General features: G+C 40.0%; 1 protein-coding gene and 1 long non-coding RNA gene across 2 annotated transcripts; one reads left to right on the top strand and one right to left on the bottom strand.

Annotated features, from left to right (window-relative positions):
• Positions 1-2,571: 2,571 nt before the first annotated feature.
• Positions 2,572-11,152, bottom strand: LOC132421982 (uncharacterized). Its single transcript, XR_009518797.1, has 3 exons — positions 11,003-11,152; positions 4,138-4,278; positions 2,572-3,085 (listed from the first exon to the last, which is right to left on the bottom strand). It is a non-coding gene; the product is annotated as an uncharacterized lncRNA (long non-coding RNA).
• A 115-nt stretch (positions 11,153-11,267) lies between these two features.
• UBLCP1 (ubiquitin like domain containing CTD phosphatase 1) lies at positions 11,268-33,381 on the top strand. Its single transcript, XM_060008440.1, has 11 exons — positions 11,268-11,331; positions 14,369-14,564; positions 15,744-15,835; positions 16,242-16,327; positions 16,409-16,524; positions 17,756-17,854; positions 20,198-20,235; positions 20,797-20,895; positions 23,722-23,838; positions 29,161-29,288; positions 31,062-33,381. Exons 2-11 carry the CDS (start codon positions 14,411-14,413, stop codon positions 31,087-31,089), a joined length of 957 nt encoding a protein of 318 aa, XP_059864423.1. The 5' UTR covers positions 11,268-11,331; positions 14,369-14,410; the 3' UTR covers positions 31,090-33,381.
• Positions 33,382-60,419: the final 27,038 nt, after the last annotated feature.

Below are 60,419 nucleotides of genomic sequence, written 5' to 3'. Positions count from 1 at the left end.
ATTAAACCAAGGTTAAAAGTAGAACGTCAAGTAACAAATTGTGCTTTTAAACAGACAGCTGCCCGTGATTTTCTCAAACAATGAGTAAAATGCAGAATATCCAGTTTGCTCTTTAGTTTGTTATGAGAATTAAGTGAAGTAATACAACTAAGGTGCTTACATGAATAAACAATAGCTGTTATCATTGTCATTGTTAATTAGCAATATTATTATGGGAAAGTAATGAAGAAAGAAGTTATACTTAGATTCACTATACCAAAAAGGGAATAGTAACTGTGACTCATGTCAAAATCAGAGTTATTCAAATGTAATCAAATTCTGAGGGGGTAATTCTAAGAAGAAAATAATGGAGAGATTTGTGTTAATTTTTTAAAAATATTTGAGAACCATGAACTAATTTGGAACTATTTAATATTTCTTCATATGTTAGTAGCAATGATAGCATAAAATACACTTGCAGGTGGTAGAATTTAAAATTTGTGTAAATCCAGTTTGGCAGGTCCTCAAAAAGTTAAACAATAGAATTACCATATGACCCAGAAATTCCACCTCTAGGCACCTACCCAAATGAATTGAAAATGTATGTCCACACAACTTGTACACAAATGTCTATAGCAGCATTATCTATAATGGTCAAAAAGTGGAAACAACACAAATATCCATCAACTGATGAATGAATAAACAAAATGTGGCATAGTCACACAATAGAACCATAAAAAGGAACAAAATACTAATACAGATGAGAATATGGATGAACTTTTAAAACACTATGATGGGCTTCCCTGGTGGCTAACATGTCGCAGAGCAACTAAGCCCGTGCGCCACAACTACTGAGCCTGCGCTCTAGAGCCCGTGAGCCACAACTACTGAAGCCCGCACGCCTAGATCCCGTGCTCTGCAACAAGGGAAGCCACCGCAATGAGAAGCCCGTGCACGGCAACGAACGGTAGTCCCCGATTGCCGCAACTAGAAAAAGTCAATGCGCAGCAACGAAGACCCAACACAGCCAAAAATAAATAAATAAATAAAATTAAAAAAAACCCCACAACACTATGTTAAGTGAAAGAAGCCAGACGCAAATCCACACACTGTATGATTCCATTTATATTAAATGTCCATTGTAGGCAAACCGGTTGAGACAGAAAGCAAATTAGTGGTTGCCAAGGGCTAGAGGAAGAGGGAAATGGAACACCGAACAAATATTGGATCACTTTGCAGGGTAATGGAAATTTTCGAGGTTAGATAGTGATGACGGTTGTGAATATACTAAAATTCACTGAATTGTACAGTTTAAAATGGTGAATTTTATGGTGTTAAGAAAACGTAAAATAAATATTCGTTCAAACAAAATAAAATAAAATTAGTGTAAATCCAAAGAGCTGAGATATGGATGGAGAGGATGAAAATGAATGATTTGCTTACAGATAAAATGTGACTATTACTAAAGAATAGAGTGGATGAATAAATATTGAATTAACTAGAATGTTAAGAAGAGAAAAAGAATAATATTGAGACCTGTCAGGAAGAGAATTAACACCCTTAACTATCAGTATAGAAGATACTTCAGGAGTGGCTGTTTGACCTACAGGGAGGCCTTCTTCCCTGAGAACCCTTCCCAGTAGCCAAGGCAGGCTTAGGCAGAACCTGATGCCCTTGAAGGAGTTGAATGGTGCAGAGACAGACATGTCACCTAAGTTACGCCACCACAAGATCTGATCCCAGGATTTGGGGATTTGAAGTTGAGTGATACAGAGACTGGGAGTCAGAGTCATATTAATAGCAGTACTCTAATGATAAGGTCTGTGGATTTATTGTGAAAGATCTTAAACTTGTCTTGGTACCTGGTTCAGCAACATTTAATTAATACCCTCTGTCAGGTACTGTGTCCTTGTAATACTTCCCTTCTTCCCCACCCCAGTCCCCACTTTTTTAACACAAGCTAGCCTGATTAAGTTTCTGTTAGTTAACACCATAAATAATATTTCAAAACAAATCACTTGAGGTAATACTTATACAGCATCAAGAAAAAAATGTATCACTTTGATGTTATCAATGAAATTTTAAATACTAAATGTAAATTCTCTATGAAATTTATTTCACTACGAATAATGAAGCTCTGGAAATTCCAGGAAGGATAAACACAGACCTGAGAGAAGTAATAAAAGCTATCAATGAAAAAGAACATGATTTTTCCATTTGGCTTTATGAAAATGCACTATGTGATCTTTATATTTCTAATTTTGAAAGTGAAAGGTTGATGGAAACCATGACACAAATAGGTCCATAAGCTGTTGTTTGAGAACTATTGAATTAAAACCTAGAGTTTTTTTTTTTGGGGGGGGGGGTACGCGGGCCTCTCACTGTTGTGGCCTCTCCCGTTTCGGAACACAGGCTCCGGACGCGCAGGCTCAGCGGCCATGGCTCACGGGCCCAGCCGCTCCGCGGCATGTGGGATCCTCCTGGACCGGGGCACGAACCCGTGTCCCCTGCATCGACAGGCGGACTCTCAACCACTGCGCCACCAGGGAAGCCCTTAATGATTTTTTTTGATGTGGACCAGTTTTTTTTTAAGTCTTTATTGAATTTGTTACAATATTGCTTCTGTTTTCTGTTTTTTCAGCCTCGAGGGATGTGGGATCTTAGCTCCCCGACCAGGGATCAAACCTGCACCCCCTACATTGGAAGGCAAAGTCTTAACCACTGGACTGCCAGGGAAGTCCCCTAGATATATATTTTTAAAATAAATATACTTATTTATTTATATTTGGCTGCATTGGGTTTTCGCTGCTGCACGCGGGCTTTCTCTAGTTGGAGTGAGCGGGGGCTACTCTTCGCTGTGGTGCACAGGCTTCTCATTGCGGTGGCTTCTCTTGTTGCAGAGCATGGGCTCTAGGCACGCGGGCTTCAGAAGTTGTGGCACATGGGTTCAGTAGTTGTGGCTTGCGGGCTCTACATGCAGGCTCAGTAGTTGTGGTGCACAGGCTTAGTTGCTCCGTGGCATGAGGGATCTTCCTGGACCAGGGCTTGAACCCGTATCCCCTGCATTGGCAGGCAGATTCTTAACCACTGTGCCACCAGGGAAGCCCTAGAGATTTAAAATATAGAATTTAAAAGCATCTTTTGGTTATTCGATTAGCTCATTTTTATAAACAGGTATTGAGGTCAGGGGAAATTGATTACCTCAAAGTCAGGATAATTTTAGGCAAGGCTGCCTCTAGAACCCCATCTAATGCTTTTTGGACATTAACACATTGCTAAAGAAATGTTTCCTGACAATTAGAAGTATAATGAATAAAACAACGGTAAACTATTCATTACAGATAGCTTATTGGTGATCAAAACTTGCTTTGTCACATTGTAAATGTTTAGATTCTAACAGTCTAGACATTTCATTAATATTTATTGAAGTTGGGAGACATTAATTTATCCACTTATGAGTCACTGTGGATATAAAAAACAAATAAATGAAATTGCCCTCATAATGTGCAATACTGCAACATAATAACAATTTGATTTCTTGTTTACGATTTCAAATTGAATGTTGATTAGGTTGCAGTATATCATACTAAATTTTTCATCTCAGAAATAGTTCATTAGTCTAGAATGTGTGGGTAGGGACATTTGTAATTATTTCTCACATGATTAAGAAGATATTGTCTCCTATGCACATGACTTTGGATATAAACCAGAAGCACAGGTTTTACAGTTAACACTCTCCATGTGTAACTGCCTGCAGGGATAGTGTACTGTATATCTAGAATTTTTTTTAAGAGGATAGATCCTATGTTATGTTCTAAATCCAATTTAAAAAATTAAGCCTATTTTTAATATATATATGTGTATATGTTTTGTTTATATATGTATGTGTGTGGAAATATATATATATATATATATATATATATATACTCTGTTTTCAAAATGAAAATTTTAAAAATCCCTTTTTTCTTAATTTTAAAAGTAATACAGAGACTTCCTGTTCCGGGATGAGGCAGAATAGTTGCATTTCTCCCCATTCCTTCTGCCAAGTACAGCTAAAAACCCTGGATGCTATAAAACAAATATAAGAAGACTGAAAGGTGGAGAGAAGGCAGATTGTCTAGTTACCTGGAAAGACAAGGGAGTGAGTTCTCTAGTTACCTGGAAAGACAAGGCAGTGAGTTCTCTGAGTTTTCTTTTTACTTCATAGTTGGGGTGCTAGAGATACTGACAACCTGGAAATGTCAGTGGGCTCAGACAAAAGCCTGTTCTCTCTAGACAAAGAACCAGGAAAGCCACAGCCTAGCAAGGGAGAAAACATTTAGTTAATAACCACTTGTGCAGAAAGGAGTCAACGTGGGAGGCCTGAGCCTGTTGTCGCCAGAAAATCCTGTTTGCGAGGTTGGCCCTTGGCTGGCATCTGGGAACTTCACTGATATTTTCCTGCACTAATATTAAACCTTCCCTAAATGAGAAGAGTGTCTCACTGTGCCTAGATTGTTCATGGAAACCACGTGGTTTATGCTGCTCACCTGCTTTCCTTTTGGGAGTGTGAAATTGATAATAGCAAGTGAGTACCTACATGACCAGACCTCCAAAAACCTTGGGTAAAGAATCTCTAAAGAGCTTCCCAGGAGAAAACCCTTCATATGTGTTGTCACAATTCACTGATTGAAAAACTGAGCACACCATGGGCCATTCCACTTAGAGAGAACTCTTAGAATCTTGTGCTTTGTTTCCTCTAGGCTTCATTCCTTGAAACTTTTCCCTTTGCTGATTTTGCTTTGTAACCTTCTGCTGTAAATCTCAACTGTGAATACAACAATAAATTGACTCCTGTGAGTCCTCCTGGTGAAGCATTGAACACAGGAGTGTTCTTGGAGACCACTGACACATTGCCATACTCCAACCAAATATCACAAGAAAAAGTGGTGGTTCCACCACCTCTGTCAGCAGTAGCCCAGTGGGAAGTCTAGCCTTTCACCCTTGCCAGGCTATAATGAGGTACTCCAACTCCCTTCCAGGATGGTGTCAGAGAAGACTGAGTGGGAAGCCAGAACTTTTACTATCTTCCAGTGGAGGTCATGTGGGGTGTAGTGATGAAGCACCCCTCTACCTCCCAACTTGGGTGGTATCACTGGAGGCTGGTGGAGAACCTGAACCCTCACCCCTGTACAAGAGTAATGGGGTGCCCTTTCCTGCCCACATGGGGTGTCAAAGGAGGCCTAATGAGGAGCTTGGATTTCTACCACAACCACGAAAAGTATGTGAAGAAATAATGTCTAAAAATTCCCAAACTGGCAAAAGACATAAACATATAGAATAAAAATGTTGAGTGAATCTCAAATAGAATAAACCTAAATAAATCTCCACCAAGACACAGCATAGTCAAACTTCTGAAAGCTAAAGACAAAGAAAAAAATTCTTGAAAGCAGCAAGAAAGAAACAATAGCTTATAAACAGCAGGAAAAACAATTTTTTTTTTTTTTTTTTTTTCGGCGGTACGCGAGCCTCTCGCTGTTGTGGCCTCTCCCGTTGCGGAGCACAGGATCCGGACGCGCAGGCTCAGCGGCCATGGCTCACGAGCCTAGCCGCTCCGCGGCATGTGGTATCTTCCCAGACTGGGGCACGAACCCGTGTCCCCCGCATCAGCATGTGGACTCTCAACCACTGCGCCACCAGGGAAGCCCAGGAAAAAGCAATTTTATTGACAGATTTCCCTTCTAAAACTATGGAGGCCAGAAAGAAGTCGCACAGTTTTCAAGTGCCAAAAGAAAAGAACTGTCAATCCAGATTCTATAAGCAGTGAGAATATGCTTTAGTAATAAAGGAGAAGTCAAGACATTCTCAAATGAAGCAAGCCTGAAAGAATTTGTTGCTAGCAAACCTATCCTAAGAGAATGACTAAAAGAAATTCTCTAAACAAAAAGGAATCTTGGGACATAAGGAAGAAAGAACAATGGAAAGAATAAAAATATAGGTAAATACAACACTTTCCCTCTTGAAATTTCTAGGTTGTATCTGATGATTGAAGCAAAAATTATAACGTTGTTCAATACGGTTCTCAATGTACGTAGAGGAAATATTTAAGACAATTATAAACTAGAGACAGGAAAGGAACTTAATTAGCAGTGAAGATGTTTATACGTCACTGGAACTAGTAAAATATTACCACCAGTAGACTGCTAAGTTATGTATATATAATAGAGCAATCACTAAAAATTTATACAAAGAGATACACTTTAAAACAATACAGACAAATCAAAATGGAATTCTTAACTCATCTTTGAGTAACCAACAGAAAGACAGGAAAAAGAAAATAGAAAAACCAAAACCAGAAAACAATAAAGTGGCCGACTGAAGCCTTAAAATATCAATAATTGCATTACATACAAATGGTCTATTTTATTTGTAAAAGCCAAAAAGTGGAAACAGGGCTTCCCTGGTGGCGCGGTGGTTGCGAGTCCACCTGCCAATGCAGGGGACATGGGTTCGTGCCCCGGTCCGGGAGGATCCCACATGCCACGGAGTGGCTGGGCCCGTGAGCCATGGCCGCTGAGCCTGCACGTCTGGAGCCTGTGCTCCGCAACGGGAGAGGCCGCGGCAGTGAGAGGCCCGCGTACCGCAAAAAAAAAAAAAAAAAAAAAAGTGGAAACAACCACAATGTCCAATAGGTGGTTAGACGAACTGTGATAAATCCATACCAGGGAATCCTTCTCAGCCATAAGAGGAAATGGACTACTGATACACACAATAGCTTGAATAAATCTCACAGGCCTTATTCTGAGTGAAAAAGGCCAATCTCCAAAGGCATATACCATATATTTCCGTTTACATAACATCTGGAAATGACGAAATCATAGAGATGGAAACCAGATTAGTGACAAAGGGTTAGGAATGGTGAGAGAAATGGGGGTGGGCTTGAGTATAAAGAGGGAGCACAAGGTGTATCTTTGTGGTGATGGAAGAAGTCTGTACCTTGATTGCAGTGGTAGCTATATGAATCTACATGTGATAAAATGGCATACAATTATATGCACACACATTGTACCAATGTCAATATCCTGGTTTTGATATTGTACTATAATGACATGAGATCATTAGAAAAAAGTGAGTGTACACATAATCTCTTTTTGCAACCTCCTGTGTATACATAATTATTTAAAAATATGTATAAACTGTATACACGTGTATATATCTAAAGCACAGAAAAGATTTTCAAGGATAGGCCTAAAAATTAATACTGGTAAGGATATGTTTATACTATTTTTGTTGTTGTTGTTTTTGGCCATGCCACAGAGCATGTGGGATTTTAGTTCCCCGATCAGGGATTGAACCTGTGCCCTCTGCAATGGAAGCAAGGAGTCTTAACCACTGGATCACCAGGGAAGTCTTGTACTATTTTTTTTAAGTTATTATTATTTTTTGGCTGCGTTGGGTCTTTGTTGCTGTGCACGGGCTTTCTCTAGTTGCGGCGAGCGAGGGCTACCCTTTGTTGTGCTGCATGGGCTTCTCATTGTGGTGGCTTCTCTTGTTGCGGAGCACAGGCTCTAGGTGCGCGGGCTTCAGTAGTTGTGGCACGTGTGCTCAGTAGTTGTGGCTCACAGGCTCTAGAGTGCAGGCTCAGGAGTTGTGGCACATAGGCTTAGTTGCTCTGCGGCATGTGGGATCTTCCCGGACCAGGGCTCGAACCCGTGTCCCCTGCATTGGCAGGCGGATTCTTAACCACTGCACCACCAGGGAAGCCGCCTTGTACTATTTTTAAAAAAAGAGAAAAAGAATGCAAAATTATTGTAAAAAATTCAAATACAGAAAAATATAAACAAGGTGAAACTCACCTGCTCTATGATGCCATCGAGAGATAATTGCTTTCATTCATTTAACAAATACTTACTGAGTGCATCCTATGGTGCCATGAACTGTTAACATTTGCTGTGTATTTCAGAAATTTCCCGCACATCCAGAGTCAATTACAAATTGTAATCATTATAAATCACCGATGTTATTATATGTATAATATGTATTATTATATAATCTCTCTATTCTCTACATTCTATTCATCCATTATTCATCCATTTGCAAATATGTATTGAGTACCTGCTTTAGCCAACATCATGCTATGCTCTGAGGATACAGTGGTGAATAGAGCAGACATGGTCTGTTTCCTCACAAAGCTTACAGTATAGTAAAAGATTGTCACTAAACAAATTGTCTGAAATAGACAATTACCGATTATGTCAAGTTTAGACAAATGCAAACAATGCTTTGAAATGCCCAACTGTGAAAGAAAGGATAGTAGTTATGACGGCAAGATACTGTAGCATGTTTATCATTGATGGAAATGAGCCTGTAGAAAGAAAGAGGTTAAAGATACAAGAGCAAGAGAGAGGGATACTGCATTTATACAAAGTTTCCTGAGAGGGAAGGAGCCAGAGCACAAATGTAAGGGTTGACTTCGGGTAGAAGGAAATTGCCGCATTGAAACAAGCAAAAGAAGTGAGGACAAGTGCAGATATAACTTAGTTTGTAGATTTGGAGGTCTGAAGTTCAGGCAATTCCTCTTTGAGACTTTCTATTTTCTTAACAAAATATGAGACAATGTCATCTGCCAAAAGCAAGGATGTAAACTGGAAGATCTGAGGTTGGAAGAGAGTTGACGTTTTAAGTAGTCGTTTGGGAAAGCAAGATGAATAGAGAAAGGCAGTAGTTCACTGGCCAGGGTGAGTTAAGGGCCCGCAGAGTCTGTTCTATGGGGTAGATTCTAAACATTTTTAGTTAATTGCAGTCAGGGAAAAAAACAAGGGTATAAACATTAAAAGAGAGAAACAAAGTGCTGTAGTGCACTAAATAAAAAAAAAAAAAGAAATTAGAAAGAGGATTGTTTTTCAACTGGAAGGACAGGAAGAAAACGCCCTGAGAAAGGGAATGAAGTAAAGAAGTCAGGGGAAGATGAAGATACATGCAGAGGGGTAGTAGCTTTCTGTCTGGGGTGCAGGAATGTCCTTTTGTCTTCCAATCCAAACATGGGCACAGTGGTATCAGCAGTTTACCATCTGATTTTTTTTTGCGGTACGCGGGCCTCTTACTGTTGTGGTCTCTCCCGTTGCGGAGCACAGGCTCCGGACGCGCAGGCTCAGCGGCCATGGCTCACGGGCCCGGCCGCTCTGCGGCATGTGGGATCTTCCCGGACCGGGGCACGAACCCGTGTCCCCCCCATCGGCAGGCGGACTCTCAACCACTGCGCCACCAGGGAAGCCCGTACCATCTGATTTTTTGAAATTGTTCCACATTTCTTTTAATCACTTAGACGTGACAACCTATCAAAACCCTATGCAGGAATTCCCAGGCACCTTTAGTTGCTGCAGAGAAGTATGAGTGAAGCACAAGTATATCATCCTCCACACATTAGAAAAAGGCTCTAGTGAGCAACAGGAGGCATACGTTTAATTTTTCTCTTATTGGAAGTTGTGAGTGGCTGTGAGCCCCTTTTTAGGTCCACTTTATATACATTCCTAGTTACCACGAGTCCAGTTCTTTTATTCAATGTTATCTTTCAATCCACTCCAAGTGTTTTCTTAACATTATTTTTGATTTAATGAATGTTTAGTTAAATATAAATGGACTTGGAGGAACTGAAATATAGGCATAAGATAACTTAAAATCATCTGGTAAATGGACCAAGTCTAGAAATGGACTTGGAGGAACTGAGATTTGGGCATAACTTAAAATCATCTGGTAAGTCTCTGCTACCATTATTCTCTGAGAAATACTACTGTTCAACACTTGGCTAGATAATTTGTAATTATTAAATTATTTACACTCTAGTAATACCAGACTTATCATCAGGCTCTTTGTACAATGGCTATTCCATGATTAAAAGGAATCTCCTTATGTATCCTGTTGTTTAGAATTAGTGAAGCTTAAAAATGTTTTAGTTCACCGTTCTGTTAACAAAAACAAGTTTCTCTAACCACAACAGCAAGAATATAAAGTCGCCAAGAAGCTATTTGGCACGTGAACAAAGCAAAAAAGATTGGTTTGAAAGAAAATTCATTCTGGAGTCCAGTCACTTGTCTTTTGGCCATCTCTTTGGCTAGACTGCTAATGTGTGACTTTTGTACAAATTCTTTTAACTTTGGGTTTTCCGTTTCCCATTTTTTGAAGGATAGCGGGAATACTTGTTACTGAAAATACGTTTCATTTTTAAAAATGAGCAGATACTCATACATTACTAGCGCAATAAAAATTACCAAAAGAGGGAAGGAAAACGTAAAATAGTTTGTGTGTCTTAACTAAAAAACTGTTAAGACACAAAACTTGGCTCTTTGTTTCCATTCCATGACAGCCAAAAGGGAAACATGGATCAGTAACACTGCTGTCAAGTAGAAGCAAAAATACAAGTAATTCAAGGACCTAGTGCATACTTGGGGCCAATATTATTTTCTCCCTTTCCCTTCCTTTTCAAAACCTAAGTTTTGTTTGCCGCCACATACAACAATCTAGTGGGCAATTATTAACTTCTTTTTCTTGCCTATCATAAAGTGATGCACGTTGGGAGTTCGCTGTACCAGACAGCGGCTGCTCCGAATTTCCATTAAACCCTGGAATTCTTTTCTCAGGGTTTGTAATTGGCTTTCTTAGCATTCTGCAGGAAGATGGAATGGACCTGGGAACGGGCGGGTGGAGACTAATTCGATACAAGACTACAGTAATCTCGATGCAGCTCTCATGAGATTTGCTTCCTTGGTTCTCTGAGACTTGGGCTTGCCCCTTCCCTGACGATCCTGTTTCCTCTTCCATTGGGTAAAACGGGTAGAATTCTAAACTCCTGAATTGGTGGCCCCTGGTGCCAGGTAGAGCTCTCAAGTCTCAAGTCTCAAGACCTCAAATATCACCTTTCAGGCCTCATTCGGAACATGAAAAAGCCACACAAGTTTTAGGCCCGAGTCCCAGGAAGATCTCAGCACACCTAGCTCCGACTTTGGAGAAACAATACCAGAGACGTCATACCCCCGGCAGGGCCTACCCAACTCAAAAACCCGCCAGCGGACGCATGCGCAGAACGGGCGAGGGACGGAAGCCATCCAAGACTCGCAGGCATCCGTACAGCGGTCACATTATCGGAAAGGCCTGGTTCCCTCGTCGCGGTGAGGAAGTCCCTGGCAACGTCTATGTAACATCGTTGCCCGGAGAGAAACAAGGGAAGCGACCTTCCGCTCTCTGGCGCGCTTCCGTTTCAAACCCTAACTTCCGGTTCGTTAGCCGGTTCCGGTCCCCGCCTCTCACTTCCGGTCGCCTTGGATTCCGCTGCGGTCGGTTCCTGCGTCCGCTCCTGCCGGTTCCGCCGCGCTCCAGGTGAGGGGACGCGGGGCGCTCCGGCGCGCCGTGGGGCTGGGGGACCACAGCTTTGCTGTCTCGAGACCCGGCCTCCACTGTGGCCGGGCGGGCGGGCTGGTGGCTGCTCGTGGGGGCCCCGCCCGCGGCGGCCCAGGCCTCCGGCCCCGGCCGGCTCTTCACAGGGGCCGACGCCCTCCCATCCAGCCTCGTCGCCTAGGTGGAGGGCTTCCGGCGCCTCAGTGGATTTTGCGTCCCCAAACCTTTATTCCTCCCTCTTCTGGGGTTTGTCCGTCTCTCCCTCCTCCCTGTTGAACGGATTCCGGCCCTCTCGGGTTTTGGGGTCTCTGCCTGCCTTCTGTGCTGTCTCATACCAATCACTTCCCACAGCTCTTTCCTCTGCACTCCCTCGCAGTTGCTGCTGCCCTGCTCTCCCGAGGAGGAGTTGACAGTACTTCAACAGTTACCCTTTACTGGGCGTGTTTAAATTTAACTCCCTCCCCTCAATTCCCAAGGTGTTAACTTTTGCTGCTGTTACTTTCAAATTAACCGCCTTTGCTACTTTTTAGTTGTGTGGTCTCGGGCAATTTGTTTTTCCTCTTTTTCAATTTTCTGGTCTGTATAATGAAGACAGTAGTTGTCAGTAGGATTGTGAAGATTAAATGAGATTATTCAATTAAGTTGTTGAGCATGTTATCATTTTCCTATCTTCACCACCATTCGTATTGCTTTTTATAGTATACAAAGTGATGTCACGGCTGTTATCGCAGGGATTAACACTATTCTTGTCAAGTAAACATTCCTGCCCTGACTAGGCAAGTCACCACTGTATGTTAGGGGGAAGAATTTACCCAAACAGCCGTTCTTGACTGTAGTTTCACCATAAAGGTGTGCTCCTTGCTTACTTGTTCGGGTTTGATTGCCACATTTACCCCTAAAATCATTTTTCAGTTTATAAATCTGATAGGGTCCGCAGTGATACAAAACATTAAAATTGTGTAAGAAAGAAGGCTAAATGTGAAAACATAAAATGACTCATGCATTTGCATTGCATTGCTCCATTGTTGTTAATGATCTGAATATTGAAGGAATGAGGTTCAGTAACTGAAAAACAGTTTTAAGGATTTTATGCGGTAAAATTTTTTATGGTGTTTGTTTTGTTGTGCTTGGTCCTTTAGAGCAATTGTCAACTTGGAGATCCCACTTGTGCCATGGGTGATGATATTTGTATACTGCTTTACTAAGCATATAGAGCCCATGCCATCTGGCACATTTTTTTTTTAAGGCTGAGAAAATTGAAGAGCCTAGAGCGCTGGCTCTCAAACTTTAGCATGCCTCAGAGATGGGGGGAGGGGGAGACAGAGATTGTTAAAACCCAAATTGCTAGGTCTCTTCTCTCCAGACCCAGTTACATTCCCAACAAGTTACCAAGTGGGGTCAATGCTGTTGGATGGTCTGGGGACCACACTTTGAGAACACTGGTCTAGAGGTGCAGTGACTTGTCCATGCTTACCTAGAGTTCAGGTGATCTCACTTCACATGTTCTGCTCTGCCCAGCACAGTATGCTGTATTAGTGCTATTTGCATTCCTAGCTCTTGTAAATTTTCAGTTTTATTTCCACTTCTCTCAGAAAAATAATATTTAAATGATATTTCAGTTTGACTCAAAAGGGCCATTTGGCTTTTTATTGAGGATTATAAGGTTTGTTAGAGCAAGTTCTCTCCAAATAGAATACATTGCCCTAAAGTAACACACCTTCTTTAAAGTTTTAGTAGAGCAGGTTGTAAACATAGAATAAATGTAAGTGAATTTACGGTGCTCTTTTCTAATGGGCATGTTGAAGACATCTTAAATTTTCAAATTACGTTTGCATGTTAAGATTTATAATTTGCCTTCCTTCTTGCAGTTGGTTGTAATACTTGAAGAGTGAAGTCAAATGTTGTATTAAATATATGACAGCATTTGGAAATACCACTACTTTGAGATTAGAAAATCTAGTTCTCTGACCTGTTGGGGGAACCAACTTATGAAAACTGGTAGAAAGCTTTATGGGGGGAGGAGACCTACATGCTATTGTTGATGAGTGGCAGCTGCTATATAACCTTTGTGTACTTATATCTGTGCCTGTAGGTTTTGTATTTACTGATATTTGGTGCCTTAACTCCTGTAGGTGCAATTCAAGAGAAACAGTTGTGTAAGGGAAGAAAATGAGATTTAGTCAGAAGACTTGTTCTGTTATCAGCTATGTGCCAATGAGCAGATTACATAACCTCTCTGAACCCCTATTTCCTTAATTGTAAAAGAGGGACAGTTCTTATCAAACAACCTTGTTAAAGGAGATTGAGTAAAAACTGTCCAGTGTATTAAATATGAAACAAATAATGGCCATTTACTATTTAGCGCAGTGCCTGGAACACTTCAGTTCTAGTTTTTAGAACAACTTATGTAACCAGTACTTACTTGTTTAGAGCTTACTATGTGCCAGGTAGTATGTGACTTACAAAAATTAATTTATTCCTCTTAAGAACCCTGAGAATTAGGCAGTATTAGCATCCCTGTTTTACAGATGAGGAAACCTAGGCACTAAGAGTCAGTTAGCTTTCCAAGGTTAAATAGCTAATAAGAGGGAGAGCTGACCTCTGAACCCAGGTAATCTGTCTCTAGAGTTTATGCTCTTAACAACTCATTGTCCTACCTTGCAAATGGTAAATGAACATGGACGGTCCATCATGGAGGAACTTGCCAGTAGCATAAACCTGATCAGAGAGGGAGGAATAGTTAGCTCATTTATTGCAGCTTTCCACTTGAACCAGGAGAATCTGATAGAATATTAGGAAGTTGTAACTTTAAGCCAAAAATTGAGAGGGTGGGAGAATTTTAACTTTGACTCCCGATAACTTTTGGCATTCTGATAACATTTCTGTAAGTAGAAAATCCTGTTTCTCTATCATCAAGTTGTAAAATAGGACTCAAATGACAGTTTATAAAACTTAAAGTTGCAAGTTTACATACATCTTTGATATATCTGTTTTAACTTGTGTATGCCTTTCTTTCTAGGTATCTTTCTGAACAAAAGCTGCCTCATCGTATGTTTCAAGGATGGCTCTTCCTATCATTGTAAAATGGGGTGGACAGGAATATTCAGTGACCACACTTTCAGAAGATGATACTGTGCTAGATCTCAAACAGTTTCTCAAGACCCTTACGGGAGTGCTACCAGAACGCCAGAAGTTACTTGGACTCAAAGTTAAAGGTAATTTTCTCCCTTCTTCAAATTTATTGCATTGATATATTTATGAATCTTTATATTAGCTATTATCTGTTCACTTTAATAAGTCTTTCCCCTTGGAGATTTCTTTGATAGGGATATCCCTAAATTTTTTTTGATGGTACAAGTAAGAATATTTAAGGATACCTGAAAATACCACCACTATTAAGATTACTTTTGATTTCCTCTGACAGTTGATGTTTGCTTGTTAAACCTGTGACACGGAAGTCCCAGGTAAACAGTGTAATTTCTTTCTTTCTTTCTTTCTTTTTTTTAAGACTTATGTATTATTTATTTATTTAATTAAATTTTTTTTGGCTGCGTCGGGGTCTGGTCTTAGTTGCGGCACTCGGGATCTTCGTTGAGGCATGTGGGATCTTTCTTTGTGGTGTGTGGGCTTCTTTCTAGCTTTGGTGTGCGGGTTTTCTTTAGTTGTGGCGCGCAGACTCCAGAGTGCATGGGCTCTGTAGTTTGTAGCATGCGGGCTCTAGTTGAGGCGCACGAGCTCAGTCGTTGTGGCGCGCGGGCTTAGTTGCCCTGCGGCATGTGGGATCTTAGTTCCCTGACCAGGGATCGAACCCGCATCCCCTGCATTGTAAGGCAGATTCTTTACCACTGGACTACCAGGGAAGCCCCCAGTGTAATTTCTAGTATCTGTCTTCTAGCACAGCCTTTTCATTACAGTTTGGGCCTTTTATTCTCCCCAAATTATCTTTTCTGTTTCAAAAGTAATAATGATTTGTAAATTATAGGCAGTGTTCACATTCAGTTAAAAGGCATTTTCACGGTGTTTGTCTTATCATTGAATGTTGAGTTCTGAGTAGCAGTAAATGTACAGTTATCTCAGGCACTCAATTTTCAGGACTTTCTGGAAAACAGTCATCTTCATCTTGAACAACAGAATAAAACATGAATTTATTTTGTTTAGTTAGTTGAATTAAAGGTGTTCCTCTAAGAGTTGGGGAAAAATTCCAACCTTGTGTTAATTACTACTTCTTAGTGTGTTAGAAATTGCTAATTCAGCAGTAACAGTTTGTTAATTTAATGAAAAAAACTTGCTGTGGAATCTGTACCAAACCTTTTAATGTTAGGGTTTTGTGTAATGGGATAGTGAAACCAGCACCTGAACTTTAGTGAGAAAACAGTCATTTGCTTGTATTGTAGGCAAACCTGCAGAAAATGATGTTAAGCTTGGAGCTCTCAAACTGAAACCAAATACTAAAATCATGATGATGGGAACTCGTGAGGAGAGCTTGGTAAATGTTTACTTTTGTTACCATTTGTCCCTTTGAAGATATTATGGTTTATATCACACTGTTGTATCATAGTTTTAATTGTGGTAAAATTGTCAGTTTAGCAGTCGGTGAAAAGTAAAAGCTGCACAATGAATGTGTTATTAACTCAGCAGAAACCAAATACTGGGAAATTTGTTAGTGTATAGCTAGATGTAAGTGTAGTAGTAGTGCTAATGGTCAAATTTAACATGGTAAATCTGCCCAGTGAACATATATAACGAAATATAAAATGTGGAAGTTTTCCCGTAGTGTGTGCTTGCAAGACTCTTGGACTCAAATCGTACCTCTTATTTGTTTTTTATGCTATGAATGTATTTGTTATGTTAATGATAATATGGCCAAACAAAACTATTTTTCATCTTAATAGGAAGATGTCTTAGGTCCACCTCCTGACAATGATGATGTTATTAACGACTTTGATATTGAAGATGAAGTAGTTGAAGTAGAAAATAGGTGAGTACTTTTCATCATCAAAGGAAATTGGTTGTAATTTGAGAAAAAGTGAATATTTCATCTGATCTTATTTTTCGTTAGGGAGGAAAACCTACTGAAAATTTCCCGCAGAGTAAAAGAGTACAAAGTGGAAGTTTTGAATCCTCCCAGGGAAGGGAAAAAACTTTTGGTACTAGATGTTGATTATACGTTATTTGGTAAGTCACCTAAAACTGTGCTCCATCTCTGTTATCCACAATGGCATTTTCCCCTTTTATTTGTTTGTTTTTCCCTTGCAATATGAAATATTTGAAAGCTTTTCTTTTTATTTTAAAAGTAAATCATTTTATTGTAAGGGAAAAAAGAAGTCATCCATAATCCCAAGATCCAAAGATGACCACTCATATTTTTATGTGTATCTTCCAGGGTGTTTGTATGTATGTCCTTTTTATGTTTACTTAATGATATATTGAACATCACAGTCATTTAACATTCATTGTGAGTTAAATATATGTATTTTTTGGTCAGGCGCTTTTCTAGTTTATGGATGTGTGATAATTTAATCAAGTGATTCCCTATTGATTAACACTTAACATTTTATGATTATTTAAAAATCATTTTTGATATTTTATTCCTGGTTTTCTATTTAATTATGTTCAAGGCAGATTCTTTTCTCTTTTTTTTTTGCGGTACATGGGCCTCTCACTGTTGTGGCCTCTCCCGTTGTGGAGCACAGGCTCCGGACGCGCAGGCTCAGTGGCCATGGCTCGGGCCTAGCCGCTCCGCGGCATGTGGGATCTTCCCGGACCAGGGCACGAACTCGTGTCCCCTGCATCAGCAGGCGGACTCTCAACCGCTGCACCACCAGGGAAGCCCCAAGGCAGATTCTTGAATTTAAAATTTCATGTCAACAAAAAAAGCAATTTGTTCTTTCATCCTCTAATATTGCCAGAAATGATTAGTTAACTCCTGATATTAGAATGGATTTATTTACCTCTAATCCTTAACTTTAAGTACATGTCATAAATTAGCGTAAATTTTTTAAAAAATTTGATTATTAAGTTAATCAAACCTGTTATTTTGGTGAAATATGATTATATTTGGTAGGTAAATGGCTAAAAAGTGAGTATATGTGGCCCTAGTTTGTTTTTCATATCCTAAAATAACATCTACGTTTTAGAGATTAGATGAGAAAAAAATTTACTGTTTATTATATAAGCCTGAATTCTGGATATTGGTCTTTGCAAGTTGAACAGAATTGATCAATTAAAATTGGATTGCAAGAATATTGAATTGTGTGTTTTGAAGACATCCCTTTGTCAGCTGATGTAAGTTAGTCTGAAGTAGTTTGCATTTGAGTGTTTATATTACATTTCAGAAGTTTAATTGATATTGGGTACTTGTCCATGATAATAAACTAATCATCATCTCTAACTGATTTTCTTTTAGACCATAGGTCTTGTGCAGAGACTGGGGTAGAATTAATGCGGCCATATCTTCATGAATTCCTAACATCTGCATATGAGGATTATGACATTGTTATTTGGTGTAAGCTATATTTCTTGTTTAGATTTCCATGAAAATAAGTTGTTCCTTATATTACTCTGCTTTATAAAATGTGACTTAAATTTTATATTTTGCAAATTTCTGATGAAGCATGTTTGACTTTCTTGCATCACAATATAAACATGTGCATTTGCCAAATACCGCTGAAATAATTAAATATAGGAAGAGAGTAGATTATGGTGTGAAAAAAAAATGGCCTTATTTTCACAAGACCCCACCTTGATTAGGATCTTTTCTTTCTGATCTTTGCTGTAGAATCTTTGATGCTTTAGTATATTGTTGCTTTCTCCTTTCTTCATCACTCTAGTCTCAAAACACTTGGAGAAAGATATGTATTTAAAAAAATTTTACCGTGATGTAGTTCAGAAATAAAGGCAATATGAATTTACTCAAGGAAAATTAATAAAATTTTTATTAAATTTTATTTATTTAATAAATAAAGCAGTGTTACTTTAGCAGGGCTAAAGCAGTGTTACTCAACTTGTGGTCTGCCATTCCAGGAACTTACAGGTCTGTGGTAACAGTGAGTTTGCTCCAAAAAGTAAATTTACTACATTACTGAACGCACTGTTTAGTTCAGGTGACAATCTTTTTGTGGTACGACCTTCTGAAAAGGGAAGGGGAGTGTATTGATTTACATCTCACCTTCCCACAGACATTTAAAGTTACGTCTTGGCAATGTCATAAGCAGAAAAGAGCTATCCTAATTGTGAATTAAATAAAATCCCTAAAGATGGTAATCGTACTAGGTTTTTGATGAGAGGCCACATAGTTGTTCTGCAGTTTGCAAATTTCCTTTGTATTTTCTTTTATTATCAGAGTATCTCAATAGTTTAGTGTTATTATGAGTACATAGCCATTATAATTCAATACATAGTTAAATACATAATTTTCTGGTTTTTAAGATACAGAGGAGAAAGCTTTCTGGGAAATAGGTTTTTGTTCAGCAACTCTGACATCTGAGATGACATTTGAGAAAAAAGTTTATCCTCTAAATGTTATTAGAGTAGACTTAGGGACTTTGAGGACATTTTACAATCATATGCTTAAAATAAATTTTTTTTTTAAATAAATTTCATGGTAGTACGTTGAGAAGGGCACCTCATTTTGGAGCTAAATAGACTAGGGTTTTAATCCTGGCTCTGACCTTACTTTGTGACACTAGGCAGGTCAGTTAATTGCTCTGAGACTTAGCTTCCTCATCTGAGAAATGAAGATAAATAAATCTACATTACAGGGTAGTTGTAAGAATAAAATATTGGTATAGCAACTAGTAACATGTCTGACATGTAATAGTTTCTTAATAATTAGAAACTCTTTTTATTAGCTGTAAATCTTTCTGTTTTTCATGTGGGGATTATAGTCCCAAAATATATATTGAATTAAAAAAATTGTTTTTCCCTGTCGCCTGATTGTTGTCATTGTAGATACATCACTCTCTAAAATTTTAGTTCAACTGACCAGTTTTGCATGTAAGGTGATTTTGGTTCTTGTATGTGTGCTAAAGATTTTTATTTTGAGGACTCAGCTCCCTCTTTGCCCTTAAAATAATATACACACACTCATACACACTTTAAATAATTGAACTCCTTTTTCCATTTTTAAACATCTTACTTTGTAATACCTATATAGTTTAGTCCAATAACTTGAGATGAGTAGGGCACATAAAACTGAAGTTTGAATTTTTATCAGTGTTCTCAGAAGTAGTTGGTGTGTGACAGTGAGCAGGAACGTGACATAGATAGGGTTTGTGAATTTAGTTGCCTCAGACTTCTTGTTAAAAGCTGCTGGACTCAATGAGCACTAAGTTTGCTGAGCCTGGCAAAATGCTAATTTTCTTTAGCATTTTTCGACAGTCTTCAGCCTAGCAGTCTTCAACATAAACTTTTGACACATAACATTAATCTGCTTATATTGACATATATACCTGTGTGTTGCCTGGCAGTAGGAACGCAGAAGAAAATGGAGATCCAGGCACCCTAAATTCAAGTTTAGAACTGATAGAGAACAGTATTAGGGCTGTTTTTAAAAGGGTGGTTAGGTCTTGATTTATGAATTCCTAGGTTCAGAGTTCTTTTGAGCATTGGTTACCTTATCTTTTAGATAAAAGTTGTTTAAATGTTATTGTCTTGAAGACACACTAAAATAAGTTTATTTTTATAAACAGTTAAAAGGAATTTACCATAAATATGCTAGGGATTATTTGTGATGTATTTGAACTTACAGTCTTGCTTAGAAAACTTAACTAATTTATACAGAAGAAAGATTTTTTAAATGAAATTCAAGCTTTTCATACATATTGTGTTATCATTCCTCATGTTTTAGCTGCAACAAATATGAAGTGGATTGAAGCTAAAATGAAAGTAAGTGTTAGAAAACAGTCCATTTAAGAACGTTTTGAAACTGCATTTGTCTTTTTAGAAAGTTCCGAATTGAATTAATTTCATTGTCATTGGAGGGCATTTAGTAGCAAAACAAATGCCAGTATCAGGAGTTAGAGGTGTGTTTAAAGTCTGCTTAATGGTGGTTTGCATTGATTACCTATGTCTTTTTCAAGAAAAAGTACAGCAAAGCTTCCTCTCCTCTTTCTCCCATTTTACGCTAATACTTTCTTTTCCTTCTTTTCTCTGGTGTGTGATACTTAAAGGAGTGATGCTCTTCTAAAATATTAAATTGGGAAGTAACCTGTTTCTGGTAGTACATTGAAAAGGGCCCCTCATTTTAGAGCTAAATAGACTAGGGTTCTTTGGACTATCATTTATCAATTTTGCTTTGTGAAACTAAAATGTTGCTAGTTGTTGAGCAAGGTGTGGTAGCCAGGGGGTAGAAAGTTGGCATTATGGGAAATTATAGCTGGACTTTTCATAAAGCCTGGGATTTTCCACATTATTATATTTTAACCACATGAATATTTGTATTTATAGGAGCTGGGAGTGAGTACAAATGCAAATTACAAGATTACCTTCATGTTGGACAGTGCTGCTATGATAACAGTGCATACTCCAAGGAGAGGATTAATAGATGTAAGAAGTCATTTTACTTTTTATTTAAAGACTTGCTTGTTTTCTGGTGTACTTTTATATTTATATTGATGGAATAAACTACACAGAGTTTAGAAATACATCTGAGTGGATAATAAAGTATCAGTTGAGTTTTGACATAAGATGTATTTCAGGTTAACAGATATGAATTTTAGTGACAAAGTTAAGGATCTTGAGGAAGGACTGTCAAGAAAGGTCATGGTTAATTGTCCCGTGATGATAACAGCACAGTGTTGCTAAAGACAGAGTAGGTGTGAAAAAATACTGAATGTTGTCAAGGAAGATACTAGAAACAGACCAGGACACACTTGCCCTGCCCTCTATGAAACTGATAAATAAAAGCAGGTATATCATGATGCATGTACTTTGGGGTTATGTACGTGAAGCCCTAGAGAAAGCAATAAGAACCATCAAGAAAGAGTTGGGCTAAAAAGATTAAGGTTCTTCACTTTGTTTACGTGTCAAGTAACTAGTCATATTATGAACTTCTGCGATCTGCAAGGCCCTGTAATGGGCGCTGTTGGGAATAAAGAGATGAGGAGACATGGTCCGTACCTTTTGGAAACACAGACTAATAGGAATTGGGGAGAACTTAGCAAATTAGGAAAGCTTAGGGAAGACAGTATTAAAATTGTCAAAGTCATAAAAGTCATGAATAGAATTATGTGTGTGTAGTTTTCAATAAAGGAAATACTGCGTACATCAAGGAAAAGTATAATTTATTACCTACTAAAGTGGTACATGTACAAAGTCTAAACAGTAAAAAGAAGTTTGGGAAGTGTTAAACAGGAGTGTTTATAATAATGAAAAATTAAAGGAATAAAAAGAAATCCTCAATAACAAATCCCTACAACAGTAGAGAGTTGGTTGTACACATTTTTGTTCGTCCATTTAATGGAATGCAGCTAATTATTATTATTAATTTATTTATTTATTTTTAGCTGTGTTGGGTCTTTGTTTCTGTGCGAGGGCTTTCTCTAGTTGCGGCGAGCGGGGGCCACTCTTCATTGCGGCGCGCGGCCTCTCACTATCGCGGCCTCTCTTGTTGCGGAGCACAGGCTCCAGACGCGCAGGCTCAGTAGTTGTGGCTCACAGGCCCAGTTGCTCCGCAGCATGTGGGATCTTCCCAGACCAGGGCGCGAACCCGTGTCCCCTGCATTGGCAGGCAGATTCTCAACCACTGCGCCACCAGGGAAGCCCCGCAGCTAATTATTTGATGCAGTATTTAGTGCTTCAGAAATTTTTCATGATACGTTATTAAAGTTAAAGAAGTATTTTAGCAGTATTTGCAAACTGTTAGAAAGTAGTTTTTAACCGTTGTTTGGTTCAGGGGTTCCCTTAGCTTTACAAAAGATCTGTGAACTCTTTGAGGTTGCGGCTGTTTATCAGAAAGACTGGAGAAATATATCAGAATATCTAGTTGCATTCTTTGGTACTAACTGGATTATAGGTAATTAAATATTTTCCTTTGTGCTTTTTTGTGTTTTCGGATTTTTTTCTACAGTCAGCAATATTACTTCTCTAATAGAAAACAAGGTAGCTCATGTTTTGGAGAACATATGGTGCTTGACCTAATTGCAAAATGACAGCACTATTTAAGAAGATGTAGGATTTCTAACCCTGGGTGTCATAAAGCTCTTATATTTTTTGAGGCTTTATGTTGGCTAAGAAAACCAAGAATCTGGTTTATTGTGTCAGTTTCTGTATATTTGGCTTCAAGTATTTGGGGGGTTTGTTTCAGTAGTAAACAAATAGTGCAAACAAATACAGCAAATAAAATTTTAGTGAAATTAAAATATTTGAATAACATTTTTTGCAGTAATGAGGACACTAAGAAAAAGGCTTTCTCCGTATTAAAAGAAATTATAGAGGAGAAAAAACATTTTAAAATGAATGACAACGCTTGTCACCATTTATTTCCTACCATTTAATCTCATATAATTATTATCATCATCATATAATCTCACATTACCGTCAACGAGACTACTGCCTTCAGCAAAATGTACTTTTTCTTCTAAAAGTTAATGTATTTAAAATATTTTTGTGAGTATGTAAAATATGTTCACATGATTCACAAATAAAGTGTATAGTGGAAAGTATTCCTCCCTCCTGGACCCTCCAGCCACTTAACTTTCCTTCCTTCAAGCAATCACTATTATTTCTTGTGTGATCTTGCAGAGAATTTATGCAAGTATCAATAGATATGAATAACTGAGAAATTACCTTTTTGGAGGCTCATTTTAAGAATTCAGAAATAAAAGCAAGAATTTACAAATTACGGTGTTTTGAAGTGAAATAATCAGATGCCCTAGAAATTGTGCACCTATACCACTGAACTAAGGAGAAAGTCCATTTTTCCTTTACAAAATATTTAAATATTGTAATAAAAGAACCAGGTACATTGTCATTAAGGTTTTCTAGTTTTGAAAACAGACCCCATGTGAAACCTCAAGCCCTGAGGGGGCATGTGAATGCTCAGCAGACATCTAAACAAATACTAGATTTTTAAAAAATTAAATACTTTTTTTGATCCCGAATCTTCATATTAAAATTATAGGAAGTCTTATAATGGGCTTAGTTCCATTAGACACGAACAGACCTTTCAGAAGTTGACATTGAGAGATATGTTGTGCCTTACAGTGTGTTGCATCTTGATTCTGTTCTGTTCACAAAGCCAGCCATCACTGACTGCCTCATGGTAAAGGAATGCTCTGGCATAGTTGTGCAGGGCATCTTGCAGTATTTCTCCTTTTAAGAAAGGATGAACTATTCATGAAACTTGAGTTAAATCTAAACTTTTATTCTAAGGTAAAGCCTCTTGGTGTTATATGGGGAAAGTTTTCGGAGTTTTACAGCAAAAAAAACACCATCATGTTTGACGACATAGGAAGAAATTTTCTAATGAACCCACAGAATGGACTAAAGGTAAGACATAATTTTACTTGCTATTCTCACATATGCTGGATTATGTAGTAGAACGTTAGCACTATTGAATTTCATAAATTTTTGGAAGTAGTGTATTATCCTGTCAAGAAAAGCTTAAGTGTTTAGAAAAATTCATATAAAATTGAGCATTCTCTCTTTTTGCTTGGTATCTCCTTAGTTAACCAACTCATCCAGATGGTTTGTTTTTCTAATTTTTTTTTTACATAAATTTATTTTATTTATTTATTTTTGGCTGTGTTGGGCGTTTGTTGCTGCGTGTGGGCTTTCTCTAATTGTGGCAAGCGGGGGCTTCTCGTTGTGGAGCACCAGCTCTAGGTGCACAGGCTTCAGTAGTTGTGGCATGTGGGCTCCATAGTTGTGGCTCGTGGGCTCTAGAGCTCAGGCTTAGTAGTTGTGGCACATGGGCTTTGTTGCTCCGTGGCATGCAGGATCTTCCCGGACCAGGGCTCGAACCCGTGTACCCTGCATTGGCAGGCAGATTCTTAACCACTGCACCACCAGGGAAGCCCCCATCCAGATGTTTTATTTTCAGTTAGCTCTGTGGAGCAACATGAGCTTACTGACATTGACTTTTAGCATCAAAAGTGAAAGCATCAGACATTCTATTAGGGATACAAATCTTGAATTTCTGATGTTCTAGTTAGCTGGAAAGCTGGCAATAAGGGTATTTTTCCTTTTTTTTTTTTGCCGTACGCGGGCCTCTCACTGTTGTGGCCTCTCCCGTTGCGGAGCACAGGCTCCGGACGCGCAGGCCCAGCGGCCATGGCTCACGGGCCCAGCTGCTCGGCGGCATGTGGGATCTTCCCGGACTGGGGCACGAACCCGCGTCCCCTGCATCGGCAGGCGGACTCTCAACCACTGCGCCACCAGGGAAGCCCTGATTTTCCTTTTTAAACTGAAACTAATAAAAGGTTTTTGAAAATTCATATAGTGTAAGTGGAGAGCTTAGAATTATGAAATGCTAGAGCTAGAAGGAACCTCAGTCATCTTTTATAGAAACAATCTGAGGATCAGAAAGTTCATGACTTGCCCAAGGTCATGATTGTAACTGGTTAATGATAGAATTTGAGTTAGAACCCAAGTAACTTGGTTTCTAGGCCAGTGTTGATCTTAGCATTAAGTCACATGCAATCTTATGTAGGCATCATAGTGATACTTAACCCTGGTAGCAGCGTAAAATTGGTAAGAGAGAAATTTGAAACTTAAAATTTCTGGTACCTGTGGTTGCCTATGTGTAAATACATTATGAAAATGGAAAAGATAGCTCTATATTATGGTACAATGCAAATGGAGTCTCCATTTGAAGTGTAAATCCTGATACTAAGATACTTTTAATTTCAGTCCTGAACTTTTCCACCAGCTGAATTCTTTTTTTTATGTTTTTTTTTTAATTAATTAATTTATTTATTTTGGCTGCGTTGGGTCTTCGTTGCTGAGCGCGGGCTTTCTCTAGTTGCAGTGAGCGGGGGCTACTCTTTGTTGCGGTGCGTGGGCTTCTTATCACGGTGGCTTCTCGTTGCAGAGCACGGGCTCTAGGTGCATGGGCGTCAGTAGTTGTGGCACGTGGGCTCAGTAGTTGTGGCTCGCAGGCTCAAGAGCACAGGCTCAGTAGTTGCGGCACACGGTCCTAGTTGCTCCACGGCACGTGGGATCTTCCCGGACCAGGGCTCGAACCTGTGTCACCTGCATTGGCAGGCAGATTCTTAACCACTCTGCCACCAGGGAAGTCACTACCAGCTGAAATCTTGATAACTTTAAAAGACGAGAGAAAAACTTGAAGAAGGTAGATTTTTGAAGCTCTCCATACAGACTGTTGATGTCGTCTTTAGTGTACAATGAGGATAGTTTAGGGACTGAATATTAATCTAGGTAGTGAATTGTCACAAATATAAGAGCTGTTGACTTGGAAGAAAAGTACTTGGGGTAGACTGGTGATTATTCTGTCCTTTAAAAATGATTTCTGTTTGAGGCTTTAGGAGAAGTGCTTTTCCTGTGTGTAGTTTACGAGGTATAAGGTACAAAAAGTATGTTCTTCAGTCTTGAGGAAAGATTCAATTGATCTAAGCCAAATTTTGTATGAAAGTAGTGGTGTCTGTACTGGAAAGGAGGTAAAGTCATGGTATTTAAGGAATGATTAATTTTTTTTTAACTGAGGTATAATATTAGTTTCAGGTATACAACATAATTTGTGATTTGATATTTGTTTATATTGTGAAATGATCACCACAGTAAGTCTAGTTAACTAACATATGTCACCATACATAGTTACAGAATTTTTTCTTCGGATGAGCACGTTTAAGATCTGCTCTCTTAGCAACTTTCAAATATGCAATATGGTATTGTTAACTATAGTTGCTGTGCTATACCTTACATCCCCATGACTTATTTATTTTATAACTGGAGGTATGTACCTTTTGACTCCCTTTACCCATTTCTCCCACCCACCCATCTCTGGCAACCACCAGTATGTTCTTTCTGTTCTCTGTATGTATGAGCTTGGCTTTATGTATGTGTTTTGTTCTTGTTTTTGTTTTTAGATTCTACATATAAGTGAGACAGGGAATGATTTTTGAGAAGCGCTTTAACTTAAAAAAAAAATTATTACTTTCATGTGTGTTTTTAGAAGAAACATTATTTTCCCAGCCAACATTTGGGCCCTCCTCATCTCTGGATGCAGACAGATGATGATATAAACTTCTAGTTCTTCATGTTACTTTAGAGCAAGTTGTTTGTTTGTTTGTTTTTTAGCAGAGTACTCAGTAGAATCATTGAAGGAATTCCTAAAAATATGTACGTTTCTGCCTCCAAAAATTCTAATTCAGGAGAGGTATTTTTAAGCATTCTACAGGTAATCTCTCGCATGTCTCCTTTTGAAAGCCTCTTTTAAGAAGGTAGTAATTAATGATCTGCCCACATTGACATAGAAGTGGTTTTGAAATTGTGAAATATTCTAAATTCTGTTTTGTTATCACAGTTCCATAATGTTTCTGGTAGAAATCTCAGAGATTTCACAGAGATCTTAAAGACTGCTTATTTTTAAAGTAGTTAACTTCTAATATAAGCTTGCTAATCATAAGGTTTGAAATATATAACATAGGAGGCTTTGTCAATTATGAATATAGTACTGAACTAAAGGAACTTGAATTTTGGTCATGGATTAATCAGTAGTTGCCCTGAACTTCACTTTTATTATCTATATAGGGAAATGGTGATTTAAGAGAATGCAGATAATCTAAACATTCTTAATTTCCTAAAAATGTTTTTTGATATGAGACAGAGGTGGTAATATATGTTGCCTGCCCTTCTAGTGATCACTTAGATCATTCTTGAAGAATGGAACAGTGATTATACTGAAACAATTGAAGTCAGTTAGGTGAATTTTTCCCACTTAACTAGTTTAACTTTTAGATCCAGAATCTTTGGGGTATTTTAGTTTTGTTATTTAATAGTGTTTAAGACCAAATGTTTAGAAAGTAAAAGTAACTTAGCAGGGCCTTGGGTTGAAAATCTTATTTACCAGCCACTGACTCTGTACTTTCTCTTTCAGTCTAATCCCTTCTGCTTCTATACTTGGAATCACTTTGGTACATTGTATATTAATAGTTTAGAAGTCAATATGTTGCCTTTACAATCTTTTTAAATGAGGGAGTACTTTAAAACATTACAATATTGCCCAGGATTATGCTGAAACTCATTTCACTACATTCTGATATCATGCCTATTTACACCTAGCTGTAGGGCTTAAGCAGGTCCCTGCAGAGAGTTTTCTTGATCTCCTGCAGTCACTGCTGCTGCTGTGAAGCAGCACTGCCCGCACTGCCTGTTTGGAATTAGGATCTCCTACAAGAGTTTGCTTCTGTGCAGACTCTGACAGCTCTTATTGGTGCCCTTCAGCCAGAGCTCAACTGACTAACAGCTGTGGAGGTCCTTGGCCTTAAACTGTTCTGATGTGAATAGAACCTGGAACGTATGGGAAACTTTTCTTCTGTCCGTTTCAAGCTGGTGGTGTGTTTTTCCAATGACAGAGAAGTAAATAAAAAAATATTTAAAACCTCTGCTCTTGATAGATACGGTAACGACTCCTATGGGCTCATTGTTCTCAACAGGTGACAATGATTAAATGTCATCTGTTTTTAAATGTCACTATGTAAAAGTGACCGGTTTGCATTTTCTCCCAATCACAATAGGATATATTAATGCTTTACTAAAATGATTTATTCAGTACTTACAGGCATATGTGTGATTTTTAAAAGATATATTTTTTTTATAATGGAAAAGTTCAAACATAAAAAGAACTACATTGAATTGTATAAACTAACCCCCATTGTATGCATTATCCTGTTTAAACAACTTGTTAATTCATGGATGTTTGCTCTATACCTTACCTACTTCCCTCTTTGATATTTTGAAGCAAATCCCAGATACATTATTTCATCTAAAATTAGTTAAAAGTTTTTGAAATGCTGTCTTGAGTGCTATATAGATGAGCTGGTGTCTTTAAAAAAGTAGAACTCTTTATTGGAAGTGTAACATAAAGAAAAGTGCATAAAATGTGCAGTTTAACAAATTGTTTTACATAGAACATATGTAACTACCATTCAAGTCAAGATGTAAAAGCCCTTACTAATTATAGTCTTCAACCCTGTCCACCATCCTGACTTTCATGCTTTTGAAATGAATACTTTTTATCATAAAATACATTGAACTTAAAAATTTAGAAAATATGGCTGATTTTTATGGGAAAACTCATATAATTAAAAATATTTTAATGGAGACTTTACTGATAAACATGCTTATGATAAAATGTGAGTGAAAGTAGGTTATACAAATGTGTAATATTATAGCTATATAAAAATTTCATAGAAAATACTGATGTAAAATCATCAGTGTTAAAATTTATCTCACTCCTCTGTAGATCCAGCATGTATTGGGTACCTTTTTATGAATGAAGTGATGTGAATGAGATTATTTAATTAGTAAGAAGCAACTGGATTGATAGAAGGGGGAAAAGTCTAAGCAGTTTTGCAAAGTAGAGAAGCCACATAAGGTTCAAGTGCTATAAGACAGCTGGTGTTGTGAGGTTCAGACTGAAAAGATAACAGAAGGTAAATTAAGTGGAAGAACTTCTACTGTAAACATACCATGACTGTCAGTGAGATAATGTAAAAGTAATTCTTAGTATTGACAGCCTTGGTGATATTTTAATCTCATTAACTGTAATTTAAGTGATAAAATAGTGTAGATTTGTACTAGTTTTCTTACTACAATGTGAAGTGTTGGATAACGTTTGTTTTCTAATAGATAAGACCTTTTATGAAAGCACACCTAAATCGAGATAAAGACAAAGAACTTTTAAAATTAACCCAGTACCTCAAGGAAATAGCAAAATTAGATGACTTTTTGGACCTAAATCACAAATATTGGGAAAGGTAAGTGCTAATTGCTTATTCATTTCTTCTTTACATTAATGAATGAAAAATTGTCTGGCAGCTCTGGTATATACATAACTCTTATTTTTTGTTTAAAATGGGTGAATTCTAAAGCTATTTTCTAATCCAGTGACATCTACCCTGGAAGTATTTTTCCCTTTCTCTTAACCTCTAACTTGTTCATAAACCCACATCTCTTAAGATCTTTAATACTTCTCTACTAGAGAGGATTTAAGAGACTAGTACATGTTTGTGATACTACCTGTTAATTATTTTGTGACATTAAATGGGTCACTCTTTTATGAATCTGTTCTCATACTGTAAAATAATGTCAGGATAAAATAAAATATACTAAAAAGTTTTCTGTTAAAAATTACAAGTAACCTCTGTGTAGCAGAAAAAACAGAAAATTTATTCCTTTAGGGAAACAGTTACTTGTGATTATGAAAGATAACCACTGTTACCAGCTTGGTGTCTAGTCTTCTAGTCTTTTTTTCTGAGCACAAACATAAGTACAAATCTACATATGGACTGCATGTAAACGTCAAGATTTTGAGGCAGGAAAGACCTCTGGAGAAGTGAACAGGATTATTATGTACTGCAAGTACTTTTTTGGAAGTAAATCTTTGAAGAGCTGATTTCACCAATACAGCAACAAAAGAAACTTCATGTAATATAACACTTTGGCTTTTCAAATTACACTTTTGGCTTTTCAGATCACTCATATACTTATGTACTTATATACCTACATAATACTTATTTATATACTTCTTATTAGAGTCTCATAATCCTATTAGGAGGGTAAGGCTGGCATTTTTTTTTTTTTTTTTTTTTTTTGCGGTACGCGGGCCTCTCACTGTTGTGGCCTCTCCCGTTGCAGAGCACAGGCTCCGGATGTGCAGGCTCAGTGGCCATGGTTCACGGGCCCAGCTGCTCCGTAGCACGTGGGATCTTCCTGGACCGGGGCACGAGCCTGTGTCCCCTGTATTGACAGGTGGACTCTCAATCACTGCACCACCAGGGAAGCCCAAGGCTGGCATTTTTATCCACATTTCCTGTAGATGGTGTAACTAAGTCATAGAGATAGTAAATGCCACAGTTTGAGCAAGTTTTACCATCAAAACTTGTCCAGGTCTCTTGATTTTAAGAACTCTTTCCCCACCCCCATAGCTCTGAGTGTATAGTAATTCATAAATGTGAGAAATAGAGATGTAAAAATTTTAATTTGTTGGTAGACTCCTATAAAATAATATGAAGAAAAATTTGCTTGGTGAATTAACATCTTTGCATCTTTACACTCTTGATCAGAGTTCTTTAGCAGCTTTGGCTCACTACCTTTATGCAAGAAGATCTTCAAATGGACTTTTAGTTTTGGGGGGAAATTATAATACTAGTTAATATATTGCTTTCACATTTGGAAGTAAGGCAGTGTGGAGTGATAGTGTGTAGCCTCCAGAGCCTTGTTTTCAATCTGAACTCTGCCACTTTCTTGCTGTATGAACTTGGGCAAACTGCTTAACCTCTCTGTGACTGTAAAATAGAAATAAGTTCTCACTGAACACTCAGAACTGTTGTGAGGACTAAATGAATTAATGCATGTACTTAGAACAGTGCTTGGCACATAAACAACACATGTTAGCGATTATTAACAGTTATTACTTACCTTGAAAAGTTTTGTTATTAAAATAAACAACTTTCTTTAGGGAGGAGAGTTAGATTGTTAAGTTAAATTTAGTGTGATACAGCTTAGACATCTTATTTTATTTCTTGCAGGTATCTCTCAAAGAAGCAAGGACAGTAGTTACAAGCTATACTGGCAGTTATTGAAGATACTTGAGATCCATGAACTTCTTTTTGCTTTTATGCTAAAGATCATTATGATAGTGCTGGACACTGCAGCAAATATCAGACTGCTTATACTTGGTCTTCCAGTTTTTTGTAAATTTAATTTTATATTTTTTGAAGATCATAGCAATACGCCAAAAAAAAAAACAAAAAAACCCCACCTTTTTCCCCCTGTATGAATATACTGTAACTCTTGAAAAGTATTTTCTCCAACATAGAGTACTGAGTTTTATTCCCACACACACACACAAAAGTGGACAAAAATGTATGCTTAACAATGTCATTTTGTGACTTTGGAAATAAGTATGTCTTGTGTGTTTGTCTCACTGTGTTGTTGTCTAAGCCCAAACCCACCTTGAAACTACTGTTTTTAAAACCAAAAAAAGAAAAGTTTTTAGTAAGGAACCTAGTTTAGTATGCTTAAAACCACTGAGAGTTTTTCTTATTCCTTTGTCATAAACACAATTTCTCTTATTACTCCACTACCTACATCTCTAAATTCTGAGCTGTCTCAGTTTGGTGTGTATGTGTGTCAGTGTTCTTTGAGTAAAACTGGAAAACGTCTGCTCTGATACAGATATGTCATAGTGTGACAAATAGAAAACATGAGACTGAGGAATGAAACTAAGGAACAAGAGTGTGTTTCTTTGTGGTGGCCAAGTAGAAGCACTCCTGCCTAAAACCATTGTCCTAAAAGCAGTTAAAGGCAGTACATTTTAAAATGGGATGTATCACTGGTTCAGTCCTAAAAAGCATGAACAAAAAGTTTTTGTTCTGTTCCAGCTCTGTCTTCTCTAAGTGCAAACACTGTGTTGCAGTGAAAATATCTAGCCATAAGATTAACGAAATTTATTTGCAATGCTTTTGCCTGCAGATATGTATTGTGACCACTGTTTTGTGTTGACAGTATTGCTTTATACAGTTCTTCTATTTGAAAGGAATCTGGTTCTTTCAAATAAACATGGTATGTATTGTTCTTACGGGGGACTATTTCAGTGGTGTAAATAATAAATTCCTTTTCTTAAAACATCAGTTATCTGCTCTGTATTATCCCAAATATTTTGCCTCTTTGTTGAATCATGAAACAAACACTAGGTTCAGGCAGGCATCTCTTGAAAAAAATTAAATGTGTATGGTTTTAAAAGTTTGGGAACCCCTAATTAAGATGATTCAATGAAAACGTCTTAATTATGAGGCTCAATTTAAATATTTAAGGATCGAATAGAATTTTTTAAAGCATTTCATTGGCACATTTTCCCAGTGTGAAAAGTAGTTTATTATTCCAAGGTAAGGAAGGCTTTATCCTTTTTAAAAAACTGAACACTTAAAACTATTTATATAGGTTGATAAAGAGCAAACATTTTCTAAATCAGTATAAACTGAACTACAAAAATTAGCAAGCCTCAGGAAGCAAAGCAAAGTAGGTTCTAAAAAAAATATATTTTCTGCCATTAGGTGGTGCCCAAACCAAAGTTTATTAGCAGGTATGCTAAATTAAGCAGTCCTAGGAGAACATTGTCAGCTTATTGAAATCACATGTCTTTGTGTGGTTAATACATTCATAGAGTGTGAGAATTTTAGTGTGTCTTATGTGTCTCATAATTTATTGAACAGATCTATCTCTGTATTTCTATGTATGTGGCGTACACAGCAGAACGAGGAGATGACTTAATTCAGATGCATGTTTTAGTGAAATAGCAAATTAATTTTATGATGTATATGTTCCAGACTTGCAAACAATTAGTGCCTAATAAAGTATATTTAATCTAAAAACTGCAGAACATCATTAAATCTTCGATTTAGAAGGCAGTTTGAGACCTGGTAGCCCCTCAGGTCCTTTATGAAAATCAAGTTACTGGATTAATGATAGCTGTAGGATTTACTCAGTTTTAAAGGTAAAGAATAGATAAGCAGGTCATAACAGTAAGGAACTGCAACATGATCTTCATTCATAGAAAGGAAAATGGTTGTCTTTTGGGAGGAGGTGGAGCTGTGTGGGAATAGGGATTGGTAAGGAAGGGTATGCAAAACAACAACAACACATGGGAAAATGCAAATTATATAGGGTTTTTCTTGGTTTTTTAATGAGTTAGTTGCCAAGAATAGTAATAAAATATGTGAATAGTGAATAAACTGGTTGAGCATTTTTCTCATCCCAAGCAATCAACAGAACTCTCTCAAGGAACAGATTGTTAGTTTTCCCTAAAGTATTGATATATCAAAATTTATTAATCTGGGCTTCCTTGGTGGCACAGTGGTTAAGAATCTGCCTGCCAATGCAGGGGACACGGGTTCAAGCCCTGGTCCGGGAAGATCCCACGGAGCAAATAAGCCACAGAGCAAATAAGCCCGTGCACCACAGCTGCTGAGTCCGTGTGCCACAACTACTGAAGCCCATGCACCTAGAGCCTGTGCTCTGCAACAAGAGAAGCCACCGCAGTTAGAAGCCCGTGCACCGCAACAAAGAGTAGCCCCCACTCACTGCAACTAGAGAAAGCCCGCGTGCAGCAACGAAGACCCAATGCAGCCCCAAATAAAACTAAAAAAAAAAATTATTAATCTTATTAGCTGGAATAGCAGCCCAAGTGGTGTCTCTAGAGATTAAGTGCTTAGATATTTATGTAAGGATATGCTGGGTTTAATTTTATTTTTGGCTGCGTTGGGTCTTCGTTGCTACGCTCAGGCTTTCTCTAGTTGCGGAGAGCGGGGGCTACTCTTCCTTGTGGTGCGCGGGCTTCTCATTGCAGTGGCTTCTCTTGCGGAACATGGCCTCTAGGCGCACGGGCTTCAGTAGTTGCGGCACACGGGTTCAGTAGTTGTGGTGCACGGGCTTAGTTGCTCCGTGGCATCTTCCCGGACCAGGGCTCAAACCCGTGTCCCCTGCATTGGCAGGTGGATTCTTAACCATTGCGCCACCAGGGAAGCCCAATATACTGGTTTTTAGAATTGCCTTGGAAAAGCTGTGTGGGGCTGTGTGGGAATGCTAAGTATATAGAGCTTAAGGAGAAATCCTTGAAGATTAGTTGGATAGATTTATCAGAGACCTCTGAGAAACTAATGCATCTTAACAATTGAAACAGAAATCAGTATCAGGCATCCCGTAGATTTAGAAAAGGGTGTCAATCATTTAATGTCAGCGAGGTTCCACGTAGAACGTAAAATCTTAAAAACCTCCCATGCTAATGATTTTTTAAAACTCTGGATGTAAGCAAGCACTTCTTAAATGCTAGTATAAGGATATTTCCTGATACACAGTGTTACTTATTAAAACACTGATTTCCTTCTGAAAAGCTTTAAAAGTTGAACCTGTAGTTTGTATTGATAAAAACTATGGGAAACCAGTCTTTAAAAATACCAAAAACAAAGATATTTCCATAAGTCAATATTGCCACAACAAACACAGATTAGATTGTGTATAATTTGTGATGCTAAAGGCCAAATTGATGACTTTTCAGGAATATATAGATTATCAAAATGAAGTAATTTTTGATTGAATGCCAATCACTTAATTCTATTTACAGTTCTTTTTTATGTTTCACTCATTATAATGCCTTTGAGATTTTTTTATTTGAAGTAGAGTTGCTGTACAATATTTTATGAGTTACAGGTATACAATATAGTGATTCACAATTTTTAAAGGTTATACCCCATTTGTAGTTATGAAATATTGGCTATCTTCCCTGTGTTGTATAATATATCGTTATAGCTTATTTTATACCTAATTGTTTGTAACTCTTACTCCCCTACCCTTATATTGCCCTCCTCCCTTCCCTCTCCCTGCTGGTAACCACTAGTTTGTTCTCTGTATCTCTGAGTCTGCTTTTTTTGTTGTTATATTTACTAGTTTGTTGTATTTCTTAGATTACACATATAAGTGATATCATAAACTATTTGTCTTTTTCTGTCTGACTTGTTTCACTTAGCATAATGCCCTCCAAGCCCATCCAGGTCGTTGCAAATGGCAAAATTTCCTTCTTTTTAATGACTGAGTAGTATTGCATTGTATATCCATTCATCATTCATTGTATATTCCATCTTTATCCATTCATCTGTCGATGGACACTTAGGTTGCTTCGAAAAGATATGTGCACCCCAGTGTTCATAGTTGCATTATTTACTATTCCCAGTTCTTAATTCCCTGGAGTACTTTAGATTGCTATCACTTCTTGTTGTATAATTTGTAAGGAGAACAGTGATGATTTCCGAGATGAGGCCTTAAGAGGAAAGGGCAAGCGATTTGTCAGAAAAACACTTGGGGAGAATCCCTCCTTATGAGTGGTGGTACCTTGGGCAAGTGTGTCTAACTCTTTGAACTTTTCCTTCTTCACAAAAGTGCTAATGCTATAACCCATAGGCTGTTGCAAAGGTCAAATGAGACAATGTTTAAGCACTTTGAAGCAGCAAAGTCTTGTGTGAATTAGATGTTATTAAAAGTAGTTTAGAGCATGTGGCTATGATTGAACTATATCATTGAAATTATAATTAACAGGAGTGTAGTATTAAAAGGAAAACTTTTCTTAAGTATATTTTTTACAAATATTACCTTGGCTTCCTAAGAGTTCTAAACAATCAAGGAAAGTAGAATGAGGAAACTCTTATGATCTAGATGTTTTTGTAAATATCCAAATGCTTTTAAGTCTGCAAATGCCACTTAATAATGGTCTGGATGGAAGATCTGCTGCCACCCCCCGCCCCATAGGGATGTATATGTTTGAAAATTTCACAGTGTTGTAATACGTCTTGTATAGTGGAATATTAACATTATTTTAATCTGTTCACTGAAATTAGAAGCTTGCTAATTTTGCCCTGCTATGTAAAAAATAACAAATCGTTCCAAAGCCATGCATTTTTTAAAACATCTTTTTTTCTTAGAAAGATACACTAAGGTAAATACTAGTTTTTTCCCCGACAGCCTTGGCAGAATAAACTGTCTATGCAGGAACCAGGCAATCAACATTTAACTTGTATTTGTTAGTACCTACTGTGTGTTTCAGTCATGTTCTTCAGAGGTAAGCAACAAGATTCTCTACTCTCAAAGAGTGTATATTCCAATAAGGAAAACAATTAAAAAAATTTTTTTCAAAGAGTGAGAAGTGCTATAAATAGTAATATGATAGAAAGTGTGAGGGGTGGTGGAGTTGTAGAGTGGTGATTGACAATAGCGTGTGCTAACATGGGACAACCTGAACGGTAAGAGGCATCGCTCACAATATGATGAAGAAGAGTATCGGACAAAGCTAAGAGCAAGTGCGAGACCTTAAGGCAGGAACAAGATGGGCAGATTCAGGGACTAGTGGGAGGCAAGCGGTGATGAGAGCTGAGAATGGAGAGGGTGGCAGAGCCCATGGGATAGGTAGGATTCTGTAGGTCATTGTAAGTAACCTGGTGAATTCTGAGTGACTAAGTGAAATGGGAACAAGTGAAAGGTTTTAAGGAAATGACAATTTTTAAACAATCTAATTGAGATATAATTTACGTACTCTTAAGATTCATCCATTTGAATTCAATGTGCAGTTCAGTGGTTTCTAACATTTACGGAGTTGTGCAACAATCACCATGATCTAATTTTAGAACCTGATTTGTTGTTTAAAAGATCATCCTGGCTCTTGTGTGGAGAATGGATTATAGAGGAGTGAAAGTATAAAGGACAAGATCAGGAGGCTACTGATGTTAACCCAGGTGAGAGATTTTCAAAGTGACCGAAGGAAAGTTGGCATTTTTTCACTCCTTCATTGCCTCATTTCCCAACTACCTGTTGAGCCCCTGTTTTGTGCTGAGCCCTATGGCAGGAACCAGGTCTCCAGTGATGAAGATGATGTTAGCCGTGATCCCCTCCGCCCTGTGGAGTATGCAGCAGTGCATGGACTGTGTCTCCTCGCAGGTTTGATGAGGCTGCTTATCTCACCACACTTGCAGGGAGAGTCTCTGAGTGCAGCCTGCTAAAACAGACTTGTCTTATGTGACATGTAATCACGGCAGTGACACCCCACCACGTTTGCCATGTTCTGTCAGAGTCAAGTGACAGGTCCCTCCCACACTCAGGGGAGGAGATTACACAAATGTGTGAACACCAGGAGGCAGAATCATGGTCTCTCTGCCACAGTCCCTGAGCCTAATCTGTAAAGTTGGTATAAAAATAACCTATTTCACAGGGTGGTTATGTGGATTCAGAATGAGGTGTATAGCAAACTCAGCCCTTTGGGCTTCACCACTTGCTAAGAGATTTCATTTGAAGAATAGAGAACTCACATATCAAAGTCAACATATAAAGAGCCTTTCTCACTTCACCCGCCACCCACAGTGAAAAAGCCCTCTGTGCTGTCCAGAAGTGGACCCAGGATGGAGTGTCCAGCATGAGTGTGAGTGGCCTGTGACAGTGTCGGGAGAGTGCTCAGGAAGATAGATCAGTGGCCCCGCCCCTTCTGTTTCTCTGGGGAGTCGCAGTGAGAACATCCCCTTCTAGCCATTTAATACACAGGCAGCCAAGAAAATCATTTACAGAGTATTTTGCTTTCGTGCTCAATATACTGCCACTTCTTCCCAGTATCTAATGGGGTTACAGTGTGTGCCCTAAATCTGTGGCTGACTTCTGCCAGATATTTCCTTAACTCCCAATCCCTTGAACCCCTTCCTCCGGCCTTCTGGGGGCTCATATCCTGCAAACTGATTCAAAGGTGCTGTGTTACAATCAGATCTTTCAGAACATGCACTTCTATAAAGTTTTTGACATTTTAGTCAAAGCAAAAACAAAAAATAAGCCTGAACTTATTCCCCTCTACTGGGGGGATTAATGAAGGAACACTTAAGCACTATTGTATGTATCACTCAACTTTAAAAGACATTTTTTTTGGTCTACTTTATTGGTTTTGTTTTTTTGTTTTTTTTCCCCTTGGCAGTGAGAGTGCGAAGTCCTAACCACTGGACCTCCAGGGAATTCCCAAGACATCTTTTTTTAAAAAAAGAATATGAGACTGTTAATATTCTTTCTTTTCCCCTAAATGGTTCTTTGCTCAGAGAGGAATGGATATGCATCATTGTTTTGGAGGATTTGTTTAGTTAACGTTAGACCTAGTGGTTAATTTTTTTTTTTTTTTTGGCCTTGAGGCTTGTTGGATCTTAGTTCCCAGACCAGGGATTGAACCACGTCAGTGAAAGCGCTGAGTCCTAACCACTGGACCACCAGGGAATTCCCTAAACCTAGTGGTTTAAAAGATCTTTAATAGCTATGCATGATTATTTTTATTTTTAAGGGCTATTTTATTTAGGAAATAAATGTAATTTTTAAAGATTATATAAAATCTCACCACCTAAAGATAGCCACGATTAACATTGTGATGTACTTCCAAGCTTTTCTCTATGTTCATGTGTGCTGGTGAAATACATGTAAAAGAATGGCAAGATATTGCCTCTGTGGCTCTCTGTGCTTGAATTAGCCCATGTGGTTATTTTCAGATCCATATAGTTAGAAAGCCTCTGGAAGCAGAGACCATATTTCTTTTTCTTTTGAATTCTTTCCAGGTACATAGTAGGCCTCTGTTCTTGGTGGATATATGACAAATGTGAGTTAAACTGGTGAATGTGTAAACAAGCTATAAACTATGCACTTACATAATGTCATTATTTTAAACATTTGCTTCTTTAAATGCTTCCAACTGTAACAAGACTCATGACAATACAAGATATGTATTATTTCCCTTTTCTTTTTGCATCCCTGCATATTGATTTTTTATACCTTTATAGGAGGATATATAGGAGGATATATTGAAATAAGGAAAATATTTTCATGAAAGCTTAGTGTAAAGAAGAAATTTGTAAATTCTAGTTACTGATGTGATGTTGGATGGTTGAACTGCTATAGTTTTATGGCTCATGATATACGAGAGAGAGTTTCATTTGTTTCTTAGGTACATTGTTTAGTGTAGTGGTAACCTGATTCATGTAGTTTACAAATGCTTTCACCAGGCAATAATAGAAGTGCACACAGTACCATATCTAAATGCCATAATCCTTTCTCATAAATTGATAGGGAATTCTGGGAGCTGAAGACTAGGTGATTGTTCTGATTAGGAGTACACTGATAGGTATCATACTAATGCCACTGAGCAGCAAATCATCAAAAGCAAAGTGCCACAGTATGCCTGCTGCCGTCCAGTTCACTGAGTAACTAACTAAGCATCCCCACATCCAGCCCCACTGTGGGACCAAGGGAATGTGCATGGGAGCCCATGTCTCTAGGAAGTCCTTCCAGGGCCACTAATCACTGACACTTATCAAACAGGGCCCAAGATGGGCCCGTATTATCATTGCTCCATCACGCAGCTGTAGCCTGCATGAGAAGGTAGTGAGGTCTGCTAGGTGATCCAAGACAGGGAAGGTCCTTTGGTCTGAGTGATTAGAGGAACTCAGCTGAGTCATGTGTTGGAGTGCAAGCTTGGATCTGAAACAATCTTTTTTTTTTTCCCCGTGTTGGTTATCTATTTTATTTTAAATATTACATTTTTATTTTCTCATGGAATACAAAGGTGACCTTTATTCAAATGGTGAAGAAGAATGACTTCTAGATGATGTCCAAAGGTGATACAACTTTTTTTTTAACATCTTTATTGGAGTATAATTGCTTTACAATGTTGTGTTAGTTTCTGCTGTATAACAAAGTGAATCAGCTATACGTATACATATATCCCCATATCCCCTCCCTCTGGCATCTCCCTCCCACCTTCCCTATCCCACCCCTCTAAGTGGTCAGAAAGCACTGAGCTGATCTCCCTGTGCTATGTGGCTGCTTCCCACTAGCTATCTGTTTTACATTTAGTAGTGTATATATGTCCATGCCACTTTCTCACTTCATCCCAGCTTACCCTTCCCCCTCCCCGTGTTCTCAAGTCCATTCTCTTCGTCTGCATCTTTATTCCTGTCCTGCCCCTAGGTTCTTCAGAACCTTTTTTTTTTTTTAATTCCATATATATGTGTTGGCATACGGTATTTATTTTTCTCACTTACTTCACTCTGTATGACAGACTCTAGGTCCATCCACCTTACTACAAATAACTCAATTTCGTTTCTTTTTATGGCTGAGTAATATTCAGTTGTATATATGTGCCACATCTTCTTTATCCATTCATCTGTCGCTGGACACTTAGGTTGCTTCCATGTCCGGGCTATTGTAAATAGAGCTGCAATGAACATTATGGTACATGACTCTTTTTGAATTATGGTTTTCTCAGGGTATATGCCCAGTTGTGGGGTTGCTGGGTCGTATGTATGGTAGTTCTATTTGTAGTTTTTTAAGGAACCTCCATACTGTTCTCCATAGTAGCTGTATCAATTTACATTCCCACCAACAGTGTAAGAGGGTTCCCTTTTCTCCACACCCTCTCTAGCATTTGTTGTTTGTAGATTTTCTGATGATCCCCATTCTTGGATCTGAAACAATCTTGAAAGCACCACGTAGATGGAGCAGGGCAGGGCTTGGCCCTGACGAACATGGGAGTCGACAGACCCAAGTAGGATATCCAGTCCCACAACTTATGTGGGGTCTAAGGTAAGAAACTTAACCTCTCTGTATTTATTTCCTATTGCTGCATAACAAATTACCGCAAACTTAGTGGCTTAAAACCACACACGTTTAGTCCCTCATGATGTTAGGAGTCTGAGCGTGGCTTAGTTGGATCCTCTCTGTTCAGGGTCTCACGAAGCTGCCACAAGGTATCTGCCAGGCTGGATTTTATTTGGAAGCTTACTGGGGAAGAATCTGCTTCCAAATTCATTCAGGTTGTTGTCAGAATTCATTTCCTTGAGGCTGTATGACTGAATATATGACTGAAGTCCCCCACTTTTTGGTGCTTGTCAACTGCCCTCAGGTTCTAGAGGCTTTCCGAAATTCTTTGCCACATGAGCTTCTCCCATATGGCTGCTTACCTCATCAAACCTGCAGGGAGAGTCTCTGAGTGCAGCCTGCTAAAACAGACTTGTCTTATGTGACATGAGGTAATCACGGCAGTGACACCCCACCACATTTGCCATGTTCTGTTAGAGCCAAGTGACAGGTCCCTCCCACACTCAGGGGAGGAGATTACACAAATGTGTGAACACCAGGAGGTAGAATCATTGAATTATTTTATGGTCTCTCTGCCACAGTCCCTGAGCCTAATCTGTAAAGTGGTATAAAAATAAGGGTGGTTATGCGGATTCAAAATGAGATAACATGTAGCAGGTGTTTGCATGGGTGCCTGACACATAGTAAGCATTCAGTAAATGTCAGTGATGATGATGGTGACAATCATTGGTGATAACCAATGGCTATCCTGATAAATGCTTACAATCTTCCTAAATCATGGGGACCCTTGTAAGAACTCATGAGAGTATACAGAATTTCAAGTTTTGAACTTGTGTTTTTCAAAGGAGAGTGTCAAGTCAGTTGTCTATGTGATATGGGGAGGATGGTGATGGCATTGATTATCTAAGGCAGTACAAAATTCAGGAATAATATCTAACTTGACTTTGAAATAAATTGTAAGGTTTTTTTTTTCTTTCTGATTATTTTTGCTTAGGCAAATTATTCCATATTACAGAGGAACTCTAATTACTCTAATTTACTTCATTCCTTCCCTATTGATGGACATTTAGTTTGAATCTATATTGTTACCAACAGTGCTGCAATCAACACCCTTCTATGTATTTTCTGTACATTTGTGTGTTCCTGTAGGAAAAAGTTATTCAACCATTAATTGACAGCTTGTTATGTATCATATCAGACATTGTGCTAAGTGCTGAGTAAATAAGACAGATATGCTACCTTCCCTCATGGTCCTTATAGTCAATTAAAGATTACAGGCATTAAACAGGCATTAAATAATTCCAAGTATGGGGTGTGTGTTATAGGAGGACTTAATATAGTAGGGAGGAGGGTGAGTATGTTGCAGGACAAGGGGAGCAAGAGAACGGTCATGTCCCTGGTCTTGGGTGAGTCCCTAGAATGGGTGCCATGTGAGGGTCCTTGGCTTTGCCCAGGAAAGAATTCAAGAGCAAGCCAAAGCAAAGTGGAAGCAAGTTTATTTAGAGAGATACACATTCCATAGGCAGAATGTGGTCTATCTCAGAAGGCGAGAGCAGCCCTGGGATATGGGGTTGTTAGTTTTTACGAGCTGGTTAATTTCATATGCTAACGAGAGGGAGGAATATCCTAATTATTTGAGGGAAGGGGTGGGGATTTCCACCCCTTCCCTCAAATAATTGGGCCACTGCCCACTTTTTTGCCTCTTATGGTCAGCCTCAGAACTGTCATGACTCTGGTGGGTGTGTCATTTAGCATGCTAATGTATTACAGTGAGCATATAATGAGGCTCAAAAGCTACTGGAAGTCACATCTTCTGCCATCTTGGGCCTAGTTGGTTCTAACCAGTTTTTGCTGTATCCTGTTTTTCTCAGTAGCTCTGTCATTCTTTTAATGGTTGCACCCTCCTCCCTCCCTTTCCCTCTCAAGGTGAGGTCAGATGCAAGGACATGAAGGTAGCAAAATTTGGAGCGGCCAGAGAAAACAGATAGGCCATCTCCAGAAAAGGGATAAAATCTTGTGATCCAGGGAATGAGGATTTTGACAACATTCCTGGGGCATGGGATTAAGATGGGGAAGGGTCTGGTCTTTGGTTGTCACTTAGCCACACTGGTATCTGCTAAAGTCTCTGAAATCTACTCTGGACCTTGGTCACTGGTCCACATGGGTCATTGCCACCTCAACCCTTGTTCCAAGTCAGGTCCAGGGATGTTCCTTGTTATGCTCCGTATTTCTGCTGAATGCACAGAATTTCTGCGTTTCCTCAGCCTTGAATCACTCTGTGAAGCTAAAACCCTGTGCTATCCCAGAGCCACTCTCAGCAGACTTCATAATTTCAGCCTTCTCCCTTCACAGAAGAGGAAGCTGAGCCTCTGGGAGACTGTCTAGATTCTCTCTGCCTAGGCATACCACATGGACATTTCTTCTCTGAGATCATGGTACCTCTAGTGGGCACTACCTAAGAAGTGAGGCATGCCTTCACTTTGCTCTCTGATCTCATGAACCTTCATGGATAATTCTCCATGTTCCCCTCCTGGGCTCATTTTTCCTCATACACTCCCTCGTCCTCAATTCCAAAGAACCTAATCTTTTTGGGAGGAAGCTTTGATCTAATTCATCACCTATGTTCCCAAATTTGTTGCATGGCTTTTGAGATTCAAAAGCCCAAAGCCAATTACTTTGTTCTCTCCTCTTCTCTGAGGTATCCATTCCCCAAGGCAATGAATGCCTGAATGAGGGAGAAGAGCAAGAAGTGCAAAGAAATACAGGGAAAAAAATGTTTAATATTTGAAATTTATCAATCCATCATAAACGGTATGTTGCATCCGGTAGCCATGCAATAAATATGTGTGTGTTTGAATCTGTTAAAGGATCAAACAGTTTTCGGAGGGACTTTCTTGATGCCTTTAAATCAGGCTGTTAGGGAATATTTTCCTTGGGAAAAGATGATTTATGAGTGGCAATCACTGATAAAGAAAATATTGTTTAATACTCACTTTCCTTGGATGCATCTAAGCCCTAAAGCAAGAATTACTTAAGTTTAAAATTAGGTACATGAATATTCATAGCAGCATTACTCATAAATAGCCAAAAAGTGGAAACAACCCAAATGTCCATCAGCTGATGAATAGATAAATATAATGTGGCATATCAATGCAATGCAATAAAAAGAATCCATACTGATACATGCTATAACACGTTTGAACCTTGAAGACATTATGCTAAGGAAAAGAAGGAAGTCACAAAAACTGCTTATCATATAATTCCATTTATATGAAATGGAATAAGCAAACCCACAGAGGCAGAAAGTAGATTAGTAGTAGCCTAGGGCTGCCAGGGGAGGAGAGAAATGTTGGGATTGGGGATGATGGCTAAGCGGTGCTGGGTTTCTTTTTGGAGTATTGGAAATATTCTAAAATTGATTATGGTGATGGATGCATAACTCTGTGAATATACTAAAAGCCATTGAATTGTATGCTTTAAGTGGTCAGTTACATAGTGTGTAAATTGTACTCATTATAGCTGTTAAAAAAAACTTGATATTTAAATTGTAGTAGCTTCAGTTTATAGAGTTAGAAAAGTGAAGCCTAAGATGAGAGTTTGTTTCTATGTATTTGAATAACTTTTTCATTATTTAAAAGTGAAATGTTTTCCTTTTTGTAGATCTAGGGCTGAATGTAAACTCACAATTTCCTTATTGGTATATATTAGCCTTTTGGGGGTCAGTACTCAGTATTTCTCTTACCCAATGAAGTTTTATTACCGAACACTAGTTTGTGTGCCTGACACGCAGTGAGGCCAGACAAACTGAAATGCCACAGTTTGGGTCAGGGAAAGTGTTACTGAGTCCAAGTTCACTCTGGTCACCACACGACAGACCAATAAATTGGGAGACGAGGTGTTGAGGCAAGGAATAGCGACTTTATTCAGAAAGCCAGCAGACCGAGAAGATGGTGGACTAGTGTACCCAAAAAACCATCTTACTGGGGTCTGGATGCCCGTTTCTTTTATAGAACAGAGAGGGGGAGGAGGTGAGGAAGTAAAGTAAAAAGGCCATTTATCTTGCAAAATATCTCCTCACTTGGCCCTCATTGGGGAGGGGATGTATTAATTTCTTCTTTTCTGCAGCCATTCGCAGGCGGGCAGGGTCAGAATGTCTCTCTGTGAGCTGAACAAAGGCCTTTTAGTTTAACAGTCAGGCAGAGGGACACGGTTCCCTGTGGCAGGCCATTATGTATGCTTATGGCTATAGACAGTGATTATAATAGCAAAAGCAACGAAAAGCAAAGGTTAAAGTAAAAGAAACAGAACCAACACGGAGTCAGAATTTGCTCTTCCCTGTTACAAAAGGTTTATTGCATGGCCAAGCAAGGAGAACCAGTGGCTCACACTCAAAAAATCCGAACTCCCCAGTGGTTTTCAGGGAGAAGATTTTATAGGCAAAATTTGGGGTGAGGGCTGGAGGGTGTGTAACTGTTTTCTGATTGGTTGGTGGTGAGGTAATAGGGGGTGTTACAGGATTGTCAATCATCAGCTTTCTGGTTTCAACCAGTCTGGAGTCTCAGCATGTATAGTTACCATCTTGCACCTGGGTGGAGGCCTTAGTTACTGCAGAAGAATTCAAAGATACTGTTATGTATATCCCTTGAGGAGGAACCAGGACCCTGCTTTAATAGCTGCACTACTGTTTCTTGATTGCTCCTCCTTTGTTTCTGCATTCCCTCACTTACCCCGATTAGCAACTGTTTGAATCTGCTCTTTGGAACTAAGGGAAAGTCTAGGAGGCTGAATGAAGCCTATTTCCTACAAACGAGAAATGGAGGACACACAAAGGATTTGTACCTGAGAGGGTCCCACAGGGTCCTGCTCGGTTTCAGTTTCAAAATTTACAAAATTGGGGCTTCCCTGGTCGCGCAGTGGTTAAGAATTCGCCTGCCAATGCAGGGAACACGGGTTTGAGCCCTGGTCCGGGAAGATCCCACAGGCCACGGAGCAACTAAGCCCATGCACCACAACTACTGAGGCTGCACTTTAGAGCTCGCGAGCCACAACTACTGAAGCCCGTGCGCCTAGAGCCCATGATCCGCAACAAGAGAAGCCACTGCAATGAGAAGCCCGCGCACCACAACGAAGAGTAGCCCCCGCTCACCGCAACTAGAGAAAGCCCGCGTGCAGCAACGAAGACCCAACACAGCCAAAAGTAATAAACAAATAAATTTATTTTTAAAAATTTACAAAATTGAAATTATTCAGATTTAATTTTCAGAATTTATTTATGTACAGAAAATATACAAACCAAAAGCATTTGAAGGCAATAGTGAATTTTTCTGACAAGTGATACAACATTTGTAGTTTTCATGTCATGATCCAGTTAAATCCATTTTGTTTTATTACTGAACCAGATTTAGGTCTGCTTGCCTGCTCAGTAAAGCCAATCTACTGACACCAGGTTGTGTGAAGGAAAGTGCTGTGTTTATTGCAGGGTGCCAAGCAAGGAGTCCAGGGCAGCTAGTGATCTAAACTCCTCCATGGGTTTCAGCAAAGGATTTTTAAAGGCAGGGTGAAGGAGGGGTGTCCCAGGGTATGTGATCAGCTTGTACACAATTCTCTGACTAGTTGATGGTGAGGTAACAGGGTGGTGTCACAGGGGTTAACATTATCAATCCTTAGGCTCCAGTAGGTCTGGGGGCTACATGGTCATCAAGTAGTTAATTTCTTTCATTTGGTGGGGTTTTAACATCTGTAAAACAACTCAGTGAATATGATAGGGACAGAGTAAAGGGACAAAGTAGGTGATTAAATAGTCCCACTAAGGGATTGTAATTAAAGAAAAAAGTATGGGAGACCCCTGTAAATTAATGATTACTGAAGAAAGCTTAACCACAAAACCAAGCAGTCTTGCTTAGCAACAAAACCATGCAACAGAAGTATGAGACATGCCCCAAAAGAATAAAACAATGGTGGCATGAGACCCACATCCTGCCCAGTGAGCTAGTAAGTTAACGATTCCTAGAACATGCTCCTCTGCACACACCAAAAAAAAAATATAAGGAAAAGATGACAATATACTAAAACCTGAGATGACTTGCTATTTTTAACATATGTTGTTGCCTTTTTGCTTATTTCAATTGTGCCATGACAGTCCCAGCTTGACCATGTAAGGACAAGAAAACTCCCCTGCCTGACGTGGAGGAGGAGCTGATGATGGAAGCGTGACATCTACCCAAGAATGAGGAAGAAGGTGGCCTTCTCCCTACTTTTCCTTTGATTATAAAACTGTAGCCCACTAAGTTCTCAGGGCATGGCACCCTCTCACCCTCCCACTTGTAAAAGGTGTCCTATTCTATTTTTTTGGCTGAGTTGGGTTTTCATTGCTGCGCGTGGGCTTTCTCTAGTGGCAAGTGGGGGCTACTCTTCGTTGCGGTGTGCAGGCTTCTCATTGCAGTGGCTTCTCTTGTTGCAGAGCACGGGCTCTAGGTGTGCGGGTTTAAGTAGTTGTGGCACACGGGCTTAGTTGTTCCACGGCATGTGGGATCTCCCCGGACCAGGGCTCGAACCCGTGTCCCCTGCATTGGCAGGCGGATTCTTAACCACTGCATCACCAGGGGAGCCCAAAAGCATCCTATTCTAATAAATCACTTCTTACCTATCACTTTGCCTCTCACTGAATTCTTTCTGCACTGAGACATAAAGGACCAGAGCTTCTTTGAGCCCCCTAAATGCCACCTAGCGATTTCAAATGTGCATCAGATACTGTTATCTAAGTACTTCAGAGAGGAGCTAAAGCAGAGGATATGGGGGAAGGCCCCATAGGGTCCTGCTTGGTTACACTTTTTTCCCCTGCTCCGTCTTCTCTTATTATCCATTATTCCGGTAGAAAGAGCAGGCTGTCTAAGTACAAGTGGCTGGGGTGAGAGTTGGTAGCAATATAATTCAGTTGCTGGGCCAGGCAAGCATGTTTTGAAGTCTGACCTCTTCAATACAATAACATTTTTGCATGATTAAGTCTGCACTGTTTGTTCCAAAACATTACCTTGCAAAGCAGGATGGTCTGTGCCTAGACAGCATCCCAAGCTTGGTTCTCCTGGTTTGTGAACAAGGATCTGAATACTGAAGGCTTGTATGGAGTTGACCATGGACTGGATCAAGCACAAATGGCCACACCAGGGATGCGCACAGGGAAGTGGGACAGCCATGCCTCACATTTCCTATGATATTAGCGCTAGCAGGTTCTGCCTCTAAGGACCCAGGGCTTATAGGCCAGGGCACATCAATGCATTTGCAGACTCTAGAATCACCATTAGAAAGTCATGTCCTCCAAGGCTTATGGAGAGGCTGCTTGTCCCTCACAGAGCTTGTGTGGACAGAGGATGGACTTCAGTTTTAGATTATGGCTAATTGGAAAATATTTTACTTTCTGGACTTTTTGAGCAGGGTAATCACTCCTCCTCCAAGCCCCTAAGCGGCCCCCTTTAACTCCACTGATAACAACTGCATGAAAGTGTCTTTTAATTTTTAAATACATGTTCGAAAAATACAGAGAAGTCGAAAGAAAGATATTTTTAAAAAAAACATACTAAGATATACCCACTGTTATCACTTTAGTGTATATTAGTGCTGTCCAACAAAAAGAGAAGATGAACTAGAAATATGAGCTGTGCTTGTAATTTTAAAATTTCTAGTACCACATTAAAAAAGGTTAAAAGAAACAGGTGAAATGAATTTAAATAGTACTTTAACTTAATATATACAAAATATATCAACAGATAATCAACATTAAAATTAATGGGATATTTTACATTCTTTCATACCATATTTGAAGCCTAGTGTGTATTTTGCTTGTATAGTATATCTCACCACATTCCAAGTGCTCAGTAGCCACGTGTGGTCAGTGCCTGTAACATTGAACAGTTCAAGGCTGTGTGTGTGTGTGTGCGCGCACACACACACGTGCGCACTGTGAACCTTCACTCAAATTTGGTTCCAATGTTGTACCAAAGGAGGCAGCACTCAGCCTCTCTTACCAGCGTGCCCAGGTGTGCGTGGGGGGCAGAGATAAGAGGGAGAGGCGAGGCTTAAAAGCTGTCGGTTGTCAATCAACAAAAAAAGGACCTCTCTCTGTGTGTGTGTATATATATATTAATATCTGTCTGTCTATCTATCTATCTAGTTATATAAAGTATTCTTCCAGATGAGGAAAGATATTCAAAACTACATGTTAAAAAAATTAAGTGGGGGGTAAATTGGAAGGCACAAAAAGCTTAAGACTTAGCAGAAGAAGACTGTTTTATATATAGCAAAAATGGACCAGTTTGGGGATGGACACACAACAACCACTCCCACTAGCAAATGCGGCCCAATCATGGCTCCTAAGACAGAACTGAGACCTGGGGCACTTACTTGCTGCTCCTTTTCCTGGAACGTTCTCCATCCCCCTACCCCGGGCTTCTCCCTCACTTCTTTCCGTCTCTGTCAAGTCTTACCTCCTCTACCTCATCTGAGAGGTCATCCTATTCGTTGACACCATCTGAATAGAGGTTCCCTTGCCCCTGTTATTCTCTCTTCCCTCTTGGCTTCATGTTTCTTTGAAGCAGCCACCACTTACAGGATTTGTTATTTTGTTTGTAGTTGATCTCCCCCATGAAACTGGAAGCTCTGTAGGGCAGGGGTTCAGGTCTTTTTATTCACCACTTTGGTCCCAGCACTTAGAGAAGAGGCTGGCACACGGTAGGTTCTCAGTGTGCAGTTGTTGAATGAATGCCTGATTGATTAGGAGAAGGAAAGGTTGTGGATACTTGGAAAGAGGAGCCAGCAGGCCCCACCATTGGTGCTAATAAATGTTTTCATAAAAGACGAAGTCATGATTTTTCTTTTTTTAAGAAAAGCAATTTTGTTTTCAAGTACCTAGAATGATATTAGGCTAACTAAGGATTTCTGGAATGCTTTGGGATTTCTTTTAATGAATAGATGAAAATTATATCTAATTAGCATTAATTTTTATGTGTAAATGGGTACATCCAAATTGTATGAAAGCAGTTCTCTTGAATAATTTAAACATCCTCTTCACCCTACAAAGCATTTAGCACACTCTTCCCTCAAAGATTTTATTAATGGGAACCGAAATCATGAGGTCGAAATGCAAAATAAAAGGTTTTTTTTCTTTATGCAGGCACGCAACTGAATACCTCAGAAGTGGGTAGACCCAAGAATCAGATTATAGGGATCCTGGGAAGTTAACTCAATGGCCTCTGATAACCTCAAATTTATTTAAAAAAATATAGGAAGAAGGGAAAGCCTTCTTTGTTGTAGAATTCAAATTAATATATAAAGAATGATGGAAATAGAAAATCACCATCAGGCAAAACTATTGCTGCAGGCAGATGTCATCACTGTATGCTAAAATTAGTGGGTGAAAGTATGATGAGAAAGAGGATATTAACACAGCCTCAGAGTATCTCTCCACAAGATAGCTATATTAATTCTCAAGGGAAAAACAGAACCTTCACAGTGGAGAATCATGGGAGACACCACCTACACCAGGTGATCGAAGTTAACATCACCAGTCCTGAGGATCTGTGCATTAACTCTGAGGACCACCTGATGTGATTCACTGAGAAGGCACAATATCACTGCGTGGGATCCTTGGCAAAAATGCAGAATCCACATTTTTTTTTTTTGACCATGCCCCACAACGTGTGGGAGCTTAGTTCCCCAAGCAGGGATTGAACCCATGCCCCCTGCATTGGAAGCGTGGAGTCTTAACCACTGGACCGCCAGGGAAGTCCAAGAATCCACATTTAATCATGAGGAAATATCAGGCAAACCCAAACTGAGGGACATTTTACAAAATAACTGATAGCTGCTCTTCAAAAATGTACTGATAACGAATGATTAAGGAAGATCAAGGAATTTGGATTTGAGGTGATGATGGGGACATGAAATTATATGCCATGTTGGATCCTGGTTTAGATCCTGGGCCAGAAAAAGGACATCGGTGGGACAATTAGCAAAATTTGCATAACATCTATGGATTAGTTAATAGTCTTGTATCAACGTTAATTTCCTGGTTTAAATACTTGTACTAAGATTATGGATGATGCTAACATTAGGAGAAGGTGGGTCATAGTTATAAGGCAACTCTTATACTATTTTTGCAATTTTTTTCTATGTCTGAAATGAATTCAAAATAAAAACTCAAAAAAAGATAGGTGTATTTACTTGGTAATCTGAACTAAGCATAGTAATAATGTTAACAGTAGTAATACTAGCTGTTATGGGTTGCATTTTGTCCCTCATTCCAGTTCACAGGTTGAAGTTCTAATACTCTCAGGAATGTCACCTTATTTAGAAATAGGGTCACTGCAGATGTAATTAAGTTAAGGTGAGGTCATACTGGAGTCGGGTGTCCCCCTAATCCAATATGTCCTTACAAAAGGGAGAAATTTGGACACAGGCAGGAACACAGGGAGGACACCATGTGGAGATTAAGGCAGAGATTGGGGTGATGTAGCAGAAGTCAAGGAACGCCAAAGATTGCCAGCAAACCACCAAAAGCTAGGAGAGAGGCATGGAACAGAGTCTCCCTTGCAGCCCCTAGAAGAAATCAATCTTGCCGACAGCTTCATCTTGGACTTTGAGCTCTAGAACTGTGAGGCAGTAAATTTCTGCTGTTTAAGCCACCTGGTTTGTGGTACTTTGTTACATCAGCCCTAACAAACTAGTACACTAGTTAGCATTTATTGAGAACTTAGAACGTTGAGCTCTTCACATGCATTATCTCATTTTATCTTCACCCCATCCCTTTGCAGAAGGCGTTATTATTGCTTCCAATTTATAGCTGAGAGGATTGATGCATAGAGTGGGTAAGTAACTTGCCCTGGCTCACACAGCTAGCAAATGGCGGGGTGGGTTAAAACCTCTATAGTCTGACACCAGCATATTCCTATCCACTGCACACACTTCTGGATTCCAATGACAAAGATTTCTTATGGGATGTGAAATGGTTACCTTTGATTAATTTCTCTCTGTACATCATATATAAATTCCAGAGATGAAAAATAGTCAAGTGCACACGTGGGTACCCTATCCTTTTCCTTACCACCCATTCCTCCACAACCACCCCAGCCTGGTGGAATCAAATGTCTGCCTCCTTGGAAACACTGAACTTCCTATGTCTTAGTTCTCCCAAGAAAGGAGTGTTAGTCATTAAGGAGAGATTCCATTTTGAATGTGAGCAACTAATTTAAGCGAATATTTGGGATTAAACTCAGTCATTCAGATACATGGGAGACTGCACTCTGGGGCAGTGGAGCTACTTAAAAAAAAGTGGAGAGCAAACATTTCCTCTATTTTAAAGCAAAGAATCTGAGAGAGAATTGCCCACTGGGTTTCATTTGTTTGCCTTCTTGAGTCATTCCTTCATTCAATTAACGTTTATTGAGCACCCCTGGGCTTCTTGGCGCCGGGCTCAGCCAGCATAAACTGACAAAGAAGACAGTCCTAGCTTTCAGTTAGTCTCTCATTCAGGGTTGGTCCCAAGGCAAAAAAGCTGGAGGTGAAAGCTTTTGAAAACAAATCCCCGTTTCTCAATTCGTAACCCATCTCCTCATAGGCATTGTTTTCTGAACGACTGAAGCTAATTTTCTTCTATTACATGCTGGTGATTCCCAGCTCCCTATCTCCAGCCAAATTTCACTTACAGGCTCCAGATCCATATATCCAAAGTTTATTGGATGCTCCAATTGGTTGTCCCATATATATGTCCACAGATGGAACGTGGAACTCATCATCTTTATTCCCTAATCTTTGTACCTTCCCCATCCTCCTCCTCCCCTCTCAGTGAATGGTACCAACAGTGACCAAATTGATCAAGTCAGAAACCTCTCAGTTCCGTGTAAGTAAGGACTGTTTGTTTATGCTGAGGCAACATTCTGTGTCTAGCTCAGTCTTGGACCGTGTACTGTGGAAGATACTAATAACGACGTGATGAGCGAATGAATGAATGGGCTTCATTCTTGCATCTTTGATTCTTCTCTCTTAGCACTCATGTCCAACCCATAGGCCCTGTCACTTCTCTCCATCATTTCTTTCAAAGTAGTCCTCTCATCTCCATCCCTTACCAGCATTTTCCCTGTCCAAACTGTCACAATCTCTCACCTGGACCACTACTGTGACCTTTACCTGGTCCTCTTGGCTTCTCTCTTGCCACCACCCAATCTGTTCTCCATGTAGCAACTTGAGTGAACTGGTAGAAACAGAAATCTGACCCCATCACTTCTCTGCCTAAAACCCTTCAATGACTTTCTGTTGTCATCGTGATGAAGCCCAAGCTTGATATTTGAGGACCCACTTAATTTAGTTCCTACTTATCTCCCTATCCTTATTTTTCATCTTTCTCCTTTCCTTCTCCTCCTCCCCTACTTTGCTTCAGCTAAAATGAATTTTCTGCTGGTTTCCAAACATATCTTTCCCTCTTCCAGACTTGTGCTCATGTTAGTTGCTTCACCTGGCAATTCCTCTTAATTCTTAAAGCCACAGCCTGGGTACTTTGGGATCTTGTTTTAGTTTGCTGCAACAAATGGCCTATATTTAGCTGCTTGCAGTAATACCCATTTATTATCTTGCAGATCTGAAGGTCACAGGACTAGGTAGCTTTGGCTGGGTTCTCTGCTTAGTGTCTCACAAGGGCAGGGCTGCATTCCTTTGTGGAAGCTCTGGGGAACAATCTGCTTACAAACTCTTTCAGGTTTTTGGCAGAATTTAGTTCCTTGTGGTTGTAGCAGTGAGGTTCCCATTTCCTGGAAATGTGACCCCTCCATATTTAAGCCAGCAATGGCAGGTCAAACCCTTCTCATTCTTCAAAAGTCTGTGACTTCTCCCTCTAGTGCCATCTTTTTGACTTTTAAGGGCTCATGTGATTACACTTGTTCCACCTGGATAACTTGGGATAATCTCATCGTAGCCACAGGTGCTAAGGACTAGGGCATGGACATCTTGGGGGAGGCATTATTTTGCCTATCACAGATGCCCACCTTCAAATCTAGGTTCTGTGTCCCTCCCTTTTGCTCCAGTGGCAGGCACTGCTGGTTGCCTCATGAATAACTATTTCCCACTCTCAGCTACTTTCCTGCTATCAGAGCCTGCCTCTCACTTTAGAGGGTGAAAATGCCAGGTTTTTGCTTTCCCAGACTCTCTTTTAGGTAGGGCATGTGCACATCTGCCGGAGGACTCTGGGAAAGATGTCTTCTCTGATTAAAAAAAAAAACTTAGAGGAGAATGGCCTTTCTGATCTTCAGCCATGGTACTATGAGGACATGATGTTGGGGGCTGCAGAAGCCATCTCGAGGGGCACACGTGAGGACAAAAGCCAGCACACTGGAGCTAGTGGAGAAGAGAGTTGAGAGGAGTCAGAGTTCTTGATGACATCATTGAATTACTGAGTTACATCCCACCACAACTTACCTCCAGGCTTTTTCTTAGGTTGCCCTAATTGTTTGTTATTGCTCAAGCCACTTTTTAGTGGCTCAAGCCACTTTTTAGTTGACCTGCCCACCTTGCTCATGTACTCTCTCCTGCACCTATGTACCTGGCACAGTAAACACCTAGCAATTATTGGCTGAATGAATGAATGAATGAAAGCTCTCCCTCTCCTTCAATTTCCTCTACTCCAAGTACTCTCACTATGACAAGGGCTGCCATGTATGGTTGGGCAGGCTGTGTGCTGCACAAGGGTCCCTGGTCTAGGGGGCAAATAAGGGCTGAAATCTAGCCTGTTCTCCACTTGGTAAGCCAGCAACCTGGCATGGGGCCATGCCTGCCCAGGGGAAAGGACACTTTTTTTCTTATTAGCGGTAAGGTACTCTAGGCTAGTAGCAGTACTGTGGCAGCCTAAATTCTGACTTTTCTTTTCTGATAGGGTGCATGCCCTTGCCATTTGTTTTCCACTCTCCCAAGGAGTGAAGCAGAGGATCCTCTTTGGGTCCTGAACACCATGTTCCAATGAGCGCAGTGACTATTTTGAGAAACTGATTAGTACTAAAGTGCTTGTGGAGCTCCTAGGTTTTAATGTGCAGCCCTTCTCTGGCAATAGGCTGGTCATTTTAACACCAGTCTTCTGGAAATTATAACTTAATATAACAGGAACTGCCAAAATGGGAGTCAGGAGACCCAAATTCAAGCGTCAGCTCTGGCATTAATCAGGCTCTGAGTGCTTGGGTAAGGCAGCAACATTCTCTGGCTTTCAGTTTCCTTATCTATAAAACTAGAGGTTCTGGGCTTCCCTGGTGGCGCAGTGGTTGAGAGTCTGCCTGCCGATGTAGGGGACACGGGTTCGTGCCCCGGTCCGGGAAGATCCCACATGCTGCGGAGCAGCTGGGCCCGTGAGCCATGGCCGCTGAGCCTGCGCGTCCAGAGCCTGTGTTCTGCAATGGAAGAGGCCACAACAGTGAGAGGCCCGTGTACCACACACACACACACACACACACACAAATCTAGAGGTTCTCAAACTGTGTCCTGCAGACTTTAGGGATGTTGAGGTGCCACCCCAGGGCTCTCAATGGTGAATAGGGAGGTGGGACTGAGTGGGTGGGAAGCTTCAGTCAGAGCAGTTCTGCTTTTGTTTGCTTTACATGTAGGACTTTATAAAAAATTAATTTTTAATTATGCAGGAAATCTACTAATATATCCTTCCGGTAAGGAATTAGAACATTGTAGACACAATTAAAGCCCCTTTGGTACCCATCCTCCCCAGTCCCCTTGTATGTTGGAAATTCATTTAAGATTTCCATTTGAACAAAGGGATCCTGGCTCAAACAAGTTAGAGAACCACTGGTCTGGTTAGCCTCTAAGGACCCCAAAAGTGCAAAAAAGGGGGATTTCAGAGAAAAGGGCAAGCCACTGCTGGAGAATGTTCCACAAGGTTGAGTGGAAACCCATGCAATGGTTTGCTGAAATGCAGTGTTGCTCTGGGTGCTGTAATTTGGGGGCAATGTCACTGCTGTGTACTGGCAGTGTACCCAGGAGAGGGCTGGTGGGTGGGAGGACATAGATTTATGAGTTAGAATGGAAAGGCTTGTGTACGTGTCCCAAACCTGCCCTCATTTCCATGGGGAGGGAAGATGAGGTGGCATTAGGACTGCTTCTTTTGGGCCTGACTTCAGAAAAACAGCAAAAGCAACTAACATTTGTTGTATACTTGCTGGGTGCTGGGTGCTCCGAGCCTGGTCTCAGGTAGCCCTCACAGCATCCCTGGGAGGTGATGGCACTGCCAGCATACTTGTTTTAGAGGTGAGGACACTGAGGCAGAAAGAGGTTAAGGAATGGCCTAGGGGCACATCACTGGTTAGTAGAGTGTGGGGACTTGAGCCCAGGGCCAGATGCACCCCACCCCCACCACTCTGCGCTACTACGTCCAGGCACTGCCTGCTGCCATCTTAACTCCATCCCACCTGTTTGAGTGCTGGGTGTAGGAAGGGCAGAGCTGACTGGACACTGTGGTTTGTCTAAGATTTATCCCCCTGACTTTCCCTCTCCCTCAAACTCCAGGGCCATGGGCAGAATGCTCAGTTCCCTGGAGCTCCCCTCGCTCAGGTTAGCAAGCAGCCAGGGAAGACGCCAGGTGGGCTCGAGTGAGGGGCAGTGGAGAGCCGGTTTGTGCTCCTTATGAAAGGAGATGGGAGATTAGCAAGAAGTTGCAGAGCCCTGCAGCCCATCCTGCACGGGCCCCCACCAGGTGAGAGGATGAGCACGACTGCAGGCCCCGGGATCCAGGCCTGCGTGGAGGAAAGTGCAAATCAATTCTGCTTCCTGCAGAAGGAGGCTTTTCAGTATGCGTACCTGGTCTCCTCCCCCTTTGGCCCGAATGCTGATTTTATTTTTGCATTTTATGAGCTTGAGAGAGGGAATTCATTTCCTTGGTATAATATGAGCCTCTGGAGTAATCTTGTCCAAATATATTTTGCTCACAGATTCTGTCCTGGAAGAGGGGCCGTACTGAAATGAAATGGAAAGAGATGATTAAGACCTGATTTATAGGTAAGGTGAATTGGAAGATTTAAGCCAAATTATTGCATCCAGGAAGGTGAAAGGGAATGACAGCCTCTTCCTAGGAGCTGGAAACCTTTATAAAAAGAAATATTTAGGGTGCACGTACTCTTATGCCAGCCAGGCTATATTTTAATATATTCCACCATGTTTGTCCCCTTTTTCTCTCTCTCTAGACTGTACAATCCCCGAAGGCAAGAACTGGGTTCATTGCATCTTGGGCAATTTTATTTATAAGAAAGGGATTCTACACTGCAGAGGCTTTTTAATCTCAAGGGACTGAGCTGTCTCTTTCTTCCCCCTTGGCTGATTAATACTGCCTCCATCCCAACCTAGTTCTTAGAGGCATTGGGGCCTCCTAACAATGATTCCTCCATCTCCCCACCCTCCAAAAGCACAGGGTCTAGAGTTATGCTTCTTTCAGGTGATAAGTAGTATGGTAAGAATATTAACACCAAGCTTTTATTGAGTACTTCCATGGATCAGGTATTTTTAAAAAACTAATTTATTTATTTGTTTTTATTTTTGGCTCTGTAGGGTCTTCGTTGCTGTGCTCAGGCTCTTTCTAGTTGCGGCGAGCAGGGGCTACTCTTCCTTGCGGTGTGCGTGGTGTGCATGCTTCTCATTTTCGTGGCTTCTCTTGTTGCAGAGCACGGGCTCTAGGCGCACGGGCTTCAGTAGCTGTGGCTCGCGGGCTCTAGAGCGCAGGCTCAGTAGTTGTGGCGCACGGGCTTAGTTGCTTCACGGCATGTGGGATCTTCCAGGACCAGGGCTGGAACCTGTGTCCCCTGCACTGGCAGGTGGATTCTTAACCACTGCGCCACCAGGGAAGCCCTGGATCAGGTATTTTTCTAAGCATTTTCTAAGTGTTATTTCATTTAATCCTCACAACTACCCTGTTAGATAGGGACTGTTATTATCCCATTTTACACATGAGGAAACTGGGGGCTTGGGTTGCTCAAAATCACAGAGCTAGTCAGTGGAAATAGCTACCATTTTCTGGGTACTTACTATGGACCAGGAATTGTGCCAATCACATTAAACCGGTGATCTCATTTCATAGTGCTCTTAACCCTCAGGAAGTGGCCTCCAGTGCTTAGAATTTAAAGCTTAAGCCTTTGGAAACCACGTGGGGGCAAGGTCTTTTTCACTCCTGTATCCAGAAAGTAGAGGATGGTGCCAGGGGCAGAGTGATGAACAATGTTTGTGGAGTGAATGAAGGAACAGCAAAGGTGTCTGTCCTATGGGAGCTACTTGCCCAGACCACCCCTCAACACACACACACCAACACATGTGAATCCTCCTGACACTCAGGTTGCCCTTGCAGCAGGCTTCCTGACCATGGCTACCTCTCTGCAGGCAGGTAGGGTATCACCAGGACCCAACCTGGCATCGTTGGAAATCAAGTACTCCAGGCCTTCCCCAAGGTCGCACCAGCTGTAAGGGGCAGAACCAGATTTTCTGATGTCAGTCCCTTCCTGTGCTGGCCTGGCTCCTTTTTCTGACTTGGCCAACAGCCTCTCATAGATGAGGATCTGAATGTTTAGGAGGATGTCTTTATTCAATTTTCAGTTTATTCATTTTCTATTTTAAAAACAGAGAGTTGTTGTTTAATGGGTACAGAGTCTGGGAAGAAGAGTAAGTTCTGGAGATGGATGGTGGTGGTGGTTGTACAACAATGTGGCTCTACTTAATATCACTGAGCTCTACACCTAAAAATGGTTAAAATGGTAAATTTTATGTTGTGTGTATTTTACCACAATTAAAAAAACACAAATATGGGTCTGCTTTTCTAACACAACAAGACGGCTGGGGTAGGTACTCACAGGGGTTGGTTCAGTTCCTTGATGATATCACTAGGGTCCCAGAGTCTTTTTATCTTTCCTGTCTTAGCATGATGGCTTCTATCCTGGGTGCAAGGCATCCTCTGAGACTTCTTAAATTTCATCTGCTGAAGAGAGGAAGAAGGAGGGGAAGGGTGATGTAAGCCATAGCTCTGTCTTTTAACAGAAAAACCCCCAGAAGAATTTTCTTACATCTCATGAGCCAGAACTGGGTCTCATGACCTTGCTGGGCAGCAAGAGCAACTGGAAAAGTGATTACTTAGCTTCCCAACCTTTGAGCTGAGGAGGGACATCAGGGAAGAAGGCAGTTGGGAGTGAGAACTGATTGTGTCCAGTGACCTGCCGAAGGTTACATGGTCACATAGCAGGGCTGGGTAGGCCCAGGGCCCAGGCTCCCGGTGCCCCGTCCTGAGCTCTTTTGCTAGGACATTTGATGCATTTGTAGTGGCTAGTTTCCCAGTAGAAAGGACTGTCCTGGAGAATATTTTTCAAAGAGAAAAACTCTCCATTGCTTACATGTAACTAAAATTAATCAACTGCTAAGAGGCTGTGTTAGGAAAGCACTGGGCATTGGTGGAGCCAGGGCACCCGAGCGGTGCCCCAGGCTTGCCAGAAGTTTTGGGAAATGTCCCCAGGTCTCTGTGCTTATGAAATGCGATTATGTTTTTCTTGTTTACTGTTGTTCATTAAGTGCCCAGTAAGCATTTTGGTATCTCTAGATGAAAGGCCCTTAGAAGAATGCATAGTTGTTACTAACCACCCATGTGCTATCAAGTGTGGGTTTACTAACACAAGATGATATGTTTCAAATGTTGGATTAGAATGATAGAAATTTTACACTATCCCTCCAGGCCAGGAGTAGAGTGCCATAAGGGGTCCAGGTGACACTTAAAATAAGGAATGTAAACAAACATCCCTATTATAATTACCTTGCCATTGCAAGGAAGCCAGATGTGTGCACTTGGCTTTTGAAGATAGCAGAGAATGGACATCATTCTCTCTGATCCCACCACTTGTTCTTTTCGTGGCCAGGGCCTGCCAGTTCCGAGGAACTGGCAGGCCCTGGCCATCCTTTGAGCCCAAAGTGGGCACCTCCCCTTCTCTGTCGAGTCTTCCTGGGTGACTCCAGGTTATACTGATCCTTCTTCATTTTTACCCCAGGGCACCATATACACCATGTACACTGAATATTTTCACATTTCGTGGTATTGAAGTTAACTTTTCATCCCAGTCTTATAGGCTTTGCCAGGAGTGGGCACTGTTTCGGGGTGGCAAACCCAAAGTGTTTTGGAACTCCTCAACCCCAGGGCCTAGCCATTGGCCAGACAGATGGCAAACCCTCCATAAACACTGGAGTTGGACCTATGGGATGGGCTGCCCATGGCTCTATCAGGTGGGAAATTTGTTTCATGATGCTTTGGAAACCAGTAGAGTTGATTCCAGGTTAGAAGGTGACAGAAGCAAGAGTATCCAACCCCTGAAGGGGCATAATGCAGTTTAGTGCCCTTGCAGAGTCCCCCGTGGTCAGATCACAGGGACATTTCCTGAGCTTGGCAAGACACTGACTTTCCTATAAAGGGAAAGGGCCCATTGTGCAAAACCAGAAATGAAATTGCTTCATGGTGGGGCAGTCCTTCAATGGTAAGGGAAAAATAACACAGCCCTGGTAAGCGTGGGAACAGGATACCCAGTCAACTGAGAAAGCCCAAAATATTATTGCAAAGAAGAGTTATATTTTTATTCACCATCAGAATATAAAAATAAATAAGTAAACAGAAAATAAATGGAATCATTTTACAAAAAGCACATTCATTACTTAAAAGTAGCATTTTAATGGCTCGGAACTTT

Source organism: Delphinus delphis, chromosome 3 (genome assembly GCF_949987515.2).
Source record: "Delphinus delphis chromosome 3, mDelDel1.2, whole genome shotgun sequence".
Taxonomy (NCBI): Eukaryota; Metazoa; Chordata; class Mammalia; order Artiodactyla; family Delphinidae; genus Delphinus; species Delphinus delphis.
The sequence above is the reverse complement of the archived record's forward strand: the minus strand, read 5'-3'. Positions and strand labels throughout refer to the sequence as shown.

Bases quoted from the DNA above. Each gene is read 5' to 3' on its own strand.
- UBLCP1 (XM_060008440.1), top strand. From the start codon at position 14,411: ATGGCTCTTCCTATCATTGTAAAATGGGGTGGACAGGAATATTCAGTG. The intron at 20,236-20,796 runs GTAAGTGTTAGA...TTGTATTTATAG, and splicing joins GGATTGAAGCTAAAATGAAA to GAGCTGGGAGTGAGTACAAA. The intron at 20,896-23,721 runs GTAAGAAGTCAT...TTTTATTCTAAG, and splicing joins CAAGGAGAGGATTAATAGAT to GTAAAGCCTCTTGGTGTTAT.